Below are 70,951 nucleotides of genomic sequence, written 5' to 3' on the forward strand. Positions count from 1 at the left end.
CACCATTTCTTCTTGCTATAGAATCCTTTCCAATTTGATTCCTCAGTACCAGTTGTGGTTCAAGACTCATTTTTACCAACATCACTGCCAGCAGGGGGCGACCTGCTCCTTTTAATGCCACACTTCGTGATATTTATTTCCTCTTCCTTCAGTTGTTACCTGTCCTGTCCATATCAGGATTTGAGTTTTCAGTCCTGCATAGGATGCCATGAAGTGTTAACCCTGTGCTGAGTTTTATTCAAAGCTATTTTAAAATATACAATATAGCAGGGGTCGGAAAACTATGGCTCGTGAGCCAGATGTGACTCTTTTGATGGCTGCATCTGGCTCTCAGACAAATCTTTAATAAAAAAATAATAACATTAAAAATATAAACCATTTTCATGTATTACAATCCATTCATTTCCTACCGCTCATGTTCATGGTTGTGGGTGGCTGGAGCCAATCACAGCTGTCCTCCGGGACAACACCAAATTTTTATTGGGTAATGCGTAATGTACACGGGTCGTTGAATGGCTCTCATGGAATTACATTTTAAAATATGTGGCATTCATGGCTCTCTCAGCCAAAAAGCTTCCCGACCCCTGCAATACAGTATATAAGTTAAAATATTTATAGTATTAAAAGTTGAATTTAAAACTGAAGTTGTCTTAAAATTATTTAAAAGTAATTAAAGTAGTGTAATGTCAGTGAAAGTATTCAAAAGATCTAGTTTCAAATTCTAACTCTTACCAATATCAATCTGTAAAAGAAGCATTTCAACATGTTCCCCCACATATACACAGGAAGAAAGATGGGCCATAATCTCAATTTACAAACTGAGTAATTTCTGCTTTATAAAAAATTCAGCCTGACCTGTGGTGGCACAGTGGATAAAGCATCAACCTGGAATACTGAGGTTGCTGGTTCAAAACCCTAGGCTTGCCTGGTCAAGGCACGTATGGGAGTTGATACTTTCTGCTCTTCCCCCCCTTTCTCTCTCTCTCTCTCTCTCTCTCTCTCTCTCTCTCTTTCTCTCTCTCTGTCTCTCTTCTCTAAAATGAATAAATAAAAAGAAATAATAAAAAAAAATCCACTACATCACTATTTTTTCAATTTTACTGAGGACCAGTGGAAACATCACCTCAAGGGCTGGCATCAGTTCTTGGACCAGCATTTAAGAACCATCTACTTTATTTTTCTGAACCTTAGTTTGGTCATCTATAAAATGATTATCTTCTAGGCTGGATCTATCATTGTTAGTGCTAAACACTACAGTTTTTTAAGAGGATATGATGCCATGGTAAATGTGTGTATGCTCCAGAGTCCCAGAACCACGAGTCATTGAGAGAAGAGGTGAGGGACTCCACCTTGGGGCAGAGGGATCTACAGGCCCCACGCTGGCAGAGGCAGAGGTAGGTGATAGTAAGACGCATGCTCTTTTTTTCCTTAGCCGTCAGGTGACTAAACCCCTGCCAGCCATGTTGGTTCTTGGCTCATATTCTTAGGTAATATCTGGAAGAACAGGAACAGTAAGGGATAACTTCCAGGTTATAGTCAGGATGTTAATATATAAGCACAGGGTTGATCTCAGGAGCAATGGAAACCCTTCCCCCAAAAGCTCTCTATTTTCTTGCCAATACTGGAAATTCCTTTAAGTATAATTGCTGACATGCAAATACCCTAGAACCCACCCTCTGTCATTGGAGGGTCTTTACATTCAGAGCATTTGTTCAAGAATGCCCTTGAATCCCCCTCCCTAAAATTTGGTTTGACTCCTCTGTTTGGAATTTCATGAAGAACTTTATAAAACCTGATAGTCAGTAGAGATGACAGATATAGCAGCTTTACTTAGCAGACAGACCCTTGCCTAGGGTCTTCACACACCAACACTGGATAGGCAAGGCATATATTTTGACAGCTTCACTCCACAGGGTTGGCCTTAAATAAGCATCAAAACAGGTCGGATAAGTGGGTGCCAGGTGCTGGGTTGAAGCCTTGCCCAATTGTTCCTCTACTACCTGGCTGCCCTGGCTGGTGGCTGGCTTGGTTGAAGCATCATCCCCATGCTCTGGGGTGGCTGGTTTGACCCCTGGTGGGTTGAGGCACAGCAGGACTCAACCAGTGAATGCATGAATAAGTGGAGCAATGCATCAATGTTTATTTCTCTCTCTCAAGTCAATAAAGAAAATTAAAAAAAAATTAACTACCTGGTTGATTTTATCTTGATTTGAAATCTGCTTTCTTTATAACTGCCTGATTCAAGAATCCAAGTTCTCGCCTGACCTGTGGTGGCGCAGTGGATAAAGCGTCAACCTGGAAACACTGAGGTTGTCGGTTCGAAACCCAGGGCTTGCCTGGTCAAGGCACATATGGGAGTTGATGCTTCCTGCTCCTCCCCCCTTCTCTCTCTCTCTCTCCTCTCTATAATGAATAAATAAAATCTAAAAAAAAAAAAAAAAAAGAATCCAAGTTCTCAAAGTTAAATCTCAAGCAGGAGACTGAAAAGCAAGCAATTTCTGAAGAAGACCTACAGATGATGTTCATGGAGTAGGTGGGTAAATATTCCTTTTTTTTTAAATTTTATTTATTGATTTTAGAGAAAGGATAGAGAGAAAGGCAGGGGGAGGGAGGAGTTGGAAGCATCAACTAGTAGTTGCTTCTTGGATGTGCCTTGACCCAGCAAGCCTGGGGTCCTAAACTGGGGACTCAGCATTCCAGGCTGATGCCCTATCCAAGGCTTTAACCCGGGTCAGGCAAATATTCTTTATTTTTAAAAAATTCAGGAGAGATAGTCCTTTTGGAAATTCATATGAAAAAGATAAATTCACTTAGCCTCCCAAATTTGAAATGACATTTACTTTTTTCTCTTTTTCTTACTTAATCTCAAAGAAGCTTAGAGATAGCCTTTATTCATTTTCCAGTGCTTTATCGTGTTTTCAGCCTATTTCAAAGACAGCGAGGCCAATACCTAAAATGGGGTGGAGTCTTTACAAGGCAGCTCATTTGCCTAAAATGTCTGGGAAATCATGTCCAAGCAAAGAAATTACAAGGAGCATTTCCTTCAGGTATAAAAAAGTGTGGTTTTTTCACCCAGAACTTGAGTTTCTTTGAGATGTTGAGGTGCCCTTTTAAGACTTAAAAGGCTGCTTTTATCTGGTAAAACCTCATCCTCACTGGAGTCATGGGGCACGCTGATGGAGGGAGCCCTTATTGAATTGACAGCCATCCATGCGCAGAACTACAGTGCTTTTGGTCTCCTGTTTTGCAGACAGGGATAACAGGATAACCCACAGGACTTACCCACAGGGTAAATCCGAGAAAATTCACCGGAATGTCTTGTGCTAATAGCTTAATGAAAATTTCCCTCCAGCACTTTCTTGACAGGGCACGGGGATTTCTTCCAGTGTCACCACACTTCAGGAGTGATTGTGTCATCCAGGTGCAGGTGTTCTTGGCTGTTCTTTACCTGTTATCTCTTCATGTCACATACAGTCAAGAAAGCAGATGACAGGTTCATCTCGATTACATGGGAATTACCAAATGGTTGCCTAGCAACTCACACAGAGCAATCAACATGGTCTCTGTTGTGGAATGTAGTGGTTGGCTTGCCTTCAAGAATGACTGCATTTGCATATTTTGGGGGGGTTTCAAGAAAAATAGGTATGTTTTCCCAGATTTGAGGCTATTAAAATGGCCTTTTGTATTGCTTTACCCTAGTATTCATTTTATCGTAGCCCATTATAGTTAAAAAACGACAATTATCTGCTCAAATTATTAACACAGCAATTGCTTCAATTCAATTCAATTCTGCAACATCTTCAATGTGAATATTGTAAGGAGTTCTTATAAAGATAAACAAATATGGTCCCTGACTCAGGGGATTTAAAAGTTTAATAGATGGATGGATATAAATCATCTGTTTCCACATGTGAAGTAGACAGCTATGGTGTGTATGTAAAATAAAGGTAGTTTTATTTGGAAGTGTTCCTTTGTGTTTAATCAAAGGATTTTTTCTTTTGCTTTTATTTAGACTCCTTCCATTTAATAGCTTACAGTGGCAATCAGTTCAAAAAGCTGCAATCAGTTCAAAATCACTTTTAAGACATAGCTCTTATTGGAATCTCAGTAATTAGCAGCTGTTCAACAGCCCTCATTGAAGTATGATCCGCTAGCGCTGCTGGGGGGATGGTGCCGCCCTGCGTCTCCCTGCGCCGTGGCTGAGGAGGTGTTCACAGCCTCCCCGCCTCTACTGTGCACGGTTCAGTTTCGAAAGGCCTTTGCATTTCTTTGTCTGCTTTGCAACAGTGCTGTCAGCCTGTCTCTACTAAGGGAGGGACTTTGGAATGTTCCAGATCTTGAATAACGGAGTCTTTTGGTCACTTGAGCTGTTTTTTTCCACTAGGGAGACGGAGCCGGGATGTGACTCGCCCCTTCCCCTTGAGTGGATATGTCTGGTGGATTTGGCTTGGCATCATTTCTTCCTCAGGAGGGTCCCAGGGCCTGGTGTGAAGGAACAGTTTCCCACAGCACTGGTGCACAGGCCTGCCCCTCTCGAAGGTCTGTAGAGCTTTCTACTCGTTCTCCACCCCTGCCATCTCTTCCTTAGTTGTTTCTGGAAGCCCCTGAGCTATGTCCCATAGGCTGGTGGGCAGACCCACTATGCTTCTGCATTGCACCCTCCCCCGTTGGTGGTTAACTCTTCATAGCCCCTTAAAGGAAATGTCTCATCAGCGCATGTCCTCTGTAAGGACACTGCTCTTGTAATGCTTACTCCGGTTACCCTGTTGGGCACAGCATTCTCTTGGGGGACCCCTCTAAGCCACCAACTTACCACAGTGGAGAGTGGGATGCAGCAGTGAAGAATCAATAAGCTTCCTCTGATTGATTACACTATGTTACCTGTTTTTGTCAGTTTTGTTCTAAAGCAAATCAGCTTGTATCTTTATGTTTTGTTTTAAATTTAATTATTTATTTTAGAGAAAGGGAGAGAGAGAGAAAAGAAAACCAAACAAACATCAATTTGTTCTTCCACTTGTTTATGCATTCATTGGTTGGTCTTTGTATGTGCCCTGACCAGGGATTGAACCTACAGCCTTGGTAGATCAGGACAACGCTCTAGACAGCTGAACCACCCAGCCAGGGCAAAATTGCTTGTATCTGTAGGTGCTCAAAGGCTTATATGATTACTCGCTCAGATCAGGACGGGAGTGATAGGTCATTAGTTCCTTCAATTACTCTTATTTTTCTCCCCAGGAAGCTCTGCACGCAAACAAACACCTGCAACACAAAACAAAACCCTTCTACTTCAATAAAAAATAAAAGTGTGCCACTTGATATAAGTAGATACTAATACTGGGCTCGGGCAGTAGAGTTTTGTAAACTCCATCTCATAATTTTTAAGACCCAGGACTGTGAGAGTTTCTTGTATAACCTGAAAATGAGGTAAAGACAAACGCCCTTTAAAGATACCTTTTGTTTCATGAGAGAGAAAACGCACGAGAGGACCCATCTCATGGGCAATCTGTGAGAATGCCATTTTAAGAGACATTACAATGGCTGCAGTCCAAAACTTGACATTGTTTTGTCAAACAGCCTTTTTGCTCTATAACAATCTTCTCTGTAAACTCTAAGACTCTTGATTCATTCTTCCACCACCATCCCCCCCAAAACTAACCAACACAAAACAAACAATTTAGATCCAGATAATGCAAAAGACAAAGATAGAAATGGGATTGGCCTAAATGTAGACTTTACAGTATGGTGGACAGAGTCCAGGGTGCAGCATTTAAAGATCGCAGTCAAAGCCAGGCCCTGTCATTCACAAGCTGGGGTAGCCTGAGAAAGTGAGTCCCTTTATCCCTCTGAGTTGCTATTTCTCCTTTCCGAAATGGAGTGATGATGATGTCTGCCCTCCTTTCCAGGTTGTGAGAATGGGATAAAATCATGTAGGTGAAACCGTTTTCCAAACGGTAAAGTGTTTGTTATGCTCTAAAGGTAAACTGGAAAAAATCCCAGGAGCTCAGCCACATCCAAGCGGCCTTCATGAGCAGGTAGGGTGCTTCTGTGCTTACACATCATGCCACGTTGTGTCTCCAGCACAAATGTAAGGTCTGGCACTGACAGACCCATCTGGGCTATTACCTTGCACAGTGGGAAACAATCCAATCTGGTGAGGCCAGTCTTAAAACCGGAGAGATAGTGAACGACAGGGACTAGATGAATGTGCGCATGCTCACTGACACTGAGCGTCAGATCCCCCTTCCACCTGAAACCAACTCCTCTGATCCACTTTTCAGCTCCTTGCTGTTTCTCTCCCGACGATATCATCCTTCGTGCCAAGAGCAAATATTTTTTATTTTTAATCTTTTAATTTTTCTTACAGTATATCTTAGCAGGGGTCCCCAAACTTTTTACACAGGGGGCCAGTTCACTGTCCCTCAGACCATTGGAGGGCCAGACTATAAAAAAAACTATGAACAAATCCTTATGCACACTGCACATATCTTATTTTAAAGTAAGAAAACAAAATGGGAACAAATACAATATTTAAAATAAAGAACAAGTAAATTAAATCAACAAGCTGACCAGTATTTCAATGGGAACTATGCTCCTCTCACTGACCACCAATGAAAGAGGTGCCCCTTCCAGAAGTGCAGCGGGGGCTGGATAAATGGCCTCAGGGGGCCGCATATGGCCTGCCGGCCGTAGTTTGGGGACCCCTGTCTTAAAGAATAATTCACTATTAGCTCTAGGATTTTTCCAAGCCACCGGCACTCCTTCTTCAAGTTTTAATGCTGGCATTTTCTTGATTTTACCAGAAAGACCTTGTGGATGCAGGAAGTGACAAACACCAGCCCTGCTGTAATCAAGAAAGTCAGAGCTCCTGCCTGGAGCCCACTTACCACCAGCACAAAAAAAAGAAAGGATGTATCGTGTCATATCCTTGGAAAGTCCAGCCTGTGTCACTAAATAGTCATGACTCTGGTCATAACTGGCCTCTACTGAAGACTCAACCCCAGCAGCAAAGTCTGCTTGCTCTAAGTCTAGGCATCCCTCATCCATCTTCCAAATTTTGGAACAGGGCGGATCCATGAACCTCAGTTGGAAAGCTCTGAAACTCAGTGGATGAGGGTTAGTTATAGTAGTAGATGGTTGGGCTATTTTGTTGTTGCTGTTAAGGATTGGCCTTAAATTGATTTTGATATAAAGGTTCTATTGGTGCAGATATTGTCCCATTTCCCACTCAGAACCTTCTCCCCTTTGCTGTTTTTGTGTAATATTTGTCCTGTTTCTCTCCTGTTTATGGCCCTTTGCTGGCTCCCTGCCTCGCGGTCTTGTGGCAGCCCCCAACTTGCCAACTGCACATGCAGAGGGTTGGTGCACCCTGTTCCCTAGGGCCTGGTCTAGTGTTTAATACCTCAGTGCAGGATGCATGCCTGTTACCTAAAACAGGACTCCTCAGCGATAGGACCTGCCCCAGGTCTGGAAAACAAGTCAGCAACTAACTTTGCATGTTTTTCAAATGGTGAAAGAAACTGTAGAAACTGGTTTCATGGTCTAAGTATATTCTAAGTTCAAAACAAAATGTTCTCTTTTTTTAAATTTTTATTCATTTTAATGGGGTGACATCAATAAATCAGGGTACATATGTTCAAAGAAAACATATTGTCAATTATGTTGCATGCCCCTCACCCAAAGTCAGATTGTCCTCTGTCACCTTCTATCTAGTTTTCTTTGTGCCCCTCCCCCTCCCCTTTCCCCTCTCTCTCCCTCTCCTCCCCACCCCCAACCACCACACTCTTGTCCACAGTCTCGTTTTTATGTCTCACCAATGTATGGAATCATGCAGTTCTTGTTTTTTTCTGATTTACTTATTTCACTCTGTATAATGTTATCAAGATCCCACCATTTTATTGTAAATGATCCGATGTCATCATTTCTTATGGCTGAGTAGTATTCCATAGTGTATATGTACCACATCTTCTTTATCCAGTCTTCTATTGAAGGGCTTTTTGGTTGTTTCCATGTCTTGGCCACTGTGAACAATGCTGCAATGAACATGGGGCTGCATGTGTCTTTACGTATCAATGTTTCTGAGTTTTGGGGGTATATACCCAGTAGAGGGATTGCTGGGTCATAAGGTAGTTCTATTTTCAGTTTTTTGAGGAACCACCATACTTTCTTCCATAATGGTTGTACTACTTTACGTTCCCACCAACAGTGAATGAGGAAAAACAAAATGTTCTGATTACCATTGTGACTTGTTTAAAATTCCCTCTTTCACATTAGCTTTGGCCAATGAGGGTATCTGTTGACTAGAAACATAGAATCTCTAACAATTGAACACAAAAACATGACTTCATGAAATATACAATTTCTAGAACATTGACTGAAGTTCAGTAAACAATTGATAGACTGCAACAAAAGCAACTAAAGGCTGAAATGGAACATTGGCAAAGTGTTCTTCAAAGAATATTACATGTCCAGTGTTTAGTGGACATGACAATGTGTTGCTATTGTTTTCTTATGGTGAGAGACAGAAAATTGTGAAGAGATGGTTTCTGGATCTAACCAGGAAGGGATGGTGCTTGTCCATGAAGAATATTTATGTGCATTGATTGGACAATAAATACATAAACAGCTCTTCTCTACTCATTACTTTAGATCTTCATTGATAAATCACTGTACCTAAATGCACTTATGAATGTTATCATGCATTAATTCTAAATTAAATTTGTTTCTATAGACAGGATCCCCACAAAGATGTTTTCCTATAGCCTGACTTAAAGTGGGTCCTGCCTGACCTGTGGGGGTGCAGTAGATAAAGCATCAACCTGGAATGCTGAGGTCACTGATTCGAAACCCAGGCTTGCCTGGTCAAAGCACATATGGAAGTCGATGCTTCCTGCTCCTCCCCCCATTCTCTCTCTTTCTCTCTCTCCTCTCTAAAATGAATAAATAAAATCTTTTTTTAAAAAAAGTGGGTCCTGGTGACCACAGCTTAGCCAATAGGGTGATGGATTTCAGAGATATTAGAATATGAAAAAAAAAGCATGTTTGAAGACTTGAAGTACAATAATTTAGTAGCTTAGAAAAGATAAAAATTTCTTTTTTTCTTAGATACTCATTCTAGGCTGGAAGGAGGTTCTGCTCCATGTGGTCATTCAGGGATCTATGTTCCTTGCATCTTCCCCTGTCAGCCCCTAGAGGGCATCATCCTCACTTGCATGGTCAGAACTGGATCTCAGGCAAGTTCATGTTCTGATTCAAGGAAAAAGGAATGAGTGTGGATGTGGCAGATCTACTATCTTAAAGCATAGGCCATCTCTTCTGTCCATATAGTGCAAAGTTAATCACATGGGTACACCTAGAAAATGCTGTCCCAGTTTGTCAGCTATGGGCCCAACTACAAATGTTATTATGGAAAAAGAAAGGAAAGAATCTTGGTGAAACTCTGATAGTCTCCATTTTCGGAACTTATCTGAATGAACCATCTCAGTTGCTAGTTTGTCCTAAAGACACATAAGAGAGCTTTTGTTTGTCACCTGGAGGTCAATTTGAATAATCATGGCACAGGGTTTGTACTACCATTCAGCAAAGTCCTCCTTACACTGCTACTTTTCACCTTGATGGATTTAACAGCAATAAGCTTCTGTTTGGTAGAAAGACTGTGGTAGCTACCTGTTGCTTTATGTCATCCAGAATCCTTTCATTTGTTCTCCGGTAATTCTACCTTGACTTTCATCTTGGGAAGCCCAACTTTTTCATCTTCAATGTGCTGCATGCAGAGTTGACTCTGTTTCCAGATCCAGAGGTAGACATGTAATTACCAGTTAGGCCATCACATTCCCCGCCTTAGTGTTTTGCTTGGTGATGGACTCATGACCATATCAGAGCCAATGGAGTGCAATGAGTCTTGCTAGGACTGCAGAGAAAAACAACAACAATGCCTCCCATTATTTCCTTCTTAAATCTGAAATCTGGGAAGATATAGGACTGGCGTGCTGAAAGCCATCTTGCCTTATAAGAAGAAATGATGAAGAAGAGCAGACTCAAGAGATACAATGAAACCAAGTCCTGGTGATATTGTTTGATCCTTGAGTCAAGGTGTGTTTAAATCTCTGGTCTTCTCAGTTACATGAGGCAGTACTCAGCCCCCTTTTGAGTCATTTAGAGTTGAATTTTCCATCACTTAGTGCAACCAAGAGAGCACTAACTTTAGAAAAGGCCCCATAGACTTGGCCTTTTTCTTGCATGGAGTGCAAGTTCCCTTGGGTTGTGTGTGGTCCAGTTCTACCCTGCATCTCCTTAGCTATTTGACCACTGAATGGGCGCTGCTCCTTGCCAGTGGCTCTCAATCAGGACTGACTTTACCAACCAGCGATATTTGGCAATGTCTGGAAGAGTTTTGATTATCACAATGAGAGGGAGGGGAGAGAAGGATGCTCCTGGCATCTTGTGGATAGAGGCCAGGCATTGTCCTATAATACACAAGGCAGTCTCCACTGCAAAGAATTATCCAACCCAAAATATCATTAGTGCTGAAGTTGAGAAGCCTGCCCTAATGCCATGCAGAGCTCAGACTCTGTGGGTTACTCCCCTGGGGAAACCGAGGCTCCTGAAAGGGCTGTATTCTAACTGGGAAGTCCTCACCCTGAGACTCTCCTGGCTTGTCAACTCCAGACAGAGTGACAGCAACTTGTGCATGATCAAGCTCTTCGGGAAACTGATCCAAGATTGCCGTCATTGCCTGCTTCTTGGCACCAAGGTCTGGGGGAGAGAGAAATGGGTGGCCTGGACAGATTTTATTTGGGGCTTAGCATCTTTTACAGAATGGAGTCCTCTATCAGACTGAAAAAGTAGGCTTGTTTAGGTCTTGAAATACGACTGTCACTGTTAGCACGATAAATTCTTTTTACTAAAATAAAGAGAACCAGGGTCTGCACTCTCTGAACACTTTGCTGGGAAAGGCGGGCTCTTCTAGAAGCTCTGACTATAGGGTGTCTGGCTTTCCAGGTTCGCATCTTCACTTGCACTCCAGTCTCTGCTCAGCTGGGTCCTGGCGTGGAGCTTCCTGAGTGTGTGATTAGCAGCCCCGGGGCTGTCTGCAGAGCCCCAGCTCCTGCCTGGTCCTATAGTCTTCTTTCCAGGGTGACTCTTTTTATAAAGCCTAACTCCTAAAACAAAACAGAGCCAGTCCCAAGCTTGGTCAAGGACAGTGAGAGAGGGGGAACTCAGAAGTCTTTTGTGTTTTTGGGGGTTTTTTTTTTTTTTTTTAGTAGTAACACATAAGATACTTAAAGGACCGATCAGACCACAGCTCCAACATCCCTAAGGAATTAAAAAAAGAGTTTTTAGCAGAACTTTCCTTCCTGATGCTCTCTCCTGGCTTTGCCCCAAACCTCCCTCCCCACTTAGCTGACTTAACAGAAAGACTTCGGACAACAGCTAGTGCTCCCAGGCCCTGTGTCCTCCCAGGAACCTCTCCTCCAGCATTTGTAACCTGCTGACGTCATGCCTCACCTCCCCTTCAGGGGTGAGTTCAGGCCAGGACAGGGTGAAGAGTTCGGAGGGTGTGGGTGTTTTGCATGGGGACAAGGAGTCCTTTTGTTGTTGTTCTTAGTGTTATTTCTAGAAGATTGAAAGGAAAAAATAGTAAACACTTTCTCAATCCTGGACAAAAGCTGAGACAGAAATTGCAGGGGGTGGGGTGGGGAATATAAGGCCCAGCTTCGCTTGAGAAAGCTTGAGCTCAGGGAGACCAATCCGCTGAATGTGGGATGTCATCAAAACGCAACTCCGTTTTTGCCTCTCACTGTTCGTTTGAATTATTCAGCAAGGGGGGCATTTTGCCTTCCCACGGGGCTTTCACCCCACTGACCCCGCGCCTCTTCCAGGCAGGCTCAGGTATGGTCATATTATGCCACAAAATCCATGATCGATTTAGACGTTTAAAGTACCCAGTCATAGATACGAATGACGCCCCTCTTCCTTCAGAGATAGGCCTTCCTCCTCCTGCCTTACTTAGGTCTGTGTGTGGGGTGTGGGCTGTGGTAAGGTAGGCTCTTGTCTGTTTTCTCACCTGACTGCCCCCCGCCACCCCAACTGATGGCTGCTTTCAGGATTTAAGGGGGAGAAGTGAAGGAACAGGAGAAGAGGGCAGTTCCTCTTTGAGGGTGACGTCTCCAGCTCGCTGGGACCAGCAGGTGGTGGACGCTGTTTCCTGCAGGGCCTCCTGGGTTCTCCTGAGGGTCCCAGTCTGCATCTCCTTTCTGGGTAATGACTGCATTCCATCTGCAACCCCTAGGCATCCAGCATTCCCTTCCAACTTCGTCCTGTGGAGACCCCTTTGGCCCTCTAGTGGGCACTACAGGACTTAAACTAACCCTATTCTGGACCTCTCTCCCCCTAGGGCTGCGTCAGGCCCATAGGCAGCACTCACGTGGCTCCTGCCCCAATCCCAGGACAGCCCCTTCTCTTGGCACAGGCAGTGGGCCCACTGCTCTAAACTGGCTTCATGGCTTCACAGAAGCCCGTACCACAATGCTGGAGATGGAGGTGTTAGGGCCTCCACCCTATGGGGGGCGGGGAGGGTTGGAGCTCCCAGCACAGCTTTACTCTCTGAGTTTTTTCGATTTCCAAACCCTCCCATTCTCCACCCTCCGATCCTTTCTATATGCTTGACAGGCCGAGGGGCCGGGTGCTGTGCACCTGGTCCTTCTTCGTCGTGCCCTTTGTCAGTAGCGCGCCTGGGCCTGTCTCACGCTCAGTTTGCTGTCTGATGCTGTGTAGCCGGCCCCCCAGATGACCCCCAGTTATCCCACCTCCTGACAGTCACACCATGGCAGAGTCTTCTCCCACCCTGAACATGGCCGACCCTTGTCAAATAAGCGCGTGGTATTGCAGAAATGATAGTATGCGACTTCCGAGGCTAAGGTCATTGTTGTGGGTTCGACTGTGTGCCCCAAAAAGATATGTTGCAGTCTTAACCCCCAGTATCTGCGAATGTTACCGTTTGGGGGAATAAAGTCTGTGCAAATGTAACCAAGGGTCATAATGAGTTAGAGTAGGTCCCAAAGCCAATGACTGGTGTCCGTCATACAAAAAGAGGGACACAGACCAGACAGACAGAGGGCAGAAGCTGAAGACAGAGGCAGAGTCTGGCATTATTCTGCCACAAGCCAAGGAACCTCTGTGGCCACCAGAAACGGGGAGAGGCCAGGAAGGTTTCTCCTATAGGTCCTCTGGAGGGGGCGTGGCCCTGTTTACACACTGGTTTGAGACTTCTGGCCTCCAGAACAGTGAAAGAATATACTGTATATCTGTTATTTGAAGCCACCCTGTTTGTACTTTCTTATAGCTGCCCTAAAAAACTGATGTAGTTATAAGAGATACTGTGAATTCCTCTTTGCTCTCTCTCTTGACTCGCTCATCCTGGAGAAAGCCAGCTGCCCTGACATGAGGCTACCCAAGCAGATCTGTGGCGAGGTCCCCGTGGCAAGGAACAGAGTAAGACCCCCTGTCATCAATCAGCACCAACCTGTAAGCATGTCACTGAGCAGATTCTACGGTTCCAGTCAAGCCGTCAGCTGGCTGCAGCCCTAGCTGGCGTTGGATGGCTACCTCCTAAGATATCGTGAGCCAGAGCCCCCTGCGAAGCCGTTCTCCAATTCCTAACCCACAGAAACTATGAGACAGTAAATGTTTATTATTGTTTTAAGCTACTGAAGTTATTGAAGTAATCTGTTGTGCAGCACTGGATATCTAATGCTGCTGTGATTTTGGCGTCTCGGTATAACCTAAAACAGGAAGAGTTGCATTTTATAATTCTCAAAGGACACTTAGAATAGCCGAGGGCCCCAGTGCCATTCTCTCCAGGGACATTTCCAGCAATGGGCTTCTCAGCCATTTTTAGGGAGGTGTCACACTTATTCATTCAGCAATAAGCACCTTCCACGTGTCAGATCTGTGTTAGGGGATGGGGCTATAGAGGTGAGCAGTCCTGTTCATGGCCGGTGGCCATTATAGCTATTCCTCTGCTAATGGCAGATACAGAGTTTGGAATTATACTGCCACAAGCAAGGAACCTCTGTGGCCACCAGAAACTAGGAGAGGCCAGGAAGGTTTCTCTCTTAGGTCTTCTGGAGGGAGCCATTTGTAGGGAGGTGTCACACTTATTCATCCAGCAATATGTGTGACACCTCCCTACATACTTCTGTGTCATCACATGCAGAGGCAGGGGGAGGAGGGGCATTGAGACACAAGAGAGGACTTCAGCTGTGTGACCCTGCAGAGGTGGGAAGAGAACCAGGTTCAAGGATCCAGGAAAACAGTGGGAGGTGGAGCTGGAACCAGGATCCGGACTCTCGGCTCTGGTCTCGGATTTGTGCTTCCTGAACTACTCAAGGCTGGTTCACGGTACCAGGCTCTCTGCAGATGCCTGGAGGCATGGCCTTGAACCCTACCAGGACACTGTCTTTTAGATAATCGTGTCTCTGTGGAAAGATGGAGGTCCAAAGTCCCAGGATCTTGTTTCTGCTCTGCTAACTTGACCGAGTCACACCTGCAGGTCCTTTGAGCTGCCGAAGGACACAGCAGCAGCTCCTCTTGAAACAACAGCACAAGACTCAGGGAGAGCAGGCTGGCCCTCACCTCCATTCGTGTCCCAGCCCTTCTTAGTGCTGGTGCTTTCTAAAGATGCTGGGCCAGAACTAGTCACCTGCCGCGGTCTCCCAGACTGAGCCCTTGCCAGGAAGGTCGCTGGGATAAGGTAAGAATAGCCATCATGTCTGGAGGGTTTGCTCAGCAGCAAGTGATGCCTTTCATCTCCACAGCACCTTCCAAGGTAAGGACCAACATCTGACAGTGCAGGAAACTGCGGTTAATGGGGTTAAGGACCAAGCTCAAGGTCACACAGCTAATGATGAACAGAGCTGGGACTCGAACCTGGGCCTATCAAACCCTAAAGCCCCTCATGTCCACCTGCCTCTTGCTGCCACAGATGGTGACCCAGGGCATTCGGTCTGGGGATTAAACCAGTGTCCCAGGAAATGAGATTTCCTCCAGGCTCAAGAATTGCTGTGAGCTTGGGGGGCAGGGTGGAGAGACACTGGAGGCAGTGAGCTTATTCATGTCAGGAGGCAAGTTGGATGTCACTCTGTGGTTCCATTCAGGTGGGGGTCAGTTACCCAGTATGGCCACGAGATGTCGCTGTTAGTCACACTTCGGCTATCTGAACCCAACCAAGAGACTCAGAATATGGAACTAGACTCCCTCCCATTCAGGAAACACAAAGATGCAAGGGGCTGAGCATTCTTCAGCAACACCCTTTGAAACTCTTCTCGAAGCCACAACACTGTCTAAGTAGGAGAATGTGGTGGCAAGGAGTGAACTGCCTAGGTGACCCAGGTGAGGAGCAGAGTTAGAAGAGGATCAGGTCTCCTGCACCGACCCGTCTATCCTGCACGTGCAAGAGGTTTGGTGGGGACTGGAGCCTGGTTTCTGGGTCTCTGTGGCATGTGATTTGAAGATGAGGGCTCAGAGTGACAGCCCCCGCAGGAAATTATTTGGTCCCAGCCCCTGCTCCTGAGCAGAGGGGTCTCTACGGCTCTTGGGGAGCCTGCATAGTACCTAACACTGGGGAGGAGACGTTGTCAGCCAATACGGATTTCTCCATCTGGAGTCATTTGAGGGGGCCTACTCTAGTTTTAGATGAAGCACCAGAAATGCAAAAAGCGGAGGGCCCGGAGCCTCCCAACCTCAGCGCGTGGCCTGTACAAAGGAAGGGTGTTCCAGGAGGCAGGTGTGTGTCTGTAGAAAGTCTACTGTTTGGACATCATAGATGCTCAGGACACTCCATTCCCATTTCCTTCCTAGTTTCCTTGGAACCTTCTGGAAGGGGCTAGCCTAGCCCCATCCTGAGGCTCTGCTGCTCTTTCTTCTCTGATGATGAGGCGCCTTCGTGAGTTCATCCCCCTTGCTTTTACTTTTGCAATAATCACCTCTCAGCAGTGGAGCCATTGGCCCTGGGGCTCCAATCCAGGGGCCAGGAAGGCCCTGCCTTTGAGCTCCTCGGGCTCAGGGAAAGCAAACAATTCAGTATAAACAGGCCACCAGGGCCTCCCTGCCCTGCGCATCTGGACAGCGGCAGGGCAGGGGGAAAGGCCCAAGGGCTCAGCCTCCGCCTCTCATTAGTCATAAAGGCTTGCTGGAGCAGGTAGGACCCCCCCCCCCCCATCCACCGCAGGATGTAGAAATGACAGGAGGGAAGGCTCGGGAGCATAGAAATGTGATTTTTTTTTGGGGGGGGGAGCTGTTGGGGGCAGGGACAAGGACAGAAACAGGTACAAGCAGCCTGGAATTGGTTTATTTTTCTTGTTTTTTTAAAGTCATATGTATAATCAATGTTCATTGAAAAAAATAAAGAAAACAGATAAGCCAAGAGAAGACAAGAAAAACCATCTGTTAACATCATGGCAAATACCCCTTTTCTGTACTTAGATATATAGAAAATACTTTTGTGTCATCAGTAAAATGTTTTCTTACTGTACACAGCTTTAAAACCTGCTTTTTTTCCTTTTCTTTTTATTTTTTATTTTTATTATTTTTTATTTTTCTGAAGTGAGAAGCACGGTGGGGGGGGGGTGGTAGACAGACAGACAGACTCCTGCATGCACCCGACTGGGATCCACCCGGCATGCCCACCAGGGGGCGATGCTCTGCCCATCTGGGGTGTTGCTCCCCTGCAACTGGAGCCATTCTAGCACCTGAGGTGGAAGCCATGGAGCTCCTGGGCCAACTTTGCTCCAATGGAGCCTTGGCTGCGGGAGGAGAAGAGAAAGAGAAAAAGAAAGGAGAGGGGGAGGGGTGGAGAAGCAGATGGGCACTTCTCCTGTGTGGCCTGGCTGGGAATTGAACCAGGGACTTCCATATGCCGAGTTAATGCTCTACTGCTGAGCCAACTGGCCAGGGCCTTTCTTTTTAACCAAACAATATACTAGGACATCTTTTGAGGCCAACAGATAAGTGTGCTTCCCCTCCAACAGTGTTATTGGCTCTGTGATATTACTTGGTGGCTGGGAATTCCGTCTTTCTGCCACCGTCTCCTCAGCGACAGGAAGGACCCGGACATCTGTGCTAGGCCTGGTACTGGACATCAATCCCTGGGCAGCTGGGGAAGTGTGGATCCTAAGGCAGAAATAAGGACACGTGGTCCCAACAGACCCACGATGATCCCGACCACCTGGGCCCCCGAGGGTACAGCGCCAGGGATGGGGGGCTCACAGAAGTGGGGCACAGGTACCCAGAGGCTCACCAGCCTTGTGTCTCCTCGCATGGGGAGGAGCAGTAGGTGGGAGGCTAGGGCAGTGGAGTGGTTAGGATTCTGGGGTCAACCACGATCTGCCTCTATCATCTGCCTGTTGGGACATTTGAACAAATGACTAATCCTTGGATTATCATCTGTAAAATTAATAATAGCTTAGTAATCACATTGATGTAAAGGTAAGGATTAAATGAAAGAATTCCTAAGTGATAAAAAGTTCTACGTGGTAGCTGCCTTTAAATTATTATTATTCATTTGGTTATTGTTGTTGTTGCCATTCTCCAGGTACTGCAGAAGGTTCCATCCTCCCCCTCCACACGCACCCCTCTTCCTGCACTTCTGATTTCTCTCCCCTTCCACGTCCCCCTTGCTCCTCCCCCCCCCCCCCCCCCCGGAGCTGCTGCAGGAGAGCGGGAGGAGGGGGTTGAGGAAGCCGTGGGACTGGGCCACACGAGGGCAGCAAGCCCTTCCGGATGGGGCTGCCTCCCTCTCCCCCCCTACCAGCCTGCAGACCTGGGCAGCCCAGAGGAAAGAAACCAGCCCGTGCAGGCCCAGGCAGGGAGATGTTGCCCAGAGGGGTTCCCTGGTCCTCAGGCTGAGACGGGCCAGACCAGCCTGGCTAGCCCCCAGCCACCAGTGATTGGCCCTTACAAGGGTTCCCCAGCAGGCGGCATGGCCTGTCAGGTCTTGCTGGCTTGGAGCAGGGCTGGATTCACAAAAGAGAGAACTGGAGAATCCAGAGAAAGGGAGGAACATGTAAGAGTCTTTCCTCTGTGAGGAACCCACGCAGCTTCAGGGACCACAAGAGGCAGCCCCCCCTCAGCCAGGGGGCAGCCCTGCCCGGCCAGGTCAGCCTGGTCTTGGGGACAACCGGGAGAGGGAATGGAGTAGAGTAAGTGGGAGCCAGGGTAGCGCACAGTTAAGCCACAAACCCTGGGGTCCAGTCCTTGCTCTGGCACTTACAGCTTGGGGACCTGGATCGAGTCACATCGCCTCTCTGAGCCTCCATTTCCCACCTATGAGTCACAGGGGTACCTACCTCAGCGAGTCTGTGAAAATCAAGTCAGATCAGATATACACAGCACTGGGCACACTACACAGTGAGTGCCCGGTCGATGGTAGCTGGAGGCAGCTTCATCATTATCAGGTGGGCTGGCCTGGAGAGCCGCGAGACAGACAGCTGTGTGCAGAAAATGGACACGTATTTCCCGAGTGCATAGCTGTGGCCGGGTTTTTTGTGCACGGCCAGGTGTGGGTGTGGGTGTGGGTGGCGGGATCTGAGAGGAGGCCACGAGGGCTGGGGGTGGTTCGCGGGTGAGAGCCTGTAAACATGCTGCCTCTGGAGCCAGCCAGAGGCTCCAGTCACGCTCCTGGGTAACGAGCATGTTGGATTTGTTCACAACAAACCCTCCCCCACCCCCCACCCCCACACACGCACACACACACACGCCACCCTCTCAGTGGCCCGCCTCCTCCCAAGGGTGTGGGGCAAGTATCTGGAGCTGCATAATCGGAACCAAGGCAGAGGTGCCTGACCCGTGTCTGTGCCAGGGGAGGGAAGGGGGTTGTACACAGCTGGAGGAACCACGGGCCTGGGCAGTAGGTGGAGGTCGGGGGGTGGGGTTGCTGACTGGCTACCAGATGGCCCCTCTAGTGAGTGGCAGAAGGAGGCAGGTAGAGAAGAAAGGGGACTCCATGACCTTGAGCAACTAAGGGCCTGATGGGCAAGTAGGTCTCCTCAGAGAAACCGGTGCCCCCCATTGGCCCCTTTGCTGGCACACCGGTAGGCAGCCAGGGCCCTGGGCCAGCCTTCCCCCTCCCCCACGCCTGCTAATAGGGTGTGGCCTCTCCGAGACCAGAGGGCTGTGCTTCTGCGGGCGGACTGGTGGCGGGTGATGGAGAGAGAATATGTCTGCCTGTGTTCTTTTAACTTCTCCAGAAAGGTCACCAGGAGGTCTCCATTACGAGCGGTCTTGAGTCTGGTATGATTTCTCCTACAATTTAATCTACTCCCTGGATGGCCTCCAGTGAGCAAGCCACTGACAATCGCCAGTCTTTGCGATTGATTTCCTGCAAACAGCGTACCCAGCCAACAGCCACTTGATGGATATGTGCTAGGGGGACTGATGCAGACGAGTGGGGTGTAGGAGGCCCCAAGCCGCCGTCCCACACCCTGGCACGGTCTGTCGTGTGTAGGACGCATACGCTTCTCTGCCCACCTGCTCTGCCTCGGGGCATCAACGCCTAGAGAACCAGGGACCCTGGGCAAGGGTGCTAGTTGCAGAATTGTTTGCATGGAGAAAACTTGGAGATGCCTTATCTGTCCATGAGGGCAGGGCACTGCCACTGTCTGAACATGGACAGCATGCCTGGGAATTGCGCAGGGGTATGGTCCCCAAATTGGGTGGGTAACGGGGACCCTGACTGAATGCAAGAGTGGAAGGGCAGTGCTTGAATCAGCTGTTAAATCCACACCTGCAATATCGTGCAGAGGTCTGAACAAACCAGCACACAAGGACGCTCCTGCATGTTGACATGAGAAAATGCTCAGGATGTATATTTTAAGGGGATATGGTCGGTGTGATCCCGTTTATGTAAAAGCACAGAGAAACAAAGATCCTGGCGTCATACACATGGTGGTGGGGGGTGTGTGTGTGTGTGTGCGTGAATGCCCAGGATAAAGTCTGGGATGATCTATGATCCATAGCCAACTGCTGATATAGGTCACTGCTGGGGAAGCAGTGAAACTGTCAGAAATGGGAATAAAAGGAGCTTTTCATTTCTTCTCTCTTTACCTCTGTGTTCATTTTTTTTATGGAGAGAAAAAAATAGCATTAGAAAAGAAAAGAAATGAAAAGAAAAGAAAAGAAATGAAAAGAAATGAAAAGAAAAGAAGAACTGCCTTTCTTCCCTGTGTGCTTCCGGCCTAACCCCTTCATCCACCGCAACCATCTCCAAATTCCCATTCCTTACTCTACTTCTTGGGGCAATGGGTCCTTTCCGCATCCCTGAATTTTCTTCTCTCAAAGGAGAAACCCTGAGCAGAGGACAGTTTGCGCCCACATCCAAAGGCCTCTGTGACATTCAAGGGGCCAAGAGCAGCCCAGCATCCATCCTGGACTTCTGACCTGAGTCCTGTGCTGCGGTGAACACGCTGTCCAGGCGACGCTGCAGACACAGGCTGTGAGGAGGAGCGGGGCCCCTCCTCTGTGGGTCTGCAGCAGGAGAGATATGTGGAAAGAACCCAGCAAGGCCCAGGGACTAGAGGGTGGAGCTGTGTTCACTGAAGATCCTTTATCTAGGGGAACCCCCACTGCCACAGCGAGCTGACCCCGCCATCCTGGGGGAAGGTGGACGGGGTGGGGGGGGGGGGGGAGAAACAGCCTTGCCTCCTGCTGCTGGCCCCAGGGGGATACTGGGAGTCCCCTGCCTGGGAAGCTAGGGCACCGCCCCCTCACTGGCCTCTGGATCAAAGCGACTCTGCTGCTAAAGGAGTCAGGGCTCTCCCACTCTCTGCCTGGCCTGGCACTGCCCACCTCACCCTGCCAGCCTGGGCAGGGGCTATGGCGTTCCGGGCTCTGCTCTGAGGAAGAAGGCCTGCTATCCTAGGGGCCTGGTGTCTGCCTGGCCAACTATAGGCCCAATCCGGGAGCCTCTGCTTCCTTCGTCCTTGTTCTAGAAAGGGGACCAAGGAATGCGGACAGGACACCTGGGCCACACACCTCTGAGGTGGCAGGAGCCTACCTGGGCTCTTGACACTTAGCTCATTCACACCTCTTAGCTGTGAGGTGAGCTGCCCTGCAGATGAGCTCACAGGCACGGGCTCGGGGGTGACCTGGCCACACGGCCACAGCAAACAGAGCTGAGATTTGTGTCCAGGCCCCTCTGCTCCAAAGGACAGCTCACTCCCACCACCAATGCGGGTGGAGCCTCACTGCTCAACGGCTTCCGGGGGGTGTTCTTGTCATTCACAATGGGAGAGCAGAGAAAACAGTGATGGAGGACTCAGCTGGACCTCGGCTGGGCAAGAAGCCCAGCGGGTACCAGCCTTCAGGGGCTCCTGAGGGCTCCCAGCTGCTCCCCGACCAGCTCTCTGAGGAGGCTGCTCGCAGGGGTCCTTCCCCTTTCCAAGTCCCCCAGTGCTTCCCTGGTTCCGGCTGGCTTTGCCGAGTTCAGACCCTGCTCCACCCCTCCTCATGGATTCACGGGCCTTTTCTCTGGCATCCCTCTCTCCTGGTCAGACAGGTGAGACCCCTTTTTCTAAACCCTCACCCTCTACTGCCAACATCTTTTAGCCAAGATTGGGTTTTCCACAAGACGAACCAGCAAAGTCTGATGCTTCCTGGGGCTCGGATCCCAAGTCTGCCATCACTAGCCACGTGACCTTGAGAAATGTCTCTGAACATCTCCATATATCCATTTCTGCTGTCGTAAAGTGGGGGGGGGGCGGTGCTCCTGGGGCTGGTGCAAGCAGCACCCACCACAAGTACAGAACCGGAACCACTCCGGGCCCGCGGTGAGTGGGCTGCACGTCTTCGCTGTTCCTGCTGTCCCTCTTCCTCCACGTGCCTCACGAAGGCTGGATCGCTCTGCGGGCCCATGGCTGGGAGGAAATCGGAGTGGGTTGGGTGGAAACGAGCCCGTGGACCTGATGAAACTGCCAGATGGTGCTTTTCTCAGAGCCTTCGGAAGGAAGAACGAGTTCATATGCCAGCTGGGGAGGTAAGGGAGACCAAGAAGGGAAACAACAGGGACATGTTTTAAAAATGCCTACATATGAGAAAGCAATCAATGAACGACTAAAGTGTTGCAATGTGCAATGAAAAACTAATGATTGATACTTCTCATCTCTCTGTTCCTGTCTGTCCCTGTCTATCCCGCTCTGTCTCTGTAAAAAAAAAAAAAAAAAAAAAAAGCCCTATTTTTTTTTTTTTTTTTTTTGCTCCCCACCTTTCTTCCGAGCCTGTGGCCTCCAACATTCACTGTCAGGTTTTCAGCACTCCACTTCAGGACTGAAGACAGCCGGTATCTCTTGGCAGATTCAGGAATTCCCTGAGCATTTTGTGAAAAAGCCCCTTGGAGAGGGGGCAGCAGTAGACACTGGCTGTTCTATTCTTGGGGAGATGCAAAGGGCCTGGGGCACTGCCAGGTCCAACAATGATGTTAAACAGTAACTGTGGGCAAAGCCAGTGAAAACATCTCCAGCAGACTGCCTTTCTCTTTGTTTCTTTCTCTCTGCAATAGACTCTTAAAGGAACCAAGTGCTTCTTAACGAAAATAACGCTCAAAACCCTCATAGTTCGCCTTGAAAACACCCGACATCTCCTTTTTCTGGAACGTCTGTATTCACCGGTCTTGCCCACTTGGCTGCCCTGAGGATGAGGCCACAGGTGACCCACGCCCCACCGTGTCCTGATGCCCACGCCAGAACTCACAATCAGTATGTATCTGTGGACAGAAAAACAGAAGGAGGGTTCTGAGAACCTGGGAGCCCTAAGAGCTAGCAGGCGCGAAAGGGCCGTGCACCCCGTCTAGCACAGAGTAGGGACTCCATAAATGCCACACTTGACTCTGAGTCGGGGGGTGGCAGGTTGTTTGGTCATCACCGACTTTGACTTATTTCTGGGCTAACACGTCCTGCAAGCAGGTGTGACCACACTGCTCGTCCAGGCTGAGCTAGGGAACGTCACCCAGTCCTTTTCCCATGACAGGGCTCAGCAGCTCCTGCTGTCAGCACCCAGCTGGCTCTCTGCTCAGCGGGTAGCAGCCACCCTCTGCGGCCCAGGGTCTTTCACATACAAGTATGTTTCAGGGTTGTTTTCAGAGAGTGTCTGTCGTGACCTCGGCTCCTCAGTGTAGTCTCCTTTGCTCATGGGGGTCCCAGTGACTCCTGAGGAGAAGAAGAAGGACCTTCCCTCCTAAGTTCTTTCCTGGCGTTGAGGACTCAGGCACTTTCCCTCAACGGGACTTGTCATCTGACCAGTGTTTCCTGAAGTCAAAACATGGACAAGATCAGGTGACCAGGGGCCTCTAGAAGCCATCTGATGTAGCCACTCCCATCCTCTCACTTTGGCCAACCCGGACACTCGGGTGACCTGCTATGCGTTGAAGGTCCCCAAAGCAGGAGAGCCCTCTGGCTGGGCTTCCTGGCGATGGGTGATGGTGCCGGGCTGAACTGCTTAGGGCTCCTACAAGACTAAGGTAACCCGACCCCTGTCCGGCTCAGGGAGGGCCACTCTGTTTCCCCCCACCCCCACCCCACCCCCACACCACCTACAGGCCTCCTCCCAGTTGCTCCAATGCCCCGCTCTTGCCCACTGATGGATCTCAAACATGAGCATGGTCCGAATGCCCTGCACAACTTGCTCAGAAGCAGATTCCTCGGCCTCTGCCGCCCCCCAGAGTTCCTGACCCAGTAGGTCTGGGGTAGGGCCCATGAATCTGCATTTCGGACAAGTTCCCGGGGGATGCTCAGGCTGCCGGCCCAGGGTCCGCACTTTGAGAACCGCTGGGATGAGCTCCCCCCCCCCCCCCCCCCCGCCGTCTGCTTACGCTATGCCTGCCACGCGGTCAGCACTGTCTAAGGTCATGTCTTACTGTCATCAAAGTGCCAGGCAAGGAAGCTGCTCTTTAGCCGGACTCTCTCCAGGGACCAACTTCCAGACAGTTCCCTCTGGCGGGCTTGGGGAAGACTTAGACCCAGGGAAGCAGCCCAGGGTTTGCATTTAAATGACTCTCAGAATTTGCCGTCCCCACCTGCCTGGGCCTCAACAATGGCCACAGTCACGGTCACGTGCAGCCCCTCTGGCTGCCGCCCACACTCAGGGAGCTGGCGCTGCCGCCTTCCCTCGCTGCCTGCCTGCCACGGAGCTGACTCACCGCCAGGAGGGGTTGCTGATTAGTATGCAGGGCAGGTACCGGGAGGAAAGCTGTCTCCACACAACAGCTCTTGATGTGTTTCTCTGATTAATGTGGCAGAGAGAACATTGCAGCTTTTTTCCTGAATGGTCGCCACGTGGAGCCAGAGTCATTAGCATTGCATCCCCTGCTTGCTATGACCTGCTGACCACCCTAAGCAGATAAAAATGAAAATGGCCGAGACAGCTGCGCGGCTCACAAACAAACTGCCTGGTGGCTCTGTAGCCACGGGAGTCTTTTATGTGGAAGGTTTCCAGAACAGCCCTGCCTTCCCAATTTCCTCATACCCCCTGGAAAGCCGTCCCTAAAGTTTGTGCGGGTGGGTGGAGCAAGAAAGGGGAGTGGGGACCCGCACTATAGCATGAGGACAACGGCGGGTTACGCGGCCACAGAGGGGGTAAGCCCGTGTCTGTTCAGTTTCCCATTGTCTCCCTGGTGCCTAATACAGTGCCTTAAGCATAATAGGCGCTCAACAAATAGTTGCTACATGAATGACTGAGTGAGTGAATGAATGAGTACATGCAAAAGACACCTGGGGGCTTTGCTGGGAGTAAACAGGGCATTGTAACAATCCCTCCGTCTCTGGCGTGAGGGATACTGGGGTGCAGTGTGCAGCGGGAAGAACAGTTCGGGGGTCTCGGCCCCGATGCAGGCCGTGCTGCACTGCCCCGAGCTGACACCGACCTCCCTCAGCACACTTCCTCCCGACTGGGGAGCTGGGTGTATGCAGCTGCAGGACAAAAGCTTGTGTTGCTCAGGGAAACTGAGACAACCACTGGCGACCTTAACAGCTTCCCAAAGGGTGGGACCGATGGTGGGAGGAGGGACTCCTATATCTTTGCTCCATCCTGGGCTCTGTGGGGTTGGACTCCAGTTGCCATGCTGTTCTGAATTATTGGTTTTTGAACTTTTTTCCTAATCTGCCACTCTCCCTCTCTGGGTCTCAGTTTCCCCATCTATATAATGAGGGAGGGGTAGGGAGATTGGAGAAAGGATCCTGGACTTGCTGGGAAGGACAACGATAAGACTGTCACCGGCGACACCGATTCTCAGCAGGTGGGAGCTTATGCCTGCTCCACCCCCCACCATCGCTGCCCTGTTTGGGTGCTGGTCTTCAAAGCCAGCCCCGCTGCATGGGCTTGCCAGGAAGCAGGCCTCCCAGCTCAGCCAGGGCTGGAAGCGGAGTGAGCAATGGCGCTAATTGCAGAGCGGCAGGAGAGGCTGGGAGGAGGCAGCCCAGAGAGAGAAATCATCTTGTGAGGCACCAATTACTGATCAGCTGGGACATAATTGCGGGGCTGCCAGCCCGGCTGCTGGAGGTACCAGGTCCCCCTCTCGTTAATCAACAATAATCCAGAATTACAACCCTTAATGATTTGCGAAGACACTTATGCACACACGCACACATGCTCTCATACGGACACAAGTAATTGATAATCAGCCATGTAATTTGCGGCAATAATTCTGTCCAGGCCTGATGACAGGCTCCACCCTGCCAGCAGAATGGAGCCCTGATCGCAGCCGACCCCTGCCAAGGGGCAGCTTTTCCGGGCTCCCTCCCTGCTTTAGAGTGGGTGCTGCCATCGGCTTCTGATGGTCTCCAGGCAGGAAACGGATGGAGATATTTTTGTTTCCTACTTTTACTTCCCTATATTTTCTAATTTTTGCACATTGTTATTTGCAGCATTTAAAACCGTCATTGCCATTCTCATCGCTTATTCAGGGCCGTAAGCCCCATGGTCTCTAATATCAGTGCGTGTTTAAATCACCTACAGAGATGGTTTAAAAAAAAAGAAATGGATTTCTAAGCCCCACCCCAAGTGATCTGGGAGCCCCTGGCCCACAGACTGCACTGCAGCACCAATACCCCAAACTGGTGGCTCTCAACACTGGCTGCACAATGCAATCACCCGAGGAACTTGTAGGAAATGCTGCTCCCTGGCTCCGACTGCCGAACACCAATACCCTAAACTGGTGGCTCTCAACACTGGCTGTACAACGCAGTCACCTGAGGAGCTTGTAGGAAATGCTGCTCCCTGGCTCCGACTGCCAAACACCAATACCCCAAACTGGTGGCTCTCAACACTGGCTGCACAATGCAGTCACCCGAGGAGCTTGTAGGAAATGCTGCTCCCTGGCTCCGACTGCCGAACACCAATACCCCAAACTGGTGGCTCTCAACACTGGCTGCACAACGCAGTCACCCGAGGAGCTTGTAGGAAATGCTGCTCCCTGGCTCCGACTGCCGAACACCAATACCCCAAACTGGTGGCTCTCAACACTGGCTGCACAATGCAGTCACCCGAGGAGCTTGTAGGAAATGCTGCTCCCTGGGTCCGACTGCCAAACACCTAGACTTAATTGATCTGAGCACACACTGGGCATTAAGATTTTTTTAAAAGCACCACAGGTGATTCTAACCACCAACCAGGGTTGAGACCCACTCCTTATCATCGTAGGGGGACTCAACTGGCATCTGTCATCCCAACCTGTTCCTCTCCTCTTTATTTTGGGGAACTCTATCTCAGTTGTCTCATATTTAACATGCATGAGAATCACCTGAGTATTTGTGAAAATGCAAGTTCTGGTTCAGGATGGGGGGGGGGGCAGGTCTGAATTCCTAAACAGATTCCCAGGTGATGATGATGCTGGTCTCGGAGAAATAAGAGTCTTCCTTTGTTCAAGGCGCAAGCATGTGAACTCAGGTGCCAGAAAGACTGAAAAAGACCCGGTGCTGATGCTGTGAAGAGAAACCTAATACAGTCTTGTTCAGGTGGCTGACTACCTATGAGTCAATTGTCAGGTTCCTTTCAGTTCCTGAGAACAAGACATGTCAGGATAACTCAGGCGATGCAACCCCAGGAAGTAGGAAAAACGGTGCACTCGCTCAAGGAAACACGGTAAGATAAATTTTAGTGAAGCCAGGCACTGAGCATAAAGACGTCATTGGGGCCCTAGCTGGGTAGCTTAGTTGGTTAGAGCATCATCCTGACACACCAAGGTTGCAGGTTTGATCCCTGGTCAGAACACATACAAGAATGAACCAATCAATGTATAAATAAGTGGAACAACAAATTGATGTCTCTCTCTCTCTTTCCCTCCCTCTTCCTCTCTCCCTAAAATCAATCAATAAAATTATATATACAAAATAAAGTTATTGGGCAGGAAGGCCAGGTAAGACCAAACCCAGGTACACCCCTTAGCCAGCTTTAGTGGGTGTCTGAAAATGAGAGCTTCTGAGGTGAGGCCCAGAGCTTGGGAGCAAGTCTGGCTGCAAGAAAGCTGGAGCTGGTAGTGAGTCTCCCACTGTGACCACAAATGTAGCCCAGTCTGAGTGTGCTGCCACACCCACCAAGAGGAGAGATCGCCCTGGCCGGTTGGCTCAGCGGTAGAGCGTCGGCCTGGCGTGCAGGGGACCCGGGTTCGATTCCCGGCCAGGGCACATAGGAGAAGCACCCATTTGCTTCTCCACCCCCACCCCCTCCTTCCTCTCTGTCTCTCTCTTCCCCTCCTGAAGCCAAGGCTCCATTGGAGCAAAGATGGCCCGGGCGCTGGGGATGGCTCCTTGGCCTCTGCCCCAGGCGCTAGAGTGGCTCTGGTTGCTGCAGAGCGACGCCCCGGAGGGGCAGAGCATCGCCCCCTGGTGGGCAGAGCATCGCCCATGGTGGGCGTGCCGGGTGGATCCCGGTCGGGCGCATGCAGGAGTCTGTCTGTCTCTCCCCGTTTCCAGCTTCAGAAAAAAAAAATAAAATAAAATAAAAATAAGAAAAAAAAAAGAGGAGAGATCTATTTCCCCTCCTCCGTGGTGGCTTGCTTTGACCAGTAGAATGCAGTGGAAACAAACTGGCCCACATCCTCACGAGCTCCGAAGAAGCCTGGTTGCTCTGCTTTTACTCCTTGGAAAGCCAGCTGCCATGTAAGAAACCCAGCTGTCCTGCAGCCAGCATGCCGGCCACGCAGAGAGGCCGTGGAGAGGGACGCTGGGGTGCCAGACACGCGAGTGAAGCCTGCTTGGCTCTTCTTTCCTGGTCCAGCCACCAGCTGAATGCAGCCAGCGAACAGCCCCAGCTAATGCCACGTGGAGCAGGAAAACCAACCAGCTGAGCCTTGCCCAAATTCCTGACTCGCAGAATCATGAGAAATAATAAACTGCTGTTTTAAGCCACTCACTTTTTGAATGCATTGTTCTCCAGCAGTAGGTAACTGGAACACTTGGGTTCTTGTCTCAGTTCCGACACTTGCAGGCAGGACTAGTAACATTGTCGGCCCTCGGTTTCCCAATCTGCAAAATGAGGGCTAAATGGGAGTATGCGGCTAAAGCTCTGGTGCAGAGCCCGGCCCACCTTGCCTTTTCACACTGAGAGTCATGATTATTAGCCAGGCAGTGCCAAGGCGCTGGTACCCATGCCCCACCCTGATGGAGTGATGGCTGTTCATATCATCTTGTCTCAGGTGCTCCCATCAATGGCCATCGTTTTCCTCTAATGGGAATAGCCTGTCACCATGACAGAACCCTGGCTAAGAGCAGTGGCTTCTGAGCCAAACCAGCATGGACACAAGGCCTGCTCTGCCAGTTTATAGCTTTGTGACCTCAGGCAAGTTATTTAATGTCACTAAGCCTTGGTTTCTTTACCTGAAAAGAGAGGACACTCCTCCTCCAGGAAGCTTGCCCTGGTTAAACTCTCCCTGCCACATTTCCGTAAATAGAGCTTTGTCAAGTCCTGCTTACAAGACAGGTGCTAATTTCTGAACTTTCATAGGAGGGCTGAAATTACCCATACTGGTTGAAAAATGAGTGTGGGGAAAACTTGACCATACATTTTATTGATAAAAGTAGCTTCTCTTTAGTCCAAAGAGTTTGTGTATTGTCCTCACACCATTTCACTATCCCCCCGGCCGAGGTGAGGGTTATCACCTTAACCTGCGGCCCTGCAGTGGACATCGTTTGTGCTGTGTCCAGAGTGTTTGGGGTGTGAACACCAGTCCTTTTCCCTCTGTACCTTAGGGACTCATAACAAAATATGCAAGAGAAATACTTCTAGAAGACAAAAAAACTTGCCCTGCCTTCAGAGTACATTGAGAAATATGCTTCTCACTAACTTTGCCACCCAACCCCAACCCCACCCCCCAGTCCGGGCCATCATCCCTTTGTCAGCACTCTTCTAATAGCCCTGCCCCTCTGCTCTCCCACGCTTACCCCAGACAGCATGATCCCTGTTCCAATGCGGGAAAGATGATGCTCAAAACCTACCGTGGCTCCTGCTCACTAAGAGCAAACACCAGTGTCTTTCCAATGGCCCTCAAAGCCTGGCCCCACCTGCCTCTCCTCATTCCCTCTCTAGCAACATATCCTGTTCCTCTCCCTTGTCTTCTCCAGGACTGCTGCTCTGTTACCAGGTATGTTCCTGCCTCAGGGCCTTTGCACCTATCATTTCCTCTACCTGGCCCCCTCTTTCTACCAAAGATCTACATGGCTCACTCTCTCACTGTCTTTTTATCTTTACTTAAATGATACCTTCCCTGACCACTCCATTTAAAATGGTCTTTTTATCTTGGGGTACACAAAACCCCTTTTCTGCTCTGGCTTTCTCCTTAGCACATATTACCATCAAACACCATGTTTATGACACTTACTTATTGATTTTTCTGTGCCCCTCCCTCCCCAGAATGTAAGCACCAGTGTGGGCAAGGGTTCGTGTCTGTTTTGTTTACTGCCGCGCTGGCCCAGTGCCTGGCAATAGCTCAATAATTGTTGCTACGTGAATGAATGCAAAAGCAAACAAGCACACAGCATGTGAGATGACACCGCAGACATCCTCAAAAAATAAGCGGGACCCAACTTGGGTTGTGTTTTGACATGGTTGTTAAAGCCTTCCTCTAGCATCGAGGGTTTCCAATCTTCGCTTTCGCTTTGAGCGTGTATTTACACATGTGTGTATACAGGCACATGTACATGTGTGCAGTAAAGGCCACAGGAGTGGAAATTTGATTGTGGTAATGGTGTAGTTGTAAAAAAAAAAAAATTCATTGAGGACATATTTCCTTACCCATCTCAAATCCTCAAAGATATACCAAGCGAGACATCGCCCAGTGGCTGGGGAGAGAACGGGGGTCCAGGAAGGCAAATGCCCCCTGCCCTCTGCCAGGCTTACCCTATGAGGCGAGGCAGTCTGATCAATTCAAGGAGAACTACCCAGGTGTGGCCTGGAGCTTGCAGTGTGGTCCGAGGAGCAGTTTCTGTTTGCTTGGTCCTTCCACATCCATTCCAATGGCCTCTCATTAGAGGTTAGGGCTCCATAATTACCCTGGAGCAGAAGGGCCCCGAGCCTGGGCCTGCAGGGTGCCTGGTGGGTGGGAGAGATTGGGGAGCCTGGGCCTGCAGGGTGCCTGGTGGGTGGGAGAGACTGGGGAGCCTGGGCCTGCAGGGTGCCTGGTGGGTGGGAGAGACTGGGGAGCCTGGGCCTGCAGGGTGCCTGGTGGGTGGGAGAGACTGGGGAGCCTGGGCCGGCAGGGTGCCTGGTGGGTGGAGAGACTGGGGAGCCTGGGCCGGCAGGGTGCCTAGTGGGTGGAGAGATTGGGGAGCCTCGATCTGCAGGGTGCCTGGTGGGTGGGAGAGACTGGGGAGCCTGGGCCGGCAGGGTGCCTGGTGGGTGGGAGAGACTGGGGAGCCTGGGCCGGCAGGGTGCCTGGTGGGTGGGAGAGACTGGGGAGCTGGCATACATGACAGGATCCCTTCCAAATAAGCCGAACAAGTGACAGCCCAGGTTCAAGGTGATGAGATTTTCTTTGTGATGACATAACTGTCGGTGGTGACTTTCAACTCCCCTCAAGTGACAGAGACCTTGAGGCTCACATCCTGGGTTTCTACCCTCTGGTTTGGGGGGATGGGGTAGAGAAGACCACCCTATTACAGATGAGGAAACTGAAGCTCAGAGGCATTACGTGCCCTGTCCAAGGTCACTCCACACACTACAAGTCTAAGTGCAAGGAACTTTTCTCATTTCTGCATCAAATGCAGTTTCTGGGGTGGTCTCTGAGTTTGAACTGATGCGTGGTTGATGCCAAAACTAATTGGCTCCAGAAACTTAGCATACCTGTCACTCATTGTGCATCCCTCCCAAAGCCTGGCACGTTGCCAGGTGGGTGACATCTGGTGGGTGCTCTGTGAATATTGGGTCAAGCTACCAGACTGCAGCAAGTTGTGCTAACAAGGATCCCCCTGCATGAGCCCAGGCCCCTCACCTCCAGCCAGCATGCTTGCACCTTTATTCCCAGACAGCAGGGGGCGCGCACACATTTTATTTTCCCCTGGTGGAGTTTCACCAACCTCCCCAGTTGTCTCCACGGTTTTCCCCTCCTGTGATTTAGCGTGTGCTAGGCATACAGGGGTCCTACTGAAACCTGCCAGTTTAATGTCAGGAGCCTTCAAATTGTGTGGGTTTCCCCAGCAGACAGCCCTCAAGCAATGCACGAGATCTTATTTCACTGGGCATTGGTTTCTACACCAGGCACACGCTAGGCACTTGACAGGCATGGTCTCATTTCATCATCTGAGGTACTAAAATGACCAATTTTACAATGGAGAATAGTAAGGTTCTGTTTATACCTCATTTTAAAAATGAGAATACTGAGGTATGGAACTGTTAAGTGGCTTGTCATCCCACCCTCAAGACCTCCCTTTCTGTCCCCTTGTGATGGGCATGGGCAGGGCAGGGGGCGACTGGCTGAGGCCAAGAGAAGGCTGCATTGGAAAGAATCCTTCTGAGAAGAGGGATGCTACCTGGCCCAGGTCTGCCCGGGTACCTGCTGCCTCGTGCTTTGGCACTGTTCCCCACGGCTCTGGCAGGCCCCTCGAGCTGCCGGCTCTGTGCTGCTCTCATGGAGCACTAGGCACACTTCCTCCTGGTGGTGATTCCAGTCACCTAGCACATACGGGAAGTGTCCTGGGCGGTGACGTTGCCGGTGGGGGGAGGGAGGTGAGGGCCAGCCCCCTGGCAGGGCTGCAGGCAGCGTAGCACGGCATGGTGCCACCCCTTCACTCTGTAAGGAAACGAGCCCAGACAGGGGATGCCACTGGCCCAACGTCATGTAGCTTGTGATGGCAGGGCCAAGGCTGGGACCCAGGACTCTGAACTGAGAAAGTCTTTCTTCAGGCTTTAGCTGATCATATTTTCTGGGGCCTAGAATTACCTCCCCCCACCCCCGCTCCCCCCTCACCCCAGCCATGTTCCATGTCAACTTCTGCCCGTCCTGTGCCAGGACAGCCTCGTGCCCCTCTTCTGTGGACGTTTTCTCTCCCTGCGTTAGAGCCATCGGCTCCCTTGAACTAGTCTGTAGCACATGGGTTTGATTCTGGGTTGACTTTCCTCAACTCCCCAGCGGTTCTTTGAAACGGCGCCTAGGGGTAGGGCTGTGCAATGGGTAGGGCACCGGACCAGCTGTTCAGACACTTGAACTTGAACCTGGCTGGCCACTAACTTGCAGTGTGTCTCAGGGAGGTAACTTCACTCCTCTGGGCCTCCGTTGCCCCTCTGGTCTAGACCAAGGCTTTTCAGAGACTGTCCATGGAGGCCTGTCTCTGCCCTGGATTCAACTGCAGCAGTCTCACTCTTTTATTTCTTTCTTAAATACCTGGGCTTTGTTGTGCGGGTAGGGGTAGGTTCTGAGGCTGAGAGAAATTTACTCTAAATTCGTTTTTCTTCATATGTCTCCCACTCCATCGCTAGCAGGAACAGGGCATCTTGCATAGCATATTCTCAATAAATAACTGGTGGACAGAATTGAACGTTGGTTTTGAACCCGGCTGGGCCGGGACAAAACATATGGGAAGTAAGTGGCCTGCAGCAGGCTTCCAAGGTGGAGAGAGCCTTCAAAAGGGGGCTCAAGGCTGCCTTGAAACTGCAGCTTCTGCTCCTCACCTCCTCCAGGTTCCCTCCTGGCTTGCCCCGGAAGTGAGACTGTCCCTCTCACAACCCTGTCACTGGGGCCACAATGTCCTTGCACAAACCCTGTTCCATGCCCTGTTGCCAGGGCTGCCCACGCACTGGGCGGACCTGAGTCTGGCAGACGCTGGTGTGGCTGAGCCCTCCTGGACCTGGTTCAGAAGGGCCGCAGGGCTGGCATGCAGGAAAGCTCCATGGCCTGGTCAGCAGGCCAAAAGCCGGGCAGGCCAACCGGGGCTCAGGGCCCTCAAAATGTAGGCCTTCCCAACCTACAGATGTCGGCGGGGCTTGTCTGGGAGCAGACAGACTCTGTGGTTTTTTGTTAGTTGCAAGCCTTGTTTTACTTGTGTGGGTATGTTAGTTCTGCTTCCAAATCCTGGCTCCTCCTGGAGCTACAAATTACACTCTAGCCTCCACCCTGTAGCAGGGCTTCCACGCCCCAGGGTGATCGGGGACCACCCCGACTGTGCAAGTGTGGCTGCCCACAGTCAGAAAAGCCTGTGTCTCACAGTGTGTAACTCTGACCCGGGGAAGAAAAGACCCGAGAAGAACAAAGGAGAACCATTGTTATAGTCTGAAGAAGCTCCATCAGACACTTATTAACACAACGCTCGAACTTCACTGTCATCGTCATCCAGCACCCGCCCACCTCTGAAGTGCTCTAGATTTTACTTTATTACTATCTGCCACATTCTTTGGGTCACTCATCATAGTTATTCATGTGTGCACCTCAGATTATCTCAGAACCAACTATGTACTTGGGCACTGTTAGGAACTTTGCAAACTTTATTTTATTTAGTCATCAAAACAACCCTGTGAAGTTGATCTTTCAGGATGCTTTTGGCTGCAAGTAACAGCAACCTTAGCTCTATTGGCTTGAGCCAGTGGCCCCTCATTGAACAACAAAGGAATTGATGATCTCAAGAAATAGTCCAGAAGTGGGTGGCTCCAAGGCTGGGTAATCCAGCAGCTGAATTGTGCCACCAGGACCCAGGTTCTTGCCTCATTTCCATTCTATCACCTTTATTGTGTTGGCTTGATTCTCTGAGCAGTTGTCTTCATCACAGTAAAATGGCTGCTGTGGCCCCAGCCATCACTCCAGACATAACATCTAGTTGCTGAAAGACAATTGTTTCTCTCATGTTTTAAGAGCACAGAATATTCCTTCCACACACATGCCACAAAGATCCCTCCCTAGCCTGACCAGGCGGTGGCGCAGTGGATAGAGTGTCGGACTGGGATGCGGAGGACCCAGGTTCGAGACCCTGAGGTCGCCAGATTGAGTGTGGGCTCATCAGGTTTAAGCAAAGCTCACCAGCTTGGACCCAAGGTCGCTGGCTTGAGCAAGGGGTTACTTGGTCTGCTGAAGGCCCACGATCAAGGCACATATGAGAAAGCAATCAATGAACAACTAAAGTGCCTCAACGAAAAACTGATGATTGATGCTTCTCATCTCTTTTCGTTCCTGTCTGTCTGTCCCTATCTATCCCTCTCTCTGACTCTTTCTCTGTCTCTGTAAAAAAAAAAAAAAAAAAAAAAAAAAATCCTTCCTTACATCTCATTGACCCGAACTTGGTCATAATTCTATTCTAAAATGAATCGCTGGCAAGGCAAACATGGGATAACAAGATGGACTTGGAAGAAAAAATTCAGGGCACTTTGAAGACAGCAGTAGTGACAATTGGATGGCAATCAACAATGTCTGCCACAGAGGTCATTATTGCTATCTCTATGTTACAGATGAGAAAACCGAGGCCAAGAGAAATGAATTAATGCCTTGAAATCAGTCAGACACCAAGTTAGGATTTGAACCCAGAACTCTTTGACTCCAAAGCCCTGGCTCTTTCTACTATGGGACGTGCCAGGCACAATTGTCTATCTGCTTCTAAGTAAGAAAGATTCTTATATCTACATCTATCTCAAATTCTTGCTAGAACAGGGAAAGTATAAATAATATACATATACACTCACATATTACTTTTACTGCCAATAAAATGACATCATAAGAATTTATATTCAGGTGTCTTCATTTGACTAGCACTTATTTAGGACCTTCTAGGTGACTTTGGGGATAGAAGGTAAGCAAGCCCTGGCCTCCAACTATAAGAAGGTCCCAGCGAGGAAACTGTGCACACAGATAACTAACTACAGCTCTTTGTGTGATACGCAGATTGCCATGGTGTAGAGACAGAAATGCTGGAGACCAGTTTCATAGGAAAGGTAAAAGCTGAGTTGGGTTTTGAAAGATGCACAGACATTTGCTCAAAGAAGAATAAGGGGGAACATTATTTTAAGGCAGAGAAAAGAGCCCCGCAAGGGCATGGGCTTGAAAGTTCATGTGGCGTTCGAGAAACAAAGAGGGATTTAATGTGGTCAGAAAGTAATTGAGGGGCAGGAAGAGGCAGAAAGAGGAGTTGGAGGCAGTTTCCCAAGGGTCTTGTGTCCAAGTGAAGGAGTTTGTCTTGATTCTGTTAGGCGTCTGGAAGGTTTTTAAGCAGGACTGTAAAGTGATCAGATTTGAATGATTTTGAAAACTTGGAACCCCTAATGAACCCAAGTGAACGTGAGTGGGCAACGTAGAAGGGAGGAATTGGTGGCTCAGACACAGATGTGTGCTCCAGATGTACAGATTCCAGCACAAACTAAGAGAAGTCATCAAGAAAGGATTAGAAGTTGTTTTCCCCGGCAGCAGCAGTGTGCCAACTTGGGGCCAATGTGCCTGTACAGGGATGAGCAGGACCTTTCAAGGGTTTAAAAAGACTCATAAAGACAATGAATAACTATTAATGTACCCATACTGGACAAACACAGTGACTCAGATTACTATTTTTTTTTTAATTTTATTTATTCATTTTAGAGAGGAGAGAGAGAGACAGAGAGGGAGAGAGAGAGAGACAGAGAGAGAAGGTGGGGAGGAGCTGGAAGCATCAACTCCCATATGTGCCTTGGCCAGGCAAGCCCAGGGTTTTTGAACCGGCGACCTCAGCATTCCAGGTCGATGCTTTATCCACTGCGCCACCACAGGTCAGGCAACTCAGATTACTATTAAAAGCTAGCTTCTACTGGGTGCTTACCACATTCTAGGCACTCTTCTAAGTATTCTTCATGCATTACCTTATTTCGTTACTACAACATTAGACTTAGTTAAATGAAATTGCTGATATGTGATGTCTTTAATTTAGGGAAACAGATCAGGAAGCCTGGAGGTTGGCAAGAGTCACATAGTCACACATAGCAGACTTAGGATTTGAACCCAGGTCTGTCTGATAAGAACTTTAGACAAAGGCAACCGTGGGTTCTAAGTGCTGCTACCACTTAATTGCTGTGTGTCCTTGAATAAGTTACTTAACCTCTCTGAGCTTCTGCTTCTTCATCTATAAAATCAGGGTAATAACTGAACTCCCTTCTTTAGGTGTGAATTAGAAGAGAGACCCCATTAAAACGCTTAGCACAATGCCAGATGTAGAAGACGTGTCCGATGAACATTAGCTATGCTTGCCATCATTGCTATTAATATTCCAAAGCCTGGGCTGTTAAGCAGCTTCCTGACCTGCTATAGGGGAGATGCCTCTGGAGTCAGTGTATCCTCTGGATGAAAAGAAAAGAGGTTTTACTGCAGCAACCATGACGGGTCCCAGTGTAAGGAAATAGTCTTTAAACTCACTGGATGAGGAGAGCCAGGAGCTGTGTCCTCTCGGTTCCAGCTCTGCAGGCCCCTGCTTGGTCCTTCCACTCTTGAGGTCTTGGGTCCTCAGGGCCACAGGGGACTGACCCAGGAGGAAGCAGCCTTTCCCATTGGAGAGTGGCTGGGCAGCTCTGCTCTCACTCAGGGCGGCCTTCCTACGAGCTATTTCTGCCTCCTTTTCCCATGAATAAGAGAGTATTTCCAGGAAATCCCAGCTGCCTTTGCTTTCCGGAGCCACTCCGATCAGTGAGGGGTCCTCCGGCTCCCTGTTGCCCTCCGGCCTCGTGTATGTGCTTTCTGGTTTTGTGTCCAGATGTTTCTGATACAGGCATGCTTGCAGCTGTGTGTGAGTTTCTGGGCCCAAGTGGAGCTGTGCTGGCATGGACTGGGGGTTGGCAGCAACATCCCTGGGACACCTTTTACCCATTACATTCCACGCCTGGGTGGGGTGCCTGCCTGCTGGCTGAGTACTGACTCTCTGCACTTCGCCAGGTAAATCTTAGGGTGTTCTTTAGGCAGAAATTACAAGTGCTGCTAACTTGAGAATAAAGTTCAAACCCTGGCCCCCAGCTGTTCTCAGCGTATCTCCTGGAGGGTGTGGGAGCTTCCACTCACAGACTGACATGGAGGCAGCTGAAAGAGGTCGGGAACAGGCGGGCCAGCTAAACCACACCTTTGTTTCAGCATTTTTGGATGCGTACAGATCTTTCCGGCACTGTCTGCCCTTTCACTTGGCTGGACTCTTGCACAAGACCTGGCTGCCCTTAGCTCAGTCTCTCTGAAAAACATGTTCAGCCCCCTCCAGAAAAACCCAAAACACAGACGCTCCTTATGCATTTTCCTGGAAACATTCTATAGCTCCAGCCTGGGAAAGCTTCCAAAGTTTTGCAGAACCAAAGATAACGAGAGAGAGAGAGAGAGAGAGAGAGAGAGCTAGAGAGAGAAAGAGGGGGAGGGGTGTGTGTTTGGGGGGAGAGGAGATGGAGAGAAGCTTGGGCAAATGCTCCTGTTGGTTAATGTTCAAGGGAACGGACTTGGATTGTAGGGAAAGGGAAAGAAAGCAAGGGTTTCCCAGGTCAATTTAAACATTTGTGCTGTTTGTTTTAAAGGCAATTTCAAAATAGTTGGCCTCCCCAAAGTGAATTTTTGGAATCTACCCAGAAGGCAAAACGTACCCTTCCTTCCCTCACCTGGAAAGTTTTCACACCAGAGGCCCCCCTCATTCCTGAGCTCTGGCTTTTAGAAAGGACTTCCCCAGCCTTCCAAGAGTCCCTGCCCGCCCTCATCCTGCTGACCCAGAAGGAGTTATTTTTGCTCCACCCTGAAGCAGCTGCATTCCAGCTGTGGGACTATTATGAAACATTTAGGAATCCTCTGGCTGGAGAGGTAAATGAGAAATGTGTCCTAATGACACCTAAATGCTGGCAAAATAATAATAATAATAATAATAATTAATAATAATAAAATTTGCACACAGAGAAGCATAAGGAACACATTCTTGACTTAGAGTTCCTTTTATAACTCCGCAGAACAGCCAGCTGTCAGCTTAGAGAAAACGTTTTTAGTGGTCTCACAGATAAAAGTTTTGGCTGGACTGACCCTCCCCTTACTGTGAAATGCAAGAAAAGAAATTAAAACTTATTTGTGAAGAGTCAAAAATATTTTCACCTACACCTGCTCAAAACAAGTCTTTGGAACAACAGAGTAAACAGAACCTTAATTTAGGAATTTGCCAGTTGATCTGGACTACTGTAAGCAGGTTATAGGAGGTGACTCTCTTGGGAGGTTCCCATCCCTTCCAAAGGTGGTATCTTTGCTGGGGGATTCAGGTAGAGTAGGGGCCTCAGAGACCAACAAAGATCCTTTAAATACACATGAAGAGTTGGCCACGCAGGGCAGGCCCCAGCAAATGGCTTTTTAGGCAGCTGAAACCCTTAGCAGCTGTCAGGACAACTGCCACCAAGCCCTCTGGATTGCCAGATGTGCAGCATTAGCTGGGGCCTTTCCCCTCGGTCTCTCCGCCATCCTGTTATCTTGTGGGACGGCAGTGGAGACCCCAGGCTAATGACAGCCCATCTCACTACCTGGTTTTATACCAGCTGGCAGCAGCTGCACAGCTACACACTATCTTATCCAAACCACTTCCTGCGTCTTGAGATTCTGTACCTTTTCACCAGCATCATCAGCCACCAAGCCAGACAGCAACAATGAACCGCCACGGGAATGCTTTGAGAAGCCACTATCCAGGGTGAGGCACTCCATGAAGTCCCCCATTAATTCCCGCTGCTGAAAGCGGATATGGAAATTTAGTAGGAAAGCTGGTGGCTTGTATCCCAGGGGGCCACTCAGCTATTGTGAAAGCTTTCCTCTCCCCACTTCTTCCTGATCCTGCTGTCCCACTTCAAACACTCCCTACCATCCACCTTTTAACACCTCCAAGGCGACCACCGCCACTGCCATCCCCCATCGCCACTGGCTCAACAAGCCACTTCTCACCCAGGTCCTTTCAGAGTGAAGCCTGCATGGTTGCCATGGAGAGTGCCCTTCGCACCCCACCACCACCCTTACCTTTGGGGGCTCTGAGACCCTAGAAAGAAAGTACCAGGGAAGCCCAAAGCATTATCCCTCCTGTAAACAATGGCTTCCAGGGTCTGTGCCAGACACACTCACAGCACCCGAAATAGACTCATTGTCTTCTTGTGCAATATCCAGGAATTTGGTGAAACTCATCATTTTTCAGGTTACCGATAATGCAAGTTTGGAAACTGAAACAGGAAGGAACACAGGCTGAAAAGGCTTTTATCCAGCCCACAGCATTTCTCTCTCCAGATGCAATATAGTTTTTTTTTTTTTTCCAGCCGTACTTTGGTGGGGTTAAAATTAGCTGGCAGCATTCTGGTCACATGCTAGACAGCAAAACAAAAGGGAGTTGTTCCGCCGCAGCTCCTGAAGCAGCCCCGGCAGACCTTACTAATCCATGGCCTTCTGGGAAGCTGCCTCTTCGGGACCTGGTGCGGAGAGGCCGCCCCACCGACGCCCCTCTGTTGTCTGCCTGCTGTAACAGGGCAAAGCGTGGGCAGTGTCAAGGCTGTTTGGAATCTCGGGGCTTGCCTCCATCTGGGAAAGCACTCAAGAGCCCCAAAATGGCTTTTGCAAATCTTCCCATTTGGAAGAGGAAGGCTGAAAAAAAAAAAAGAGAGAACTTTTGAAGCCAACAAATAAGCAAATACCACAAGGACATGGAGAGAGAGAGAGAGAGAGAAAGGGTAGTGTCTGAAATGTGAACATAGGCATCGCCTTCTGGGGGAATGGGCTGCTCTTGGCATGGTTAAAATGGAAAAATCATACATCCGTGCTCTGTGCAGCCAGCTCTGCAGATAGATTCTTTATCTCTGGACCCTGATAATACAAGGTTCCTCATGATCTGCTTTGTTCTTCCAGCTTAAAACTGTCACCAGAAGCCCTGGATGAAAAACACAGCCTCTGATTCATGCACACAGTCAGGAAACATCCCTTACTCAGTACAGAAACATGTCGGTCAACCTGGGAAAGGAATCACCACCACAAAATATGCTCTGGCTTGCCAAAGCTCAGGAGCTTCGAGAGCCAAAAACCCAGCTGCCTGGATTGTCTGGGGGAAGGTGCAGGCTGAGGCAGGGGATGGGAGGAGAAAGAGGGGCTTTCTGAATTACTTGATTTCTGCCTCCAATTCTGTCCTCTTTGATTCCAAGCCAAACCCTCCTCTAAATATCTCAGGGGCCAATTGATCCTAAAAATCGCATTGTACGCCCCTTCCAGCTCTGCGCCTGCTGGCGAGGTGAAGCAGATGGCTTTTATCGATAAATGTATTTATTTGTAAGGGGCTACTTGAAGTCAGGAAATGCCAGCAAGACAGAGTGTGCATGGCTCTGGCCAGAATTGCCGTGACAATCATAAGCAGACACCAAGAGAGAGTCCGGGTAAAAGAAATTGCAGCTAAGCCCCAGGAACCTGGGGAATTTTCAGTCTTTCTCCCATCTGGCCTCCATGTTAGCTGTGCCCTTACGAAGAAACACCTCATTTGGTTCGACATTCTGTGGTATTCAAAGGTTTGTGTGAGCTATGTAGCTCCCGCTTTCTCAAAAGGGGTTCATAAACCAAACAGGCCTATGATTTGGATCTCATCCTGAGGCCCTCATTATACAGACAGACACAAACAGAAATTCCCACTGCCCTAGAGCCCAGCACATAAAGTCCTCTTTAATAAACATCCACCATTTTTCAGTGGAACAGCCTCAAGGTGTTAAAAGTACATAAAGGTCTGAAAACTGAAACCCTAGATAAACAGTGCACCGAATTATATTTAGCAGAAAATATTGAAAGCCACAGGAAAAATATGTTCTCTTCCTGGGATGTTAACAAAGGTTTAGGTTCAGGAAACTTTCAGGAAATAGAGAGTTGGGTTGAGAAGGAATACTGCTCAATGTAAATAAATCACTAAACCTCTTTGGCCTCCACGGGCCTTGGCTAGAATGGAGTATTTCATTTTTTTCTCCATTAAACAGGCCACCCGGAGAGTTGGCATTATAGACCTGAACATATAACAAATCTGAATGTGCTATTTTGTTTCTGTACATTGAATCAGATTGTGTTTCAAATAGCACCTTGTGCAAACTGGGGAGCCGGCCATCCAGACAGGCGGGTGCACCCTTACGCTCAGCATAAATGATAGACCTGCTTCACCTCAGCTCACCCAGTGTCTTGTCTCCGACAGAAATATACCCTCTCTTGTTGTTGCCCAGGGTGATGTCATGCTCATTCTAAAGCCCGAGGTTCTAAAGGACCCGGTTGCCTCTACTGCAATAAGATGCCTCAGAAAGACCCATATTCCCTGCGGTCTCAGGGCAGGGAGAGAGAGAACAAGGAAAGGACAGGCAGTCACTCTCCCTAAGATGGATGCTGCATGATGTAAGTGGCTGGCTAAAATATCTGGCATCCTTGCAGTTCTAAGTTGCCAGCAAAATATTATTAAAAAGATAAAATACGCGCAAACTGTGCAGAATGTAGGGCTGCTGTGTTTACATCCGGGTTTTGATGACTCAAAAACTTACACTTGGACTTGCTGAAAAGCTCTATTAAAAACACAGCTTTGTGAAAGCCCCTAGGGAGCAGGAAGCAGGGCTGGGGATGTGTGTGATTGTTTGGGTCTGGGGATGAGGGTTTTGGTGACCTGCCCAAGAAGGGTGCTTAGCCCTGTGGTCCTTGCTGGCCCGTAAGACTAGGGCAATGATTAAAGGTTAACCTCCTCTCCGCTTAGGAACCAGGGAGAGGAGGGTTAACCTTTTTCCAGAACATTTATTTCACCATCTCACTGACTAGAAGGAGGAGGGGCGGGAGGGAGAGCGAGAGCCTGCCGCGCTGAGAGGCTGTGGATCACAAGGCCATTCTGATAGCCTCCTGTCCCCATGGCAACTGCAACGGCATTTATCAGTTCCTTCTGCGCACAGGCACAGCAAATCTGCATTGCACATGGCAGGCTTCCAGCATTTCAAATGAAAGAGCACTTTGAACGGCTGCCAAGTTTGGAAGGAGCAGAACTGTCAGGGCTGCTTAAAACTGGCAGTTTATACTGGGGAGGCTTTCGCTTCCCAGAATCCTCCGGGCCTGGCGAGCTGCCAAGTACTTAGCGGAAGCTAAAAAGTAACTCACTCCCCTCCCTTCTCTCTCCCCCTCCCTTCCCTGTGCTCACGCTACCCGCACTCCCCACCCCACACACACACCACCGCGCCATTCACTGCAGTGCTCTCAAAAATTTCCACATGTCCTGTGTCACCAGTGCAGACTGTACAATGAAAACCAGAACGCAGTTCTGCTCGCGACCCGGCTTTTATTAATTGGGGCGGGGTGGGGGGCAGGTTGGAATCTGACACTGACAGCCAGGGCGCTGGGTCTCCGCTGTACCTGCCATAAGCACTGTGTGTGAACCTGTGTGTGTGTGTGTGTGTGTGTGTGCGCGCGCGCGCGCGCGAGCATACCTTGCAGCCTTAAAAATACATTAATAAAAATAAAAGTAAAAGGAGCTTCAGAACTGTAGACACCCCGAGTACGAGGGTCGCTAGCAGGGTGGATTTCGGATGGGTGTTTTGGAGCTTAATTTAGGATGGGGAATGGAGGTCATGCATGCAGTGTGGTTCAGATCCAGCATTTCCAAGAGCCTTGGGGGAAAGGGTTGTTTTTGAGACTCCAGCCAGTTTCTGGAGCTTTTCTTAAATCTCTCCGGTGTCCTGCTGAAAGCTCTGAGGCCACTGATGGGGAGGGACGCTGAAGATGGTTTACAAACGAAAGTTTACCAGTTAAGTTCTGACTGTCACACTCAAGCACAGGTCAGAGAATAAGGGCCTCTCCTAGCAGAAACTGGAAATTGGCATAGTGTTCACTGTGCTGAAAATTAAAAAAAAAAAAAATCTACACTGAGATCAAGGGCCCCGGCTTTATTTTCCAGCACAAATAGAACAAAAATTGTCTGCCGCTTAGGCAGTTGGATAGAGTTCAGGAAAACTATGTCTGGCATTAATTCCAAAGTGGAGGTTTTGGTTCAAGCGAGGCCCATTAATTTCAGTAAACTGTTTTCACTAGTCCAGACCCTGCTGTGCAAGAACTATTTATTACCTTTTGCTAACCTGATGTCTGCAGAGTTGTAAAGCAAAGGGGGGAAAAAATCCAGAATGAACATATCTATATCTCAGATCAAATGGGTTTTGCACCTTCCCTTTGGGGCCATGTTTTATGGGGCATTTTCTATCCCTGGTTTTTCTTTATCAGCCCCCGTTTTGTTTTAAATCCATCTTGCAATGAATTAGAGAAGAAAAATCCAGGTGGAGAGGAAACTGGCAAGAGCAAATACCTGTCTCCGGCATCCTTCATAGGGCACCTCCCAGACACAGGAATGTTTCGTATGCCTGTCCCTGGCTTCCAGGCTGCAGGTCCAATGCAGAAGCCCTGACATGATTCACCCTGACGATCAGTTCTAAAATACACCAAGACAGTCCATTTTGGCATTTGTTCTCCCTTAGGAATTTTACTAGCTGCCTTAGAAAAGCACATAAATTGCTTCCCCCTCCCTCTCTTTTTTCCATGCCTTGTCTCTTCATCCCCACTCCCCCCTCCATTCCATCTTGATGTCATTTCAAAGGGAAGGATGAAAAGGGGGGATTTGTCAGGCGGTCAGGTTTGTGAATGTGTCTTTCTAGCCCTCAACACACACACACACACACACACACACACACACACACACACACACACACACAACCAGTTGAGAATGAGAATGTTAATCAGAATTAAAAACCAGTCTGCATTATTAAAGCATCAAACATGAAGACTTAGAGGAAGGGGAGGACGGGGTTGGGGGGTGGAGGTAGAGGAGTAGAGGGAATGGGAATGAAATATAATTCAGTCCTCTGCCTGACTTACTAAAAGAAAGGAAGGGAAAGGTAACACCAATTTGGTCAGCTTGTCAAATGTCAGAATTATTGGTCTTTCCTTTTAACTACCCCTTCAGCTGCCCCCCTCCGCCCCGCCCCAACACAGCCAAGTTTTGTGCCTTTCCCAACTGTGATTAATCTCTGGCACAGGCTAAAAACAGGAGTAGGTTTCTTGGCTGCCCGTTCTGATAAACAATCTGTTCTTGGGAAGAGTAGGTGAAGGGGGCGAAAGGGCGGGGGGGGGGGGGGGTAATCTGCGGGCGTGGTGGGGGAGGGAAAGAAGAGGGAGGTGCCCGAGGCCGGCCCAGCTAACCCCTGCCCGCCCTCCCGGAAAATGCAAGAAGTGCCCTTCCTTTGGAGCGCGTGGTTTGGGGTGGGTCAGGTTTCCTGCCCTTAAGAATGTGAGCAGACACTGGAGCCATTCTTGCTGCCAGTTCACAACGTCCAGGAAACGTCTGAGGGACAACGAGGGCTGGGGGAGGGAAAAGAAAGGGGAGGGGAAGGAGGAGAGAGGAGCCCGCGTTCCGGATGCTTCGGACCCTTTTCTTGGCGTAGCAGACCACCGGCTCCTGTGCACAGAGACTGCGGGCGGGGGTGGGGGGGCCGAGGCAACCGCGAGGAAGGCAGGGTGGGACGGCCGTGTTAGGAAGCATTGGAAAGCGGAGCTGGGAAAGCCAGAAGATGTTCAAAACAAAAGGAGGGACTAACTTGCGGCATCGGAGGTCACTGGTATCCAAATTTTGTAGGCAAGAAAGCTGGCTGTGGATTTTGCAGTGGGTTTATATTGTGGGCAGCCAGGCGGAAAGCAGTATGAGAAAATGTGGAGGGGAGAGTCTACGGTTGAAGGGAAATCAGTGCCGAGAAAGCTGTGCCTGGCTGGGAAGTGTCACCAAGGACACTGCAGTGTCACCGAATAAAAGATGAATAATCAGCTACCTTTTAGGAAAGGAATATAAAGATTTTAATAGAGGCGAGAACCCCGCTTTTTTTCAGCCTGAAGAGCAATTCCATTTCTCACCTGCTTCTCCTTCCCAGCCCAACACACACACACACACACACACACACACACACACACACACACCCTTCTCTACCTTGCATCCAAGAAGCCTAGTGGAGGCTCTTTCTTTCCCTTGGATTTAATTATGTGAAAATGCTGAACAAAAACCTATAATTACATACACCCTTAGTCCCTGCCACTCAGGCGAAGCACACTTCCTGCCTAGTTTTGTTTTTTACAGAAGAGGTCATTGCCTCTTTTCTTTCTAAATTGACCAAAACAAAAAAGTAAAAGCCCCAAATAAATCTAACTGTTCCAAGCTTCAGGACCATCAGGGATTTGGGGACCGAAAGTCCTGTGTCTCTAGGAGGGATGAGAAGACGACAGCCTAACCTTGCTATTGTCTCACTTAGCTCTTAGGTCTTGGGTAGTCACTGCTTCTTTGTCAGCCTAGAAGAACCAAGATGCTAGGCTGGCGACCTGAGGAAGAAACCTACCAAGAGCAAGATGAAGAGTGTTGACAGGTGGCCCTGGCCGGTTGGCTCAGCGGTAGAGCATCGGCCTGGCGTGCGGGGGACCCGGGTTCGATTCCTGGCCAGGGCACATAGGAGAAGCACCCATTTGCTTTTCCACACCCCCCCCTCCTTCCTCTCTGTCTCTCTCTTCCCCTCCTGCAGCCAAGGCTCCAATGGAGCAAAGATGGCCCGGGCGCTGGGGATAGCTCCTTGGCCTCTGCCCCTGGCGCTAGAGTGGCTCTGGTCTCGGCAGAGCGACGCCCCGGAAGGGCAGAGCATCGCCCTGGTGGGCGTGCCGGGTGAATCCCGGTCGGGCGCATGCGGGAGTCTGTCTGACTGTCTCTCCCCGTTTCCAGCTTCAGAAAAATACAAAAAAAAAAAAAAAAAGAGTGTTGACAGGCTTTAGCATCAGCCCTCACTGTCCAGCTGTTTTATTCCCTAGAAGAGCTTAGTTCTGGAAAAAGTTCTTGCTAATGGCTCTCCTTTCTAAAGCCCTAGGCATTAACGTACAGTAAGCCCCTGAAGTAGAGAAATGATTTTAATATCAACACTTGACAGGTGAGGAAACTAAGGCCCAGAGAAAATGAACAGATTGCTCTAAGTCAGTCATGTGGCTGATGGGAGTGTTGAACAAGCATTGGCCTCAAGTGACTTTTTGGGTTATTGCATCAGGAAACTAGCATCAGGACACTAGGACACTTAGGAGGAAATGGAAGCTTTTAGATTTGGGGTTAGAGCTAATCTGGTTTAGTTGATCATTAAATCCCTAGGACTGAGAAAGTGCTCTCCAGTGAAGAGTTGAGTAACTGAATGAATGGTAAGTGAAAAGGCACAAATTAAGGAGTTGGGCATGGAAACCCATCAGGCTATCTGGCAGCCAGGTTTCAGCTTTGAAACAAAACGTATGTGATGAGAATAGTTTCACACCCACTAGGGACACATCAGACTTGGGTCCTCTCGGTCTGGCCAGAGAGGGAAATTCAGGTTTAAGCATGATGGTCCTCTAGATGAGTCAGGACGCTCCCTCGATTTCTAGCTCCAATGATAGGTAGGCCAGGTTTGACTGTCAGGGTTACAGGCTTCCCCTAGGCTAGAAATGCATTGAGGGCAGCAGCCTGCCATATTCCTCAAGTGGCCTTCAGCTTAAGTGTAGGCCTGTACATACTGGGTGCATGTGCGCACAGTAGGTGTGACCTGAATTAGGGGAGAACAAAGGGCTGTTAACTTGTGTGATATGATCTGTGGGTTTGGAGGAGAGTCTCCCTCCACCATAAAATGCACCCTGTCCACTTTCCTTCCACCCCTTCATCATCCGGCCTGGCGTTCTCCTCAGGTGTGGACATTTAAAATGCAGCCTTCCCCAGTAGGGGCAACTCACTAAAGCGTTTAAATATTTCAGTGTGTTCTGGAGCTTCAGATTTTCCTGCATCACCTCTGTCTAGAGCCAGCACATATATATATATATGTGTGTGTGTGTGTGTGTGTGTATATATGTGTGTGTGTGTGTGTGTGTGTGTGTGTATATATATATATATATATATATATATATATATATATATATATATATATAAAATCCAGAAAGAGAAGGAGAAATCCCAGGGGAAACCAGGGAAGTATGGCTACACAATTTTGCTCAAAGCTAAAGTATGGTTGATTTTAACTCCAAAGTAACTGGTGCTAATTTGTGCATAATCTTGCATCTGTTGGGACAGTACTGGCATTCTTAATCTGCAAACTCCCCCGTAGGGAGAGCTGTTTGACTTTCTTGCCATTTCTTAGAGGCACCTGGGGACCCCACTGCCACCGCCACCACCACCACTACCACCACCACCACCACCACCACCACCAAAGAAAAACGCCAGTGGCCCTGGCCGGTTGGCTCAGCGGTAGAGCGTCGGCTTGGCGTGCGGGGGACCCGGGTTCGGTTCCCGGCCAGGGCACATAGGAGAAGCACCCATTTGCTTCTCCACCCCCACCCCCTCCTTCCTCTCTGTCTCTCTCTTCCCCTCCCGCAGCCAAGGCTCCATTGGAGCAAAAATGATGGCCCGGGCGCTGGGGATGGCTCCTTGGCCTCTGCCCCAGGCGCTAGAGTGGCTCTGGTCGCAAAAGAGCGACGCCCCGGAGGGGCAGAGCATCGCCCCCTGGTGGGCAGAGCATCGCCCCTGATGGGCGTGCCGGGTGGATCCGGGTTGGGCACATGCGGGAGTCTGTCTGACTGTCTCTCCCCGTTTCCAGCTTCAGAAAAATACAAAACAAACAAACAAACAAACAAACAAAAAAAAAAAAACAAAAAAAAAAAAAGAAAAACGCCAGGAATTGGGTAGGTAGAAGAAAGAGTGCTGGGTTTAGAGCCAGGGAACCTGGTTTCCAGTAATTGTTGACCAGCTCTGGATCTGCTTTCCTTACCTATATAGGAAGGTGATGAAAGTAACACCTACCTCACAGGGCTGCTGTGGGGATTGGTGAGATAATGTCTGGGAATGCACTTCAGAGCCCTAGACAAATGCTGGTCATTATATTGTTCATGATCATCTCTTACATTTGATTAAGTGATTTATAATACTGTTATCTTTCACACAGGCCAATGAGGCAGGCAAAGGAGGCAGTGCAATTATTCCCATTTTACAGACTAAGAAACGGAAAGTTCAAGGGGTTTATTTGCTCAAGGTCAAACTGCTATTTAGGGTCTTAGGGTCAGCCAAGTCCAAGTTGAACAAGGTAATGTAAATATGTACCCAGTGCTAAGTGCCCTCCCTTCCTCCCTTTCTCTTGAGTTTCGGGTTGAACTGCCCAGCTCAGGCAAGTAAAAATATTTGGAGATCTTGGCCCGTCCACCCCAACCAGTGAGTGACGGCAGTGATGGCTGCCTGTCTGTATCAGACTTGACCTGGGGGCAGCGAGGCTGCAGAGAAGCCCCGCCTTCTGGCGGCCCCAGCAGGAAAGCGCTGGCGGCGACTGGTCTCAGTAGCTGGACGGTGGAAATCCCCAGCTCTGATGCCGGCTGGTGGGAACCCAGTGGCATTCCTGTTCCCTGCTGAGGCCCATGCGCGTGAGTGCGGGGTGGAGGGTCCCGGGGTAGGCGCACCTGTGGCCTTGACAGCCCTTGCCAGGCTCTCCGCCCATTCTCGCACTCCAAGCCCTCCTGCCCAGCTACCCCCCTTCTTGGGGTGTGGGTGTTTGTTTTAACCCAACCGGGTCAGTGAATAGCACCCTTGTCTGGCGCTTCCCCCTTTTTTCATCTAGGCCTGATCCCTAGGAGGCTTATTCCAGGGTTCTTTTATTTTTGGACCTAAAAAAAAAAAAAATCAGCTTTTGCTGAGGACAGCGCTGGGCTCCCCCGTGCCCTGGCAAGCTGGCAAGGAAAGGAAGCGGGGAGGAGGCAGGAACCAGACGCGACCCCCCCCCCCCCCCCCCCGCCTTCTTCCCTTCCCTGCTCTCCGCCCCTTCAGGAAGAAGGCAGTCAGAGATCTGATCACTCGCTGAGACCGCTGTGCCAGCACCAACCACTAGGTCCTCCTTTTCCTTCCACCCAATTTTGATCGGAGCGCCCCAGGCTGGGCAGGTCTTGGCGGGCGGTGCAGTCTTCCCTTCCCCGGGGGTTCTTAGCGAATCACGTCGTTCCTGGGATTTCACGGTCGAGTGGCTCTTGCGTAACCCTATGCCCTGGCCTAAGCTAATACTTTTTTATTTTTAATACAGAATTAATCCTTTAGGAAACAGCAAATACTTCCGTCTCGGAACAAGCCCGGGAGTAAATGTGTAAATTACCGTGCTGACTCGATTCCCTCACCCCTACATCCTGCGGAGGGGCAGGGTGGGGGTGGGTGTCCTGGCACTAGGGGATGGGGGCCCTTGGAGAGGCCAGAGGAGCGCCCAACCCAGACGTTTGTTTTCATCTACTGAGAAGCAGCTCTAGCGGCCGAAGAAGCGGCTCCTGCTAATGGCAGGGCTGCGTGTTACCAAAAAAGGGCTTTCTTTTGCCCCAGTGCTTGGCTGCGCGCGCGTTGCAGCGGGGGTGACGCGAGGTTCAGCCCAGGCCTCCTCGAAGACCCAGCCAGCTGGCTGCAAGCATGCCAGGCCGAAGAGTCCCCCCGCCCGACCCATCTCTGCCATGAACCAGCGGGGGCGGGAGCAGGAGAAAGACTGCAGGGAGATTCGAAGTTGCACTGCGACCTTCTCACCTCTAACGTTGGGCTGTGGCTTCTGGAAAGGCCAAGTGGAGAGCTGACCTTGTGTTCCAGTTAAGAGCGGGGTTCTCTGATGGTGCCAGCTCAGATGGCAAGCTGGGGGAGACAGCAACCATAACGAACTTCAAGGAGGACTGCAGGCATTTCCTCTTGTGCCTGGTTGAGCCTGGCTCTGCTGGGCTCCCAGACCACACCGCCAGATTGTCCCTCTGTCTCCACCCGGTGTTAGGTTGAACCCCCCAGTTCTCTCACTGAGCAGTTCCTTCCCACTGTGGACGCAGTACTGTCATATGGGATTTTCCTTCAGGGAAAATCTATCTCCAGAACATCGATGTTCTTGCTTTTCACAATCCCCTACACAGACCATCTCAGACAGCAGCAGCAACTTATCACCATAACTGATGATTATTTTTTGAGGGCAGGAAGGGTATCAAGAGAGCTATGCTTTTTAAATTAAAGAATTAGAAGACTGTAATGGAAGTTTGTTTAAATGCATGTTTATTTCTAACTCAGCGTATCTTCTTTAGTAACAAGGAAGACAGAGACAGACATGGAGATGGAGACATATGTGTACGCATACCAAACATAACACTATGACAGAATCCAACTTGCTTTCTCTAGCAGAGGGTTGGGGCTAACTTGCTAGTCCTCAGTATTTTTGGTTTACTAAAGGGCTGGACTGGATAAATATTAATGTAAAGAAATAGGCAAACCAGCCTAGCCAAAGCAAAGAGGCCTGCGTTTTGGGCTGATGGGGTTGTCACTCTATTTCCCAGCCCCATGTTTTGATTCAGTCCAGGGTAGCTTGGTGTGGGGAGGGTTGAAGTCTGGAAGGGTGAGGCAAGGTTCCTGGAGCAGGCTCTTTACAGAGGAATCACTGCCCAGAGTCAGCCAGGCCAGGGAAAGTTTATTATTGTTGGGGAGTGCACAGTGAGCTCACTGTTTTGCAAAAACAGAATTCTGGCTGCATTGAGATGAAAGAGGGGCCCCCTAGGGCTCTTCCTTTCCCCTTTCTTCCTATCCTTAAAACTCCCCTTCTTTTTCACCTAGGGCCCCAGAATGAGTGGGAGATTGGGTGCTAGGGAGTGCTGGATAGGGGAATAGGCTCTGAAGGTCAAGTGTCAAAATAAAAATAAATACTTCTTATTGCTTCAACTGAACTTTATTACAATTAGTAGTAATAGCAAGAATAATGCTCCTTACAGTTTATGCAATTTACAAAGTTAACTAGCAATAGTACTAACATTAATATCAATACTAATAATAACCAACACTTCATGACAACGTCCTGTGAACCTGACACTGTGCTTTGCATACTCTACAGTGTATTTATGTTACAGTCTGTGGCAGTGGCAGATTCACAACTACTGTATATGAAAGAACTCAGTGGCACAATCTGTTTGGAAAAGGAGGATGGGGGTTGATTATGAAAGTATATTTATATAGTACTTTAAAGACATACATAGTATGGAACAAAGAATGGGGGGCTGATGGTAATTTTGACTACCCCAAACCAATTCTGAGAACCCAAGCTTCTCAAAGCCACCTCTCAAATCAGATTTACTGGATTCAGATTTCAGCTCCATCTCTAATGGCCATGTGACCTTCGGTAAGTTATTTAAGTTCTTTACTTTCTGGGCCTGTAAAACAGAGTTAATAAGAGAATCAACCTTGTGGATAATATTGATGGTTTAATGATGAAGCAAGTAAACCACCTACCAGTATCTGGTTCACTGCAAGTCTCAGTGACTTACCTCCTATTATGACAAGAAACAAAATGAAATCTCACAGTCCTAATATGTTGGGAGCTATGATCCCATTCCACAGATATGAGGTTATATGAGGGCAAGTAAGTTGTTCAAGGTCATAAAGCCAGTAGAGCAGCTCCTCCAATAAAGGCCATCTTTCAAGGTCACTTCATTATAACACTGATGTTGATGAAATGCTGTAGGAACCTAACTCTCATTTATAACAATTAGTTTTGTTATAAAAATTGGTTTTGCTTAAGGTCATAGAAACTACTGATGATGTTAAACAAGGACTTGCTGTAAATGATAGGGAGTAAATTGCATCCTGGTCTGCTAGACTCCAGAACCTGAATTTCCATTATATTGTCTTCTTTTCTCCAGCCTTACACACGATTATCACAATTTTCATGAGGGAATAAAGCAAAGCGAGCAAACAAACCAGACCCAATACTTAGAAGAACCAGTTGAAATACTCCAACTAGAGCTATGACCAACATATCTGTCCTGCAATAAGCAATAATGATAAGCAGTGACCTTACAGTAGCAGAAAAGAAATCATCGCCTTGTGCAGCCTTCCAGGGTACTATGGAACGAGATCACAGCACCTGAGAAAGAACTTTGTAAATTGCGCTGTGCTTTACAAAGAGATATCAGTATTATTAAATGCTGCCCCTACCTCCTTTTATCAAACCCTTCAAAACCACTCACCTGTTTGGCTTCTCCAGCACCTCTCTCTCCCTGCCCCCCAACTGCAGCTGTGCGCAGCAGTTGACTGTTTTCCTTAAAGGCCTCCGGGTGCTCGTAGCTTCTTTAGACATTCAGCCAAAATTTTTAGACTGCGGCTGGGGGGAGGGGTAGCTCACCCTGAATTCATTTAGCTCCGTTGTTGAAGCCCAGGTTTCTAGACCAGGGTACAAAAACAAATCGAAAAGGCAGTTTCTGGAAGAATGGAAAACAGCTAATTTTGCAGGTGTGTCAGCATTAGTTGGTAGCGATGAATGTCACATTCATACGGGGGGGGGGGGGTAAAGTTGGATTGCAGATGAAATGTGTAATACCCTATAAGAATTCACAGCAAAATACTGAACCAGGACATTTAAATTCACTGCCCAAGGTTGGGTGGGAAGCGGGATCGGAAACGAGCTTGTGGTTTTTAAATGCGTTTTTACTTGGGAAAGCCGGGCGGGGAAAGGAAAGGTCAACGTCTGTTTAATTTCCACCCCCAGCCCTGGACTTCCAGCATTAGCTCGCCGGGCCTCAGCTGTTGTACACACACGGCGGAGGGGGAGGGGAGGGCGGAGGCGCGGAGGAGGGGCCGACTGGGAGGAATCTGGGCATCCTGCCGCGCATGCGCCTTTCCTGAGCAACAAGTGGGCTCCACAGACAGAGGAAGTGTAAAGGGGGGGTGGGGTGAAGAACTGGTGCAGAGCAGGGCGGTGACGTCAGCGCTCCGCCCGGGCGGCATCCCGCGCGGCCAAGCCGGGGACAGCGCGAGCCGCAGCGCGAGCGGGAGCGCCGAGTCGCGCCTCCGGAACGTAGAGTAACAATCACAACCCCACATTCCGGGCGAGTGCAAGCGGGAAGGGATGCGACCCGGGCCCAGGTGCCGCGTGAGCGCCCTGCAGCCAACGTGAGCGCCGCCAGCCGCGGCGGCCGCGGCGCCGGCCTGGCCTGGGGTCGGCGGGAGCCTGCGTGCGAGCGCTCCTCTCTGCTCTCGTGCGTCCTGGAAGCTGTGGCCGTGCAAACCCACCTGCCGCCAGCGGAACAGCCGACGCTGCGGAAGGGACAAGCTCCACTTTCGGCTACCACTCCTTCCCTTCCCCGGTCCTCCAGGGAAGCAGCGACTTCAGCAAGATTGGACCTGGGCACCGGGTGGCATTGAACCCTCTAGCCCTCGCCCTAGGCAGCCTGGCGGGGAGAGGACGCAGCTCGTAGGGGGACCCTCGGGGAAGAGGAAGAGCTAGCCCCTTTCGAGCTTTCACCCACCAGCTTCTCCGGGGAGGGGGCCAAGAGCAAACGGCGGTCAGCACCAGCCACCCTCGCCCCCTCCCCCTGGGCCTGGAGCTTCCACCCCGGGTCCGCGGCACCAGGAAGAAGGCGCCTGAGCTCCCCTCCCGACGAGACAGCCGCATTAGGAGGTGGGGGCGAAGAGCGGGCTGAATTCGTCCGCTACCGGGGCGGTGGAGCCCCTAAGGAGAGGCGCTGCGCCGGCGGTGGAGACTCGCGCTCCCTCCAGCTCCTGGGGCAGAACTTTCTCGCCCCCCCTTCCTCCCCCGCAGTCGGACTCCCTCCCCAGCCGGCCAGCCCTCCCGGAGGAGAAGGCGCCGCGGAGACAGCCCGGGCGGGGGCCTACCTTCTCCAGGACTGGCATCATGTCGGCGGCGCAGGTGTCCTCATCCCGGAGACAGTCTTGCTACCTGTGCGACCTGCCCCGTATGCCCTGGGCCATGATCTGGGACTTCTCGGAACCCGTATGCCGCGGTTGCGTAAACTACGAGGGCGCTGATCGCATCGAGTTCGTTATCGAGACCGCGCGCCAGCTGAAGCGGGCGCATGGCTGCTTCCAGGACGGCCGTTCCCCCGGGCCGCCGGCGCCTGTCGGGGTCAAGACGGTGGCCCTGTCGGCTAAGGAGGCGGCGGCAGCTGCAGCAGCGGCCGCGGCCGCGGCGCAGCAGCAGCAGCAACAGCAACAGCAGCCGCAGCAACAACAGCTCAACCACGTCGATGGTTCCAGCAAGCCTGCAGTGCTGGCGGCCCCGTCCGGCCTGGAACGCTACGGCCTGAGCGCAGCTGCCGCCGCCGCCGCCGCCGCCGCGGTGGAACAGCGCAGCCGCTTCGAGTACCCGCCACCACCGGTGAGCCTGGGAAGCAGCAGCCACGCTGCGCGGCTACCCAACGGTCTGGGGGGTCCAAACGGTTTCCCCAAGCCAGCACCGGAGGAGGGACCCCCGGAGCTGAACCGCCAGAGCCCCAACTCATCTTCAGCGGCGGCGGCATCGGTGGCGTCTCGGCGCGGGACGCACGGAGGGCTGGTGACGGGACTGCCCAACCCCGGGGGTGGTGGAGCCCCCCAGCTTACCGTGCCCCCCAACCTGCTGCCGCAGACGCTGCTTAACGGCCCAGCCACCGCCGCCGTGCTGCCCCCCCCGCCGCCCCACGGCCTGGGCAGCCGTGGACCCCCGACGCCCGCGCCCCCTGGAGCTCCCGGGGGCCCAGCTTGTCTCGGGGGCGCGACAGGCGTATCTGTCGCGTCTTCCTCGGCAACGTCTTCGACCTCGTCGTCGGTTGCCGAGGTGAGCGTGGGTGCTGGTGGCAAAAGGCCTGGTTCGGTGTCGAGCACCGACCAGGAGCGCGAGTTGAAGGAGAAGCAGCGTAACGCTGAGGCCCTGGCGGAACTGAGTGAGAGCCTGCGCAACCGCGCGGAGGAGTGGGCCAACAAGCCCAAGATGGTCCGTGACACGCTGCTCACGCTGGCTGGCTGCACGCCCTACGAGGTGCGCTTCAAAAAGGACCACTCGCTACTGGGCCGCGTTTTTGCCTTCGACGCTGTCTCCAAGCCCGGCATGGACTACGAGTTGAAGCTGTTCATTGAGTACCCCACGGGCTCAGGCAACGTGTACTCCAGCGCATCTGGGGTGGCTAAGCAGATGTATCAGGACTGTATGAAGGACTTCGGTCGGGGTCTCTCCTCCGGCTTCAAGTATCTCGAGTATGAGAAGAAGCACGGCTCTGGGGACTGGCGCTTACTTGGAGACCTGCTGCCCGAGGCCGTGCGCTTCTTCAAGGAGGGCGTGCCTGGCGCAGACATGCTGCCCCAGCCCTACCTGGATGCCAGCTGCCCCATGCTGCCCACGGCGCTGGTGAGTCTAAGTCGTGCTCCCAGCGCACCCCCGGGGACCGGGGCCCTACCGCCCGCCGCCCCCTCAGGCCGGGGTGCAGCCGCTAGCCTGCGCAAGAGGAAGGCGTCCCCCGAGCCTCCGGACTCCGCTGAGGGCGCCCTGAAGCTGGGTGAGGAGCAGCAGAGGCAGCAGTGGATGGCGAACCAGAGCGAGGCACTAAAGCTGACCATGTCGGCCGGGGGCTTTGCGGCGCCAGGGCATGCAGCTGGGGGTCCGCCCCCGCCTCCTCCACCCCTGGGACCTCATTCCAACCGGACCACCCCGCCTGAGTCAGCTCCTCAAAACGGTCCGTCCCCCATGGCTGCCCTCATGTCGGTGGCAGACACTCTGGGTACGGCGCACTCGCCCAAGGATGGCAGTTCGGTGCACTCCACCACTACGTCCGCGCGGCGCAACAGCAGCAGTCCAGTGTCGCCCGCCTCTGTGCCCGGGCAGCGCCGCTTGGCCTCACGGAACGGGGACCTGAATTTGCAGGTGGCGCCTCCGCCGCCTACCACCCACCCAGGCATGGACCAAGTGCACCCCCAAAACATTCCGGATTCCCCAATGGCCAACAGCGGGCCCCTGTGCTGTACCATTTGCCACGAACGTTTGGAGGACACGCATTTCGTTCAGTGCCCATCTGTCCCCAGCCACAAATTCTGCTTCCCTTGTTCAAGAGAGAGTATCAAGGCCCAGGGGGCCACCGGCGAGGTGTATTGCCCCAGTGGAGAGAAATGCCCCCTGGTTGGGTCGAATGTACCTTGGGCCTTCATGCAGGGCGAAATCGCGACGATCTTAGCTGGGGATGTTAAAGTGAAAAAGGAGAGAGACCCTTGAACCACAAGACAGCCACCTCCTTTGACCCAGACCAGCTCCTCTCCAATCCAGAAGTCCCCTCCCCCATCCACAAGGACCTTCCCTTCCCTTCCCTTCCCTCACCCCCAAGATGTAGAATTGTGAATATGACAAAACCGCAAAAAGTTAGTCTTATGTATAGACATTATTTTCGTCGTATGTTTCTATATTTTGAAACTAAGGTATGTAACTTCTTCATTTGAAGGATAAGCTGGTTTGTGTTAAGCGGTATAATATTGGTTGGGTCATTTGCATCATATTTGTTAGCATTTATTTGGTGGCAGAGTGTTTGCCTAGGTACAGAATTAATAGCCCTTAGCAACAACTGCTGCTGGTGTGTATTTTTGTAAATGTTATGTACTCTCTGAAAGAAAAAAAACACAAAAGAAAATGACTTTTTTTTTTCTTTTTTGCCAAGGCCAGTGTTGCTGCCTAAAAAAAAGAGATGATGCTATAGAATGGTGACAGCTTCTTTCTAAACAGCCCCAAGTGTTGAAAGTCTTCACTTTATTTTGTTTGTTGTTTTGTTTTTCTGTTTTGTTTGCAAAATGGTAAAGGGGATGTTGGGGGGGAGGTGGGGTGTTTTTTGTTGCAAGTTTGTGAGGGAAAATGTTTGGGTTTGTTTCTACTGACCTGAATGTGTTGGATCTTCACGTGTTGTTTTGTTTTTGCTTTATTGATGCACGGATGCTTTTGAACAGTAGAGCGAAATGCTAGACATGGAGAATCTGCTCTGTTTGTCCTTTATACATTTCTGTAGTTAACAGAACACTGTAATGTGCCTTGGAGCTTAGTAACTTGTAATAAATTCAATTGATATTAATTCTGCCCTGAGTCAGCAAGTGTGTTTTTCTAGGGGTAGACCACACCGTTCCAAAATAGGGGACACTCCTCCTACCTTCACCTAGGGCACAAATGCTGGTGCCTTTGAAAGGCCTCGGAGAGACAGCATCTGTAGAAAGCCCTGTGCTGGCTGACTGCCCCTCCGCCTTAGTACCAGGCTATTTACATTCACCTCTGGGGCAGGGACAGTTGCTGACTAAGCAATGTGTTTACTCTTCAGCATCTATATTTTCTTCTGGATGCACGGTACCCAGGCTGCAAATAGCAATCAGGAATGCTTTCTGGTGCCTTGTCTTGTGGCCATGAGCATATACTGATACCCAAATGCACTAGGATTTGCACAAGTGTGTGGGGGGAGGGCTAGGGTGCTTTGCCTCTTAGATGTGGCAGAAATCAACAGTATTCGCACATTTAAAGCGAAAATGCCACAAAGCTGAGAGCCATCAGTGGAGGCAGGAGAAGTGTGGGCAGCTGGAAACATGCATGTACTGCTAAGCTTCCAGCTGATGCCCTGGAAAAGCATTTTCACTGCGTTCATTACACAGTTTTCTTTCCCTCCTTTTTGATATTTCTGAAGGCAGCACACTTAGCTTGGTCAGGAGAAAGTTGTGGAAAACAGAAAAAACAACACCAGTTTTTGAGCAAAGGTCACGTATGACATCAAATAAAATCCATTCCCCTGGTGAAGAAATGCAATTACTCATCTAATCAACTTTCTGGTGACATTTGTGCGGTATAGAGAGGGGTAGGGAAGGGGACTAGAGAATAGGAATGTCCTTTAGAGCTTTGTGCCCCCTTGGCAGAGTCCAGACTGGAGACTGCCCAGAGCTGGGAGAAGGCAAACAACCCTGGTGTGAACCTTGTACTTTCCTGGGAGGCAAATGCAACAAGAGCAGAGAACATGAGGGAGGAAGCAAAACAACTGCGATCAGATCTGAAATTCATTCCTGGCCACACCCCGTTCCTGGTTGGGGCAAGCTGGGCCAGGACACTTCCCACCAAGGAATAAGCGAATAAGGGAAGAGACTTGGCACCCTCCCCCTTACCCCACTCCCATCAAAGAGGGAGCGAGAGGGCAGGGAGATGGCATGGGCGCAGGCACGTTTGGGGAAAACCAAATCACGGGTTAGCCCAGAACACCACCAGTGTGGAGGTGTGGAGGTTGGGTTGGTGTTGGGACTTGCTGTTAATAACACCCTTTTTAGTTTCTGTTCCTGCTTTGCCACCACCATCATTGAAGTAGTGGAAACCATGACTGTGTGTGTGTGTGTGTGTGTGTGGCAGTGGATGGATCTGCTGCAGCCTCATAGTCCTGGTGCATGGGAGGTGCCTCTCTCACCTCTTTAAGAATCTCCCCACATATAAATAGATATTCGTGTCAGCTTCCTGCAAATGTGTCCTTGCATTTTCATCTGCTGCCAAGTGTTGTATTGGTGCTTATGAGTCATGAAACCTATTTTCATCCTCAGGGGTAATTAACTTGGGGGTGATAATGCATAGCAGACTGGAGGAAGAGTTAATTCTAAAACCCATCCTTGCCTGGCTACCAATCACACACTTCACTTAAAGGTCTGGGTTGGATTTCTCATAAGCTCATTAATAAAAACCAAGCATGCTTCGCCTGGAAGATCTTGAAGGTGTTCCCAACCCCCACTCCCAATGCACACACTCTTAAAATGGGTAAAGCTCAGCAGCCTGAGAATAAAGATAGAGTGTCACTGGTGTAATTGAACCACCACTGAGTGAAGGAGCGGTGGGTGCAGCCACAGCATGAACTGTCCATGTGAACTTCCATGTGTGGATCATCTGTCTGGGTGTGGACCCTGTGAGCATTGTCTTGATGGCTCCGGGTGGGAGTGAGCCCTGCCCAGGGGATCTGCCCCTGTGTGCACATCTGCTCCTGTTGGCCTGCCACTGTCTTCATTGCTATATTACCTTCCGGAACTTTTAGGATTACAAGACCTTTGATTTAGTGCACAGAGGTAGGAAAGGGGCCTATCATTAGGAGCTAAGAACAGTGTAGCCTGGCCCCCTGCCCTTGTTTCTGGGTGCGTTATGAGCAGGAGCAGCAGTAGCTATAATAACGAGGCACCCAGCAAAAGCAGCCTGTGGGTTTCACTAAGGAAACCTGCTTTGAGACCTGGGGGAGATGAGGAAAGGAGTGGGAGGGAGAAAGTGGGCCTGGGTGGAACTCAGGCTGGAAGTGAGTTATAATGGTGCAGTTAATTAAAGTTTACCATAGCCAGGGGCCATTTGTTAAATGGTTTCACTCCCTTCTCCTTTTTCGGAATGATGTGACCTTTTCCTTTGCTCTGACCAATGCAGCGGCTAGTCGGGTTGCCTTAACCAGTCTTGCTTTGATCCTTCAGCTAGATTTCTCCTTCCCTAAAGCCTTCCACACTGCAGCGCCCCGGAAGGATTTTGCTCTTCTGTACGTCGGGGTTCTTGTGTGAGTTTCAGGATTCATATGCGGTCTCCAGTTGGGCCTGGGCTTCCTTCATCTCCAGTTCACTCTGATCTCCCACCTCCTTTCCCCCTGAGAGCCGAAGTGGCCAACATGTAAAAATCCATATTGTATTTATTTATAAGCATTATTGGAACAGCTAACAACCCAAACTGGATGTGTCTTTGGGGGTGGGGAGAGTGAAGAAGGTGTTAAGAGAATAGGCTGACTGGGTCATTTTTTGACCTTGATCTCTGAAGGTTGCACCGTGGGAGATCTGAAATGTCAAGCCCGGCATTCACATGGGAACCTACCTGCTCAGCTCACATGAGCGTGCAAACCCACGTTATTGAATGTAAGATTCACGTACATCCAGTCCGGGCTGTTGTGTAATGAGCATCGGAATTCACTTCGTTTTCCCTCATACTTTATCAAATTAAAGGAAATGGGAACTGGGAATGACTCTTAAGGTCATCTAGTGAAGTGCTTTCGAAACTTTTTTTTTCTGAGGTTAGGGACACCATAGGAAAAAAACTGCTAAAAATTATGGGTCCTTTCTCAGAAAGTACAGGTGCTCCCACACACATGGATTTGCATACATTTGCTTTTCTTTTTGATATAAATTTTATGTATTTATTTTTGATTAGGTAATACATTCCTTTTGTTCAAAATTCCAAAGACGGAAGGGGAAATACAGTACATACAACTGTAAGGTCTCCATTTAACCCCACAGTTCTCCCTTCTGGGGTGCAACCAGTGTTACCTGATTTATAATGGGGTTTGTGCACATCTAAAGCCCAACCACAGAACTGTAGGTTAGAATTTAGGTCTCACTCATTCACCTCAGAGATGAGGGCCCCAGGGCACAGAGAGGTGAAGTGACCTAAGGTCACACAGTGACAGAGTCTGAGCTAGTTCCCTGATAGGGAACATTTTAAATAGACATTTAAAAAAAAAATGTAAGGGTACATGGCTTAATTAGAGCTGTATTTGAGAAAAGTGCTGATGAGGTGGGCAAAGGAGAGGAAGCACCTGGCGGGGAAGCGTCTTCACTAACTCTTGGAGGACTGGAAACAAGCATTAGCCCCTTGGTCTCCTGCAGCCAGGGCTTTTCGGGAAAGGGAAGTTTCTAGGTTTCTTTCTTTCTCTCTTTCTCTCTTTTTCTTTCTCTCTCTCTTTCTTTCTTTCTTTCTTTCTTTCTTTCTTTCTTTCTTTCTTTCTCTCTTTCTTTCTTTTTCTTTTTTTAAAGATTTCATTTATTCATTTCATAGAAAAGAGAGAGAGAGAGAGTGAAGGGGGAGGAGCAGGAAGCTGACCAGGCAAACTCAGGGCTTCAAACCTCCGACCTCAGCGTTCCAAGTCGACGCTCCATCCACTGCGCCACCACAGGCCAGGCCTCAGTTTCTAACTATAAACATCAGGTAGGCCTGAACTAGGGGAGCCTTTCTTCAGCTTGGAGCTGTGGGCCTTCATACCACCTTTCCCTTTGCTGACTGGAAACTTCTGAAGGTTTAAAGACAGCCAGATGAGCAACCGTCTGGGCACAGAAGTAAGTAGGAAGAGAGAAAGGAATTCTCCTGCCTTCCTTTGAGCTTGAGGCTTCTCTCCTCCGCCCCTGTCCCCCACCTCTGCCTGGACGTCTCTCCCCTCCGCTAAAGAGGGAACTGAAGGAGACCAGCGGCACGGCGGGTGCTGTGTGATGTGCTGGGTAGATCCACACTATGCCAGCCAGGTTTTAGTCTGGCCTGTGAAGAGGGTGTGATGACTTCCATTTGACAGCTGTGCCTGCTTAGCTCAGAGAGGTTCAATACCCAAGGCCATGTTTGCTATGCAAGTCAAGCCCAGGGCAGCGTGGAACCTGGACTCTCCCCCGGACAGTTGCTAGAGGGCCTCTGACTTCTGACCTGCAGGGGCCAGGAAACCCAGACTCGGAGCTTGAGCTCCGTTCCTTAGCCTTGTCTCCATCTCTTCGAGTCTCCTTGTGAGCCTGGCCGGTACCAGTGAGCGAGGCTGGCCACAGGAGGGGCATTTCCTCGGCTCCGTGTTCTGGGGACACACGATGATGCTGTCAAAGCAATATGTCCAATCAGGGTTCATGGAACAAGGCTGTTCTTCTGAAGTCGCCCTCAGCTGCCTGCTACCCCCACACTCAATTAAAGAATGAGCCGCCTGTGTTTCGGCTTTGACTGAACAGGGAGGTGGGCAGAAAGCAGGTGGACGTTTTAATTTTTATGGGGAGCATCAGCCCCCCAAGCCTGTTCTGGGGAAGAAGTGACAGTTAACTGTTGGGCCTTCCTTGGTTGTTCTGTCTCTTTTGGGGGTCACTTACCTCTCTGTGAATAGTATATTGTGAACCCAAAATTGATGGGACCCCGGTTTAGGCTAGACTTAAGAAAAAGGAAGTGCCCCAACCTCCCCTGGCCTCCTGATGGCCTCAGTCCCTGCCCACTCCAGGCCACGGCTCTGCAGCAGACAATTCTTTCACACATCTGAGCATGTCACGTCCTCGCTTAGAAACCTTCCTTGGCTCTCTGTTGCCTACAGGATAAAGTCCAAATTCCTTAGCACAGAAAGCAAAGCCTTCCACCATTTCTCCATCCCAGGGGTAGAATATTTTAATGTTTAAAAAGGTGTTCCATATACATGATAAAAAGAAAATCAAACAGCATGAAAAGTTACTCAGTCACAAGTCAGTCCCTTTCCCGCTCCAGGTCTCCGAGGCCCCCACCGAGGGAGGCACAGTTGGCAGTTATTTTGTGTGTACTTCCAGCAGTATTCTGCCCAAAGAAGCTTAGATTTATAATATATATATATATATATCTCCTGGGGGTAGATCTCTGGACAAGCCGAGGATGAGAAGGAAGGTCCAGGGCAAGGAAGTGGACTTGGGTCACAGCCCCAATCTGGGTCTGGGCTTTCCCCAACCCGCATAGTCAGGGATTAGCTATTATTCTTCATAGGCTTCTGGGCAAGGGGTATGAGTGTGTGCCTGTGCGTGTGTGTGTGTGCGTGTGTGTGTGTGTGTGTGTGTGTGTCCTGGGCCCACACCCAGTGCACCTACATTGCTGTGATGTGTTGGGCTCCCTAAGGGAACCCCTGTGTGGTTTGGGGGAGTTCTCCGGAAGGGGTGGAGGTGGGGAGAGGTGGTGTGGTGGCCACGAAGACCAGGTCTACTCTGCAGTGTCCAGTGTCTTCCTTGACAACAGCTGCAGTCCCACCACCTATGGTCGCCTCGTAAAGCTGCCAGAATTGCTCTCTTAGGTGACAGACTGGGACTCTGTGGGTAAAAGAAGAAAGGAAGGGAAAAATATTTCTGAGTGTAACCATTAGATCTGACAGTGTGGGCTAGGCATTATCATATATGATTTCCCTTGTGTTATGGCAAGTTTTTAAGGCCACTTATTCTTTTGACAGGAAAATACCCATAGTGGATACTATTAGTGCCCCCATTTCATAGACAGGGCAACCAAGGGACAAAGCAGGAAATAATGTGCCCTGTCTGGTGGTGCTTCCCTCAACTCTGAAGGTCATTGCTGCGCTCCCCAGACCCAACCCTCCGCTGCACTCTCCACCGGGCAAGCTCCTCCCCGGGAGGCCTTTGTTTTTGTTGAAGGGAGGAATGAGCATTAGAAATCTGGAGCCTGAAAGTTAGTGACTCAGGAGTCACAGCTCCAGGAGGTTTGGCTGCATCTAAGAACAGGTTTAGGTCACTAGGGGTGCCTGGGGCAACGCTGGCGGCCAGCACCCCCCCGGAGAGGCAGCTCTGGAATGCTGGGCCACGTGAACAAGAAGGAATTAATTCTGTGCCCCTGGGTCTCGGCCCAGACAGTCATGTGACCGCCTCCTACAAACTCCACCCTCCCTCCTCGTCTGCTTAGAGCCGTAGACCTACAACGCTCTGTCGCTCTGTCCCACTAAGACCCACAACCGATTCCTGACTTGGGGAGTTGCTAACATGACCACCTGGGGGAGAGGGAGGCCTCTGGAATTAGGATCCTTTTAGGGGACAGAGAGAGAGGCAATGGGGAGCTCCCCAGGGTAAGACAGAAAAGGCGGAAAGCTAGGGGACGCAGAGCAGGAACTGCTATGGGGATCAACTGACTACCCGGCCAGGCCGTCTGCCTGGAGGCAGCACTCGGTCCTTGGGTCACTCCTGCCGCCTCAGTGAGTAGGGCAACCCAACTGGAGCTGGGAGAGACAGCTACAATTCTTCATCAGCTACCGGCACAGCTTTGTAACCGACTCCTACCTGTCCTCAGCCTGCCCCTCCCCCATGGAGGCAGAAGGGGTCAGCAGGTGTCAGCCAGAGGCAGGGCTGCCTCCAGCACCCTGGGAGCAGGGAGGGCCTCTGACAGCGGCCCCTCCTTTTCTTAATCCCGTGTGGTCCAGGTCAAGCCTTTCTCCCTGGGAACCAGCTGAGTCAGAGCCGGGCCTCCTTATCCCTTTATCTCCTGTCCCACCTGCCAGTGGCTTCTTCCCAGGGCGCTCTTTCCTCCCCACCGAGCTTGAGCTCCCTGCAGCAGGGGTCCTGCTCCCCCAGGTGGGCAGCTGCTCCCCTCTCCGAGCCCATCACCCCTGCCTGCTTCTTCAATGCTTATCAAAGGTCCAGGCTTCAGTGAAAACTTGGATTCACCCAACAAACAGACTGAGTTATGTTTGGGTTCAAATCCTGGCTCTGCTGTTAACTTTGGGCGAGTTGCTTGATCTCTGAGGGCCTCCCTGCCCTCCTGTGAAACGAGGAGGCCCCTTACAAGGTTGTTGGAAGAATTCAAACACTTTGTGAGTGTCAGTGTCAGTACCGTCTCGGCTGGGTTCGCTGGCTCGTGATGAATGATGGCTATTGTCACCCTTATTCTTGCTTGGCTCTTGTGTCACACACACACACACACACACACACACTCTCAGTGCTGGGAAGGGAAGAGGATCTGTAAGTGCTCTGACCCCAGAAGCAGGGATTGGACACTGGGGAGGACCCCTGTCAGGAGACGGGCCTCTAAAGGAAGGGGAGAAAGGGGAGAAGGGGGCTAGGGGGAGAAGCCGCAGAGCAGGATTCCGCCAGAGAAGGGCACAGAGTTAGCTTGGTTTGGCTGCAGTGTGCGGAGGGGTGAGGCAGGACCAGCAAGCAGGACCTCCTGGGCTAAACTGAGGGGCTTGGAATCGATCTTGAATGGCCGTTGAAGGATGTATATAATGTCACCTGGGTGTCAGACACTGTGCCGAGCATGCCTACTCACACACACGATCTCATATCATCCTCCCCACAGCCTGGCAGGTGGGCATCATGCCCCTGTTAGCCTGGGAGGGGGCTAAGGCTGTGAGAGTGACACGCAGAAGGTCCCCAGCACCTCACACAGCACCCGGCGTGCCGCTTGTCTCCTTCAGTTCCCCCTTTAAGCAAAGGGAAACAGTCTGATTTGCCCTTAGAAAAGATCCTTCTGGCAGCACGAGGACTAGATTAGAGGGAAAGAGAAGCTAGTCTGGGAAACCAGCTGGGAGGCGATTGCTGTGGTCCAGGCAGAAGGCGATGGAACCAAATTCACAAGGGGCTGCATTTCAGGGAGGATCCAAGAGCTGTTAGGAGGAGAGATGGCAGGCCCCAGTGCCCAGATGCGGGGGTGGGGGTGGGGGGGCAGAGGAAGGAGGCAGAGGCAGCTCCCGCGGCCAGGGAAGGCAGCGCTGGAGCACGTTCAGGGAAACAGGCGAAGTCAATTCTGGACATTGGCCTGAGGTGCTGTGGGCCAGTGCGGGGGGGCGGGGGGGTGCCAGGTGAGCATTTGGACAAACCAATCTGGGCTCTGCAAACAGGCCTGAGCACTAGCTGAGAGATGTTGTCTTCTTGTGGGTGGTAGTGGAGGTATGAATTTGGATAAGATCCCCGAGGGAAAGTGGGCAGAATGAGAAAACGTGGAATGTTGGGAGGGACTCCCCTTCCAGGGTTGGAGAGGGCGGAGCCTGGAGCGGGCGAATGAGTAGGGAGAAAGATGGGAGGACGATCACAGGAAGTAGGGTCCTGTCTTCCAAAGGCGAGGCCACAAGATGGAGATAAGGCCTGAAAGGTGTCCCTTCAGTTTGGCAGCAGGGTGGGCCCTGGAGACCCTGGCCAGAGTGGTATGTGCAGGATGGGGGGGGCTAGAATGCAGGGTGGTGTGAGGTGACAGCAGGGGACATGAGGGGACAGCAAAAGGCCCGGCTCATCCTTGAGTTTTGTATCTGAAGGGAAGGAGAGAACCGAACAGCCAGGGGGCAGTTTCTCTGATGGCAGTTGAGTACGCCCATTTCTAGGGAAAGAGCTAGTGGAGAATGAGACGTGAGTATACCAGAAGGGGGGCAGTAATCAACGAGAGACAACCTTGAAGAGGGGAGGAGAAGCAGTACAGGGTGAGCAGCCATTAACAACGGCCACCATCTGTGTAGCACTACCTGGGTACCAGGCACTGTTCTAAGTGCTTTGCATGTGCCAGCCCGTCTAGTCCGTGCGGTAACCCTGTGAAGTAGGGGCTGTCATCAGCGTTTCACAGATGAAGGACCCAGACATAGAAAGAGTAGCTTGCCAAACGTCATACAGCTAACATGTGGTGCTGCTGGTATGCCAGAACTTGAACCCAGGAAGGGTGCTTCCAGCTGTGTGTAGTAGTCAAGAGCATGGATTCTGGGGCCAGACAGCCTGGGTTTGAATCCTAGATCTTCCATTTGTTTGTTTCGTTACTGTTAGATCCTCCCCCAGGAAGAAGGGCATGAGAATTGTACCTATTTCACGGTGCTGTTGGATGGATTAAAGGTGTGAATGCCCATAAAACACTCAGAGTAGAACACACAGGTAGAGGGACTCACCTGGCACAAAACTGGGTGCCGCTTGCCCTGGGCGCTGAGGGGGAAAGCCAGCACAGGGCTGGCAGAGGGCCCTTTGTACAGCAGTTATCTATCTGTGGGCCTTCTCCCGGGTCAGACAGGGCTCCTTGCAGGCAGGTTTGTGAATGGCTTGTGCTAGAACTGAAGAAACCCTTGGGCTCAGATCCTGGTCTCTTCACTCTAGTCTAGTCAGTGGCCACGGGACCTTCTGCGTGTTACTCTCACAGCCTGAGCCCCCTCCCAGGCTAACAGGGGCATGATGCCCACCTGCCAGGCTGTGGGAAGGATTATATGAGATCATGTGTGTGAGTAGGCATGCTCGGCACAGTGTCTGACACCCAGGTGACATTATCCAGAAGCTACCTCTTCCACTCCTGCAAATATTGATGGATCAGGTCGTGGCACTGTTCTAGAGTGAAATTATTAGTATTATTCTTGAATCTTCAGCAGAGAACTGACATGCTCATTGAATGTTGATCAGGTGAAGAAAGACGGTGTCTCCAGTAAGGATTAAAGAAAGGTGGAGGAGGAGGTGCCAGCATTAGTCAGTCAAAAAGGAAAGTGGGGCTTTGCCCTACAACCTCTACCAGCAGGTACCCCTCCCCATGGTCCACTGGCCTCGCCCCGGCTAAAACAACACTCTCTGGCAGTGGTTCTCAACCTGTGGGTCGTGAACCCAGCGGGGGTTGGACAACCAAAACACAGGAGTTGCCTAAAGCCATCGAAAATACATATTTTATTTAAAAATGTATTGTATAATAAATATGTATTTTCTGATGGCTTTAGGCGACCCCTGTGTTTTGGTAGTATGACCCCCGCCGGGGTCGCGACCCACAGGTTGAGAACTGCTGCTCTATGGGCTATAGATGGACAGATCTCTAGTTTCATGCAGATGTGACCTGGGAGATGAGAGTGCAGGGTCCTGAGCACCCGAGGACAGGTGGTGGGGCCTCTGGGCCGGGGCAGCATTTCCTTCCCAAGGCCTGTGCTCTCAGGGCCCTTGACCTCCAAGGCTCCTGACGTGGCTATGTCCTTTCTCAGGTAAGGAGGGAGTTTGTGTTGGGGATGGTGTGGGTTCTGGGCAGGACTGGCATCATGAATGTGGACCCATGCAATGACACTGGGCCTCACTTTTGAGGATGGTTTAATGTTTTGCTCTTGCTATCTTGAAATTCTTAACTTTTGAAGAAGGGGAACCACGTTTTCCTTTTCCTTGAGCCCTGCTAATTATGTAGCCTGCCTTAGTTCTGGGGCCTGGAAAGCTTGTCTGTCACCTTGCCCATAATGGGAGGGCCCACATCTGTATCTGGCCCTGTAGGAGTTGAGAGGTGCCTGGCGGGGCCAGAGAGAAGTGAGGGGGCAGCTGTGTCTGTCTGTCCAGAGGCCTGGAGCATGGCTGAGGCCGGTGGTATTGAACTAAGCATGCTGGACAGAGTCAGATGACTGAGTTTGTATCTTCACCCTGCCACCAGCTAACTGTGGGCTCTCCGGCGGGTACTGGACATCTCTGAGTCTGTTTCCCCATCAAGAGAGTGAGGACAAAGTGACCACAGCTCAGGGCAGTACGAGGGTTAAATAAGGTAATGCATGGAAAGTGCCTGGTTTATACCAGGTGCTTAGCAAATGTTTGCTATTGGGAGTTTGGTTGGGCCAGCAAAGCAGTTGTTTCTACTCGAGGAGACTACAGGAAAACAGGCACAAGTCCCTGCTGTGCCCTCCTGGGGACCCAGAGACTAAGTGCCATACTTGGAACCATCTTCCAAGGCAAGGGCTGCCAGCTCCCCCTCCAAAGTGGCTACATCTTTGGCCACTTCTGGTCAAGAGCTTTGCCATTTCCAGACTGATCGGAGAGAGAACAAAGTCCAGGTCTGGTGCAGGGGTGGAAACTCAGGCTACCAGGCTTTGTTCCAGGGCTCTGAGTGATCCTGCACCCCCCTCCCTCCGCAGCTCACACCTTTCTTTCCCGGTTTATATATAGCTAATGCAGGCTTTCTCTATATAACAGCGCAGTGCCCCCTTCTGTCTGGAAGGCCTCCCCCTCCAGGGGATAGAGCCATGGGCTGGGCTGAGGGCAAATGCTCCCTCCCCCTCAGCACCCCCTTGTCCCCACCCCTTCCTGATCCTTGATTTACCCTGAGCAGGATTAAGACCTTTAGCAGCCTGAGAGCTGAGAGGCTAAGGTGTACCTCCCCCCCCCCATATAAAATTCAAAATAAAAGCCACCCTAAACCTTAAAATCAGTGTGAGAACGTCCCACAAAGTCTTAATTTTTCCTAGGATGACTACATCCTTACTGTTTTTGAAATATGAAGAATCAGACCTTAAAAAACCCCAAACCAAATCAAACACTTTGTTGATGCCCTTTTACCGCCAGTGCTCTAAGCACATGCTTAATCAGTCTGTTGGGTAACCTGGCCTTGCCTGACCTCTCCTCTGTGCCAGAGCTGGACAGAGGACTGGCCCGCAATACAGGGCATCTGGCCACTCTGCCCAGAGACTCCCCAGGAGAGAGGAAAGCACTGGGCCAATCAGCCCCTGCTGGGGAGGTGGTATTAGGAAGCCCAGAAGGTTCTGCTTCCTCCCCTGCCACGGTGCACCCTCTCCTCCCCACCCGGCCCCCTTCCAGCCCTCCAGCCGGTAAAGGAAGACCTGGCTGGCTCTGTCAGTGCCGGCCTCGCTCACTCCACACCTGTGGGCAGGTCTCCCTGCCCCAGACTACTCACCCTCCCACTGTAGGGGAGGGAGCGGGCAGACGCTGGAACTTCTGCAGACTGGCTTTTCCAGATCCTTCTTGCAAACTTTGCTTAAAAATAAACCAAGCATCTCTGAGGAGGATAGGAGAGTAGAGGAGGGCACAGGAGAGGGTAGGAGGGAGACAAGAAGGCAGGCAGAAGGCTATATGGCTCAGCGGGACGATCAGGCCTCCGTACCACAATCAGGAACCATCCTAGGGAAAGGCCGATTTGGAGCACGCTAGAAAATTCCAGGTGAGAGGGACCTCTCAGAGCACTTCATTCTGCAGAGAGGAAACAGGTCTAGAAAGGGAAGAGCAGTCTGACAGGTAGTAGCACAGTGGATAGCGCATTGACCTGGAAATGCTGAGGTTGCCGGTTTGAAACCCTGGGCTTGCCTGGTCAAGGCACATATGGGAGTTGATGCTTCCTGCTCCTCTCCCTTCTCCCTTCTCTCTCTCTCTCTATAAAATGAATAAATAAAATCTTAAAAAAAAAAAAAAAAAAAGAAAGGGAAGAGCAGCCCATTTCCACCAGGCCAGCAGCAAACAAAGGGCAGGTGGAACAGAGCCTCTTGGCCTTGCCTCACTCCTCCCTTTTCCCTGAGAGAGACAACACGAGGACAGCCCTCCCGTGGCTGTCTGCTCCCCCTCCCCCCAGCACTACAGGATACAGTCTGAAGGCTCCTCCAAACCTCTCCCCACCCAGGTTCTCCCCCACCCCCTGTGCCCATCCAGCCTCTCCCCCTTCCAGAGGACATTCATTGAGGGCCCAGCATGGCATACATGTAGCCATGTATTCCTCCTGGTAATAAACCAAAGCTGCAGATTAGATGTTTTTCGAAGGAAATTTTACATTCCAGGGAAGAGAAGGAAAGGTCTAAGTGGATTCTGAGCGCTTCACAAGTGCAAGGCATTTTCTCTACATGACATCCAGACCTTAGAACAGCTCTGCAAACCACTGGGAGTGCATCTATCCTGGAGTTAACCCTGCCCGGAGCCATCTCATCTACCTAGAGTTAACCCTGCCCGGAGCCATCTCATCTATCCTGGAGTTAACCCTGCCGGAGCCATCTCATCTACCTAGAGTTAACCCTGCCCGGAGCCATCTCATCTACCTAGAGTTAACCCTGCCCGGAGCCATCTCATCTATCCTAGAGTTAACCCTGCCCGGAGCCATCTCATCTATCCTAGAGTTAACCCTGCCCGGAGCCATCTCATCTACCTAGAGTTAACCCTGCCCGGAGCCATCTCATCTATCCTAGAGTTAACCCTGCCCGGAGCCATCTCATCTATCCTAGAGTTAACCCTGCCCGGAGCCATCTCATCTATCCTAGAGTTAACCCTGCCCGGAGCCATCTCATCTATCCTAGAGTTAACCCTGCCTGGAGCCATCTCATCTACCTAGAGTTAACCCTGCCCGGAGCCATCTCATCTATCCTAGAGTTAACCCTGCCCGGAGCCATCTCATCTATCCTAGAGTTAACCCTGCCCGGAGCCATCTCATCTACCTAGAGTTAACCCTGCCTGGAGCCATCTCATCTATCCTAGAGTTAACCCTGCCCGGAGCCATCTCATCTATCCTAGAGTTA

At 50.4% G+C, this 70,951-nt stretch overlaps 1 protein-coding gene and 1 long non-coding RNA gene across 2 annotated transcripts; both read left to right on the top strand.

Annotated features, from left to right (window-relative positions):
* Positions 1–48,744: 48,744 nt before the first annotated feature.
* LOC136336600 (uncharacterized) lies at positions 48,745–50,484 on the top strand. Its single transcript, XR_010731478.1, has 2 exons — positions 48,745–48,871; positions 49,522–50,484. It is a non-coding gene; the product is annotated as an uncharacterized lncRNA (long non-coding RNA).
* Positions 50,485–52,729: 2,245 nt separating this feature from the next.
* On the top strand, positions 52,730–57,316 carry IRF2BPL (interferon regulatory factor 2 binding protein like). The gene has a single exon (XM_066278422.1). The coding sequence runs from the start codon at positions 54,130–54,132 to the stop codon at positions 56,473–56,475; it is 2,346 nt and encodes a 781-aa protein (XP_066134519.1). The 5' UTR covers positions 52,730–54,129; the 3' UTR covers positions 56,476–57,316.
* The last annotated feature ends 13,635 nt before the right edge of the window (positions 57,317–70,951 follow it).

Source organism: Saccopteryx bilineata, chromosome 4, assembly GCF_036850765.1.
Source record: "Saccopteryx bilineata isolate mSacBil1 chromosome 4, mSacBil1_pri_phased_curated, whole genome shotgun sequence".
In the NCBI taxonomy this organism is placed as follows: Eukaryota; Metazoa; Chordata; class Mammalia; order Chiroptera; family Emballonuridae; genus Saccopteryx; species Saccopteryx bilineata.

Coding starts and splice junctions, on each gene's coding strand:
- IRF2BPL (XM_066278422.1), top strand. CDS start 54,130: ATGTCGGCGGCGCAGGTGTCCTCATCCCGGAGACAGTCTTGCTACCTG.